The sequence below is a fragment of the Calidris pugnax genome, unplaced genomic scaffold, assembly GCF_001431845.1.
Source record: "Calidris pugnax isolate Ruff unplaced genomic scaffold, ASM143184v1 scaffold28, whole genome shotgun sequence".
Taxonomy (NCBI): domain Eukaryota; kingdom Metazoa; phylum Chordata; class Aves; order Charadriiformes; family Scolopacidae; genus Calidris; species Calidris pugnax.
This window is the reverse complement of record NW_015090842.1, coordinates 15,947,645-16,002,029: the sequence shown is the minus strand read 5'-3', so window position 1 is coordinate 16,002,029 and position 54,385 is coordinate 15,947,645. Positions and strand designations below refer to the sequence as shown.

General features: G+C 40.4%; 1 protein-coding gene across 1 annotated transcript; it reads left to right on the top strand.

The window, feature by feature from the left end:
• Positions 1-4,103: 4,103 nt before the first annotated feature.
• SNX20 (sorting nexin 20) lies at positions 4,104-15,944 on the top strand. The gene is made up of 4 exons (XM_014942191.1): positions 4,104-4,270; positions 6,113-6,287; positions 7,960-8,111; positions 11,013-15,944. The coding sequence occupies exons 2-4, from the start codon at positions 6,125-6,127 to the stop codon at positions 11,679-11,681; spliced, it is 984 nt and encodes a 327-aa protein (XP_014797677.1). The 5' UTR covers positions 4,104-4,270; positions 6,113-6,124; the 3' UTR covers positions 11,682-15,944.
• The last annotated feature ends 38,441 nt before the right edge of the window (positions 15,945-54,385 follow it).

The window sequence follows — 54,385 nt, the reverse complement described above, 5'->3', positions numbered from 1 at the left end:
GGTGCAGTTCACCATTAGCTAAAGCAGAGGCTGCTCCTTGTAGGTCCACAGAACCTGGAGAGTCAGTGGGCAGCAAAATTGCATTTTAAAGTCATGTTTAATTTTTAAAGAATAAATATTAGGGAAAAGGTACTAAGATTTCTGCATGACATCCTCCGTTTTGCAGAGGGGTGGCAGCAAGGCCAGGCTATGCCCTGCCGATCCTCAAGGTGGCTATCTCTGCACAGCTGTACCGCCGCCTTGATGCTACCACACAATGCATTGGCCTGCCTGCTGTAAATCCCGTTCTCCCCAGTTTCATTATGTTTACGTTTTGGGTATAAATAAAATACAGGTGGAACGTGACTGTAAGCACTAGCCTAAGTACACCATAACTACATTTGAGAGGAAAAGGGGACGGACGCGTTATAAGAATGGAATATCGAAATACTTGATAGGAATGACTGCATGGGGTATAGACCTAATAACTCAAACCCAAATATTTTAAAACATTTTTGTATCCTGTGTAGTTATGTGCTTAACCCTCTGTGATTTCAGCAGGAAAACCGACCGACGTGGACCATTTAAAAGCCTGTCACTCTACAGACAGAACAGTGCTTGTGAAACGCAGCCCCAGCTAACACCCCCCTGACCCCCGGGCTGGCAGCGGGGCTCTGTGTCACTGCCAGCCCCCAGATGAAAGGCAGCCCAAGGCTCTTGTTTACTCTAGAGCTCCTTCGTACTCCCTCAGAAGTAGAAAGGAGTTGCGGGGTGATAACAGGGCTTTGGCAGTGCAAAAGGGGCCTGTTACGTTTCTTTCATGTTGAAAACCCTGTCAGTAACACCTGCACGAGGTCTTTGCCATTAAACGGCGAATTATTTCTTTTAAACTACACTCCTCCTAAAAGAGACATGTTTTGTAATAACAAAGTAGGATAAACAAATTCCACTTTCAAATGACACAACACTATGCCATTAAACGTTGTATAAATAGCATAGAAGAGAATTTAGTGCTGTGCCAGGATGGGGGTATGGTATTCATTTATCACAGCAGCACCCCAAAAGTGCAGAATATTCACGCAGAACAGCTGGATTTTTCTGCTACTTCAAACATGGAAATGGTAGGTATTTATCCAGCTGCATTACAAAAAGAGAGCAAAGGTTCTTGTAGAAGCATCAAAGACAACATTACAGCACTTTCTAAATATTAGTTATGTGATAAAAGGGGACTTGGATAAATACATTAGGTATTTCTGCCTCCTCTTGTTTTTTCTCATTATCTACAGTTCTAATGAATGATTTGGTAAAATAAATAAGGTTTAGTTACATAGTTTGGGGCCTGAGAGGGAAAAGCTGCACAGACTCTATGAGGTTGCCTAAAACTGTATTTCTTAGGGCAGAAGCTGAGGAGTATTTTGTAATAGGGATATTACAGCCCACATTCTTGAACAAGAATAAGACCTTGCTGTGCCTATAATAAAATGCCAATAAAATCTGGCAGCAAACTGCAGTTTCTATATAACATCGGTTTATCTCGCAATTTTTCAAGCTGATACCAGCTTTGTATTCCATGGTTAAACACTGTGTCTGTCTGGGTTTATGTAATCTGTCTGATTGGGAGAATGTGAACTGCCCAAATCAGGGGATAAAGCAAGGTTTTGCACTATTGCAGCAGTCCCTTCTGGTCCTTTAACTATTAAAAGCCCAAACAGAGTCTTTCCAGACAGGCATCCTTAACGCGGCATTGCAAGGCTGGCGCATCTTGGTTACCAAGTTTTAGACAAACTTCCAGGTTAGTCTTCCTAAAATGAGTCCTTTCATCTTAAGTTGGTACAGGGGACTTAACTGCTATGACAACCACTTCTATGCACTGCGGTGTTCTGATTTTAACCTTGCCTTGCTCCTCAGTTGTTGCAGAGCACTCTTTTCTCCATGTCCCTGGGTAGATGCATTTTAACAGTGTGCTCTTTATGTGTGCCAGACAAAGTCAGCGCTTTCACAGAATGCAAACTCGGGGGAAGCCAGTGCACGAGGATCCCTTTTTCCACCACTGTGACAAAATATGCTTTTCCACTAAAATCTGCCAGTTTTACAAATAGTCAGATCAATCAATGGTGTAAGTGCACTTGCCGATCTCTCAGAAAAGTATGCTGCCATTGGGAAAATTCCCTTTTTCCACTGTGTAACCCTTTACACAGTATTTGACTGTTGGAAGCGGAGCAGAGAATGTAAAAAGAAAAATACTAGTTATGCATTCTGCTAGCAAACACCACCGTATACTCCAGACTTTTTTGGAGTGTGCTCATCAAGTAGACATTTAGGAAAGTGAAATGCTGCCAGACTAACAACGCTGGGTCCCAGGGAAGGGCCAGGGGCTGTCTGGACCAAACCCGAGCTCGTGGGAGGAGGATGAGGAACAGCCTGCTAAACCTGCTGGGGGTGTCACAGCTCCTGAGCATGGGGAACCCCTTCAGGAACCAGCTGTGACCGTCATCGCTGGCTCTACTGAGGCAGGCAGAGTTCTTGCAGAACACCCCTGATTTATAAATTATTTCATATCAGTCAGCCATGCACATAACAACAGATTTCAATTTTTTTTTTATCATCCAGGTTAATTTGATTAGGACCTACTTATTCTGAAATAATTGAAAATAGAGGTCATACTTAATATACTGAAAAATGTACTCTCCTCTTTTCTTTTAGCTTTATCAAGAGCAGGACAATAGCACTAAGCATCACAAACTTTTGGCAACACATAAATTAACAGATTCAGAATTCAAAGCTTAGATACATCTGTGAGTTGTCAGCGTGAGTGAAAAGCACTGAAATCCCCCTTGGTTTTTGCTCACAATTGTAACCAAACCCATAAATCTAACTTTAAAGGAACGAGACTTGAGCCAGAAACCCATGCCTTGTCTACACTTAAAAGGGTTGGCTGGTATAGCTACACCTTAGAGCTGTATTGGCAAGCACAGATTTCTTTTCTGGTGTAACTTAAATCGCTTTCCGCATGGAACATGCTAAACTGGCTAAAGGACTCTGCCAATATAATGGCATTTACACTAGGGCTTTTGCCAGGATGGCTGTAGCTGCATGGGAGTGATTTTTCATCATTCTGACAGCTATTTTGGCAAAACTTCCACATTTAGACTGAGTCCAAGTTAAAGTTGGCATTGTTTTATGTTGCAAAGAAAGCAGCAGAGAAGCGTTGCCAGTTTATGGCCCTGGTTTTACATTATTCTAAATTGTTTGTTCTGAAGGAATGTGTGGGGCAGGATCCATGTGGTCCTTTGGATGTTTGCCTCCCACATTTGTGCTGCATTAAAATCGCTTGGTTTTTCAGTGAGTGAGCTTTGGCAATGGGGAAACTCACATTACTAAAAAAAGATAGCATCCATATTATTCACCCCAGAAACAGCTATCCCGATGCTTTAAAGCAAATTTCCAAAGTGAAGTGAACTGAAAAGGGAAGCATCAGGGCCAAAGGACATGTGGATTAATGCATCGTTCTTCTTTTCTTTGTTGAACTGAGGACAAAGTGTTTAAGCACGGGATTAATTTTAGGCACACACACAAGCCCATTTCAACTCTAGTAGTCACGTCAGATATGATAATGCTCCTTTTCGAACTTTAATTAAGCAGATATTTGAAATTAATCATATGTTTAAGCACTGTGCAGAATTGGGATTTCTGTCAGAAGTGCAAGTTTACATAGAGTGAGGCTATTTATTGGGGTACCATCTGCATTTTCTTTTCTGAACTGGATGGTAAGTCTGTATTTTAAAGCTGTCCCAAAGGGTGTATTTTTCCATGTAAGTACATTTACATATTTGGCTCTTTTTTTTCCTAATCTCTCTTTGGCTAAGTGTGGGGCTTTTATTTCGGTTTCAGAAATCCACGCAGGGAAGTTTACATTGATTTTGTAATTGTATTTACTGTCAGACCCTCTCCTCTGCCAGACTTTGTGTTTGCAGGTGCAGTGCTGAGGCTGGGGTTTGCGGAGCCGCTCGGCGGACGCCGGCCGTGCCTGGCCCGCAGCGAGCGCGAGGGCTGGGGCAGGCAGATAGGAAACTTCATGCGTAATCAGTCAGCACCGCACCAGTGAGCCAATTGGACGAGGAAGTCTGATTTAATCAAGGCTTCTTCCTTCCTTTTTGTAAAACACAGAATGTGCCTGTCGGGAGAGAACACAGACATCTTTCTCTGCGTTTTGAAAATGCGAAGCAGGCTTTTCGTGACTTCGGCCAGGCTACACGTGCACCACAACTGAAAGCCCTTCAGGAGCCTGCAGGTGAGTGTTCTGGGCACTTCGGTTTCTAGTGGCACTTGTAGCTCAGGGAAGCAGTTGGAGTGGCATTTACCCTGAAACGGAACAGGATGGGTGTCTGTTCGAAGTAAAGTTGTGTAATTTGTTGCAGCGGTTTTGTATTGTTTTGGATTTTTTTTAATATGTAAAAAAAAAATAAATCGTAGCTTAATTAAAAGAGCTTACAATGATTTTCAAGCTGGGAAAATGAGATTTTAGATGAAGCTTTCAAGGCAGAAGACTTGCGTATCATAATGTTCACTTCTGCATTCTTCTGTTTACAAGTGTGTTGTGGTTCTCTGGTAAGTCATGTTTTAAAGTAGTATTTTTATATATATACACACACATATATGCATATTTTACGTATATAAAGTTATATATAAAAAGATATATGTCTGGAATATAAATACATGGTTGTTTATAAGGTTATACCAACTCACAACTTAAGGAGGACTAGAACAGTGAGAACGTTCACCTCCTAGTCCGACGTCCAAAAATAAGGGCTTCCCTGATGCTCTTACAAAGGGGGATGACAACATGTGTGTACTTGCTCAACCAAGCCAGGCAAAGGAGGGGTTTCTGTTAGAGAAAACTAGTTTGCACTTCCATTATTTCCAGTGGGGAAAGTAATTGCTTTTCTTTTTATAGCCTTGCAGTTTGCCAGAAATCACCAGGTCTGCTGAAGAAGTTTCCTCACCTCTGCATTGCGTAACTGCCTGGTAGAGGAGGGGAGGCGAAAGGATATGTAGTAACATCCCTGTTCCTAAACCCTCTCATTACTTAAGAACCACTGCTTGGGCCTTGTTTTTACATTTGTAGCAGGGAGACTTAGTTTTTTTAAAAGTAGCTCGTTCCATTTTGTGATTTTCATCTGTTGGCTGGATTGTAAGCAACACCTCTCATGATAACTGACAGAACACAGCGCCCTGGCAAAGTTGTTAGGAAGCTCTTAGAACTTTTTCAACTGCTACTATAACACAATGGTTTAATGGGTAGGGTGTTTTTTTTTAAAAAAAACAAACATCCTGGGGAGACATTTGTGCAGCAGAATGGCCTTTTTGGTCTATGGAGCAGGAGTATATTGTGTTGGGCATTTTATCAGTATGTGGTAAAATAATAGTCCTGGCAGAACAGATCTACTACAAGCATAACATATAGGTTAAAAAGACAAGTAAAAGGAGAATTCTTCTCTATAATAATTAGAAATCTCGGTTTTCCTCCCACCTAGCCATTGTCAGATTCAGTTGTTTTGTTCTCACAGTACAGAAACAAGTCTCTGGGGAGAATTTCAAACTGTGAAATATGCCAAAAGTATTGTACTATTCTAGATATCAGCCCTATTTTGCCCTACAGGTTGCGATTAAAAACAGATGGCAAGTTTTGGAGTCTTAAGAACAGTAAATTCTAGCAGTATAAGAGAGCCAAGCTGCTAGTTATAGTAATTATCTCCAAGATTCTAGTTTATTGGAACTCTTACTTGCAAGCTTGAGGGCAAAATACAAGGAGAAAAAAATCTGCCCCCACTGAAGTTTATGACAGAATTCTCATAATGGAGTTCCCCACCTAATCTTATGCAGCATAACTTATTACAGTTTTCATCTTTGATTTTAATCTGCCAAAAAGATCTCCAAACACTTTCAGTGGCAATGGTAATAGGACTGATAGCTATGTAGATAGTTCTGTTTATTACTTTATTTTTTTATAAAACTGCAGTTGCCCTCGTACAAGTTCACAGAGAACAATGAATAAGTCAATAAAAAAGATTACCAGACTGGATGCTTTAGAGGCACACTACTAAGAAATGTCCTATTTTTTGTAATCTTTCAGTGATAGCTTGCAATGGACCAAGACGCGCACCGCACAGCAGAAAGGGAACTGTTGGAAGCTGTAAGCAGGATTACTACATTTTCTACAAGCCCTTCTGATGAAGAACAAAATCAACCCAAAGCTGAAATTTCACATCAAGAGAGAAAGGAAAACCCAGAAAAAGATGACCTGCAAGGTAGATGCTATCCTTTAAATTTATTTTTCATGTAGCTATTTATGCCGTTTATCTTTTATATAGCAAACTTTGCTTTATTTATTGCAGCAGCGGTCCAGATTTACACTGCTATACTCCACTGGAAATAAGCCTTGATTAAACTCGTAATAATAACGTAGCAATAGTGAAACAGATACACATCCTTGTATGTATTTGCACACACAGACTTCTCCTTTTAAATCCCTTGTGTAAATTAAATCTGGAATACATTTTAGGCACACCAGGGACCAAAACAGTGATCATCAGATGGCCTGTCTCGGGAGTGCTTTTTCTGTACATCACAAAATCTGAACTTCTTGGCAGTATCCGCAAGGACACCAAGACTGAAGCTGATCTCCAGCAGTAGTCTCTCACATGCCTTATGAAGAGGCAACACTGAACTTTTACTACGCCTAAGATTGCTGTCATCTGTTATTAAATAAAATGTTATATATAATCCAAAATATATATAATCTCATCAAGATTTTCAGCCTGCAAAGATGTCATAAACACCACCCCTCTTAGGAAATATATGCTTTGTGGAGATTGAGCCAAACCCCAAAAGCCTTGATAATTGAAACTGTATGGCCAAATGATTAAGAACATGTAAAAGTGGGGCCACTGAAGGAGTACTTTTACAATTCTATTTCTGCATCAAGCTGTTATCTTCCCATTCATTTGGGGTCATTCACCTCCACTGTCTGAATGTTAGATACATTACAGACTGACTTCAGCTGACTGCATTGACAGAGACATTATTGATTGGAAACTGGGACTGGTGTGCCCACTGAAATACAAATACTCCATTTCTTTTATCCACTTTTCTAGCCTATATGCCACCTGATGAAAACTGTTGTCAGTAGATTTCAAAGACAGAAATCCCGCTTTTGAAAAGCTGCATCAAATTCCCCTGTAAGCAAACTCTTCAAGCAGCTGTCCTACATTTTTATATATGCATATGTATATATGTTGGTGTGGGTGTAGGGGAAGAGAGAGAGGAAGGGAGGCAGGTATATAAAATATTTGTAGCTGAACTGTGGCTTAAGTTCAGCTACAAAAGAAAAAGAGGATGTGAGAATTCCTCCTTCAGCTGAGCTGGTTATCTGAGTTTCTCCTTTAAGGTTAGTATATTCATGTTTTCTCAGCTTTCACCTGTTACTGCACAAACCCAATATTTGAATAAGGTCAATATTTGAATATATGCCTGAATTTGGAGCTGCATTGTACTATCTCCTCGTTTTAGCAACAAAGCAGCTTCTGCTTCAGAAGACTGAGTCCACATTTCTCAGAGCTACTTTTGGGTTGGTGAAGCATACCTCCTGTCAAACTGTGCCTGAAGTTACAGCCTAGACATACAATACTTCTTGTCAGTATTTATTTCTATAACTTTGTATTCTGTGGCCGATTTGGCCACAGTCTATAACTTTGTATTCTGTGGCCGATTTGGTGTCTTTCAAAATTTCAGACCACAATAGCTTTTCTCAAAGAATCTGCACCTCCCTTTATTAGCATTGCTATTCCTTATTTTATTAGTCTTTAGGTCTTCCTGTTACAGCAACAGAAATTCTTGGGTGTCCTTTCACAATAAATGCGTAAGAGTTACCTTTCCAAATGTAAAGATTACAATCTGAAATACTAAATATTTTTTTCTCAGATTCCAGTGCATCCCTAAGTCCCAACTCTTCAATGACCACTAAGGAGCTTCAGGAATATTGGAGGAGTGAAAAACGCCAGTGCAGACAAGTCAAACTCCTTTTTGAAATCCCATCAACCAGAATTGTAGAGCACCACTTATCTAAATACGTGGTAAGCTAAGAAATGAATATGTAAGATGATCATTAATTTTTATTCACTCTACAGGGGTCTGCACAGCACACAGCATGCCTCTCTACATGAAAGCCTGACCAAGGGCCAAGTTTTTCAACCCATGATCACACCAAGCAGAACCTGTTCTCACTGATTGTATGGGCATAGCTGGTGGAATCTGCCCCTACAAAAATCCCTCTGACAATCAATTCACAAAATCTGCAGCAGTGGAAAAGTGATATGAAGTAAATTATATCCTTGAGTATCCTTAATACCCAGAGGCTTGTCGAAATTAAGGAAATTCACACAAGTATAAAGATATAGTTACACTTCCACTGAGCTAGCCTGCTGTAGCAGCCGCATTGCATTTGTATAACTTCCCCATCAGAGATTTATGTTAGCAGAAGTGCAAAATTCTTTGATGTTGACAATGTCTAAGACATCCTCCAGCTAGATTGCTTGGGACTGTTCCCCTTCCCTACCTAGGGCTCCATTAGATGGCATATTTCTGTCATATTTTGAAGGTGAAATGTAAGTAGAGGGAGAGGAACAACAGAATGGGTTGGATTTTTGTATCTTTACTCACTGACATTTGGGTTTTATTTGTGATTCTGCTCTTCCCTACCTAGGGCTCCATTAGATGGCATATTTCTGTCATATTTTGAAGGTGAAACGTAAGTATGAGGGAGGGGAACAACAGAATGAGTTGGATTTTTGTATCTTTACTCACTGACATTTGGGTTTTATTTGTGATTCTGCTCCTGGCCTTCAGGAGGACTGATCTAGAGCATGTGTCTTTCAGTACTCTTGTGAAATTCAGATTTCTTAGTAGAGGGAGAGGAACAACAGAATGGGTTGGATTTTTGTATCTTTACTCACTGACATTTGGTTTTTATTTGTGATTCTGCTCCTGGCCTTCAGGAGGACTGATCTAGAGCAAGTGTCTTTCAGTACCCCTGTGAAATTCAGATTCCTTGTTTTGCCACCTCTGAGATCTGTAGGTGAAAAACGCTAAGAAATCACACTTGTATTGCTGATAGTGGGTGATGCAGCAGAATTTGAAGCAGATAAGTATTCTGGAGACTGTCCTAAGATCTTGGTGCATGCTATACACACCTACTTAGATGCTGCCATTCTTGCATACACTCAATAGTATCCAGCTTGTTGAGTGGCTAAAAATTATTTTAGTATAACTGTATGAGAACACGAGTATCATTCAATGTACGTGCAGGTAGTTAAACTTAGTCATAAGTTACACACCTAGGCAAAAAGATTGACATTACAAGAAAATCGAGCCAATTTGAATGATAGTATAATTAAATGGTGTTCCTTGCCATTTTCATGCACACTCCACAAATAAAAAACCAAGTACTTGTAAATTATTCACTTAGCTACCCTTGATAAAATGATAGCTTAAAAAATTGCTCTTATGATTGTTTTGGATATGCATCAGGCATATATACACTTTTCAGCAGGGAGCAGGACAAAGTATGGGAAAATGTCACCATGCTTACAAATGATAAGAGATCAGAGAAGTCAGCTCAAATTTAGAAACCTTTCAAGGAGCGCCTGTAAAGATCATTTATGAAGATTAAAAGAGAGGAGTTCTTTTTAAGGAAAAGCAGAGAATATAATCAGACAGACACTAGTGCTGGTACAGGTTTGCACCCTTCAACAGCAGCAAAGAAAACAACTGGCATTAGTCAAATTGCTCCGTTTCCTGTATGATTCCATGAGAAGAGGGTGAAGTTGAATGTGAACACAGTCATCATCCAAAAGGCAGCGAGGTCACCAGTCCTGTCCTTAGCTGGTGTACGGTGACACAGTTAAGCTGGCCTCAGTGGAGCTCCACTGGTTTACGCACATTAGGGATTTGGCCCTTCCTCAACATCATTATGCTTGGATCAGGACCAGAAGAGAATCTATTTGTACAACACATAATACACAATTTTATTTTGCAGCTATTTTTTTAATATCGCATTTATTATAGTCATTTTGAGGCTAGTGAAGAGCTGAGGAAGACATACTCTTGAGTACTGTTAATGTGGAACAGCATTGCTGCTAGCTGTTAGTGAGGGATTTTTGGATAGCAAACAGATTTTTGTAGAAATGTCACATTTTTTGCATTATTTATATGCCAAGTAAGTTTGAATAACAGGACAATGATTTAGAGGGGAAAGAAGGGTTTGGAGTTCCTCCATCTTATTTTTGCACACACCGAGTATTACTGCCAAATACTCCCTCTTCTTTCACAGCATTAATAGCACCCCCAAATCCCTAGAAATGTCTGATACAAACAACATTTTTGAGCATTACGACCAATGTAAAATAGATTACATTCAATATTAAGTCTGGGAAATCCATTCAGTTCACTGAAGATGATTGATTGCAGCAGCCATGGCTGTTATAAACAAAGTACAGCTACAGAAATGCTTTCTAAGTGATTTTACGTGCTTCAGTCTGCTGGTAGTTGACCATTCCCAGCACCTCGCAGGATGGGATCTGTTAGTGTATCTGGTCTGCTGGTAGTTGACCATTCCCAGCACCTGGCAGGATGGGATCTGTTAGTGTATTGTTTATCTACAACTTATTTACGTGTTAAGGCTAAGTCTGGTGACAAAAGTCCCAAGACAGTGGGAATTATTAATTTGATGGCTGCAGATTTCAAAGATCAGGCCTCCTCTGACCATGCACCATAATCTCAGGCAGCAACTGATTTAGCAGCACAGCTATAAACCCCAGGAGTATACGAGATTACACACATAAACTTGGTGCAGGAAGGTTTCAGATGGTGGAATATACAAGGACGAAGTATTTTCAAAGAAATAACAGACAAAATCTGACTGCACTGGGGATATTATGGTCCTTTTCACGGTTATTTTTCTCTTTTATTGTGTTTAGATGTATAAAATCATCATTTTGCAAACAGGGAGTTTTGACAGCAACAAGTCTGTGATTGAACGGCGTTACTCGGATTTCGAGAAACTGCACAGAAATTTGCTGGAGGAGTTTAGTGAAGAAATGGAAGATGTGACCTTTCCCAAAAAAACTCTAACAGGGAACTTCACAGAAGAAATAATCAATGAGAGAAAATTAGCCTTCAAGGACTACCTGAGACTTCTATACTCTATGAAATATATCCGAAGATCAAAAAAATTTATCGACTTTTTAACAAGACGGGAGCTTCAGGAAGCATATGGTTGCCTGCGGGGCGGCCACTACACCAAAGCTTTGGAAATCCTTTTGGAAGTCATTGGTCTGCAGGAAAGGCTGACGAGAGGCAACCCTGTCGCCATCGTCCCTACTCTCTGCGCCATCGTGGTGTGCCACAAGGATCTGGAGAACCCAGCAAGTGCCTTTGAATGTGGAGAAAAAGCTCTGTCACGCCTTCATGTGCATACCAGCCACAGGTATTATATCCCACTGTTAGAAACAATGATCACTTTGGCGTATGAACTTGGCAAGGACTTTCTGTCTTTGCAAGAAAAACTGGAAGAATGGAAGGCAAAAAAAGATCCCATACGGGTTTTCACCCTGAAAGAACTTGCAGTTCGGGAGTATGTCCAATGAACACAAGAAACAGCTTCATTAAAGAGCAAAGCTGTCAGCTCCTTTTCCTGAACACAAACTCTTGAAAAAGTAAGAACTGGAAATTACCTGTTTGGCTAACATAACTTTATATTAATAGAAAAAAGGTAAATCAAGTATTTTTCATGTTCGAAAGGGACATTACCACTTATGTTGGAAAATACTATATTTACTCTACAGATATAAGGAGCACCTAAGCTTATTAAGGCTTTTGGAAAGAAGTTTGCAACAAAAAATGATTTATGATTTGCTTACTTTGAAAAGAGCCTATTTTGTGTGAGAAGTCAGAATAGGAAAATACAATTGATAAAGCAGTTATGAACCTGCAGAAACAGAGCTGTTACTTGCTCATATGGAAACGACTTCCTTTCAAGAAGAGAGATATCTTCTGTTGATGCAATCGAAGGGATGCACCTTCAGACACTGAATGTAGTTTTTCATTCCTCCAGCTGAAACCTGGTCAAACAACACTTGCCATTTCTGAGAACAATGGGATTGGTCCTGTTCCCACTGAAGTCAATTGCCGTGGGTGGGAGGACCTGGGGGGGGAGGTTTACAATCAACTTTGTTAAGAGCAAAAAATACAAGCGATGATCATTCCATCAGAGATGAGGGAATATGCTTCATTTCCCTTTTGTAGCTGATACAGTTTTATCGCTTGCATTAAAGGCACATTCTTGTTTGGGGTGATCTTTAAGTACAGCTCTGACTGGGCTAGAAAATTCATACCACGTGCTCTATATACATAATGGAAAGGAACCGCAGAGGAGTGCTGCTGAAGAGAACATCTGGCTAATATAATGCTAGCATTTAATTCTGATTGTCAAGCTGTGAGACACATGGTTAACAGACAGTGTGTGTTAGGGATGTGCTTCCCTGTTGCCTTTCAGAAGTTTATGACAATTGGGCATTGCCTTAGTTTTACAGCCTGGTACACCATACAGATATTATCTTGGTGGCACTGAGATATTATAGCTAATTTTTTCAGGGATCCAACCCACATATACCAATACTAAGCTTGTCTTGGCCCTAACACTCCTATGAAAACTTCCCAAGAGCTGAAGAAGTCTCTATTTACCTGCTTCTGTAATTTCCCTCAACTCTATTACCTCTCCCATACAGTTATTTTAATCATCTGGTAAATTAATTCTCATAAATTTTGTAATTAACATGTCATGCTAGCATGGGTCATTATTCTCTGCTGCGCATAGTCCACTGAATACTTTCAGGCCTGTACTACAGGCATGGATACTAGATACATCACAATGACACTGTCTATAAATTAGGAATAACTATATTACCTTACCTCCCAGACACATAAAAGAATTGCATAATTGAAAGTGCACTGAACCTGAAAAACATTGCTGTGCATTGTTACCAGGATGGCTTAGAAAAAATACAGAATAATGGGAGTGTCTAGGGTGGAAAGTTAATATTGTAAGTAGCTGTTAACAGCTAGGAATTAAACTCAAAATATGTGGACTATCTGTTACTTGACATTTACTATTTTTTCAAGTTATACCAGACGTAAGAGAATTAAGAGTAATTAATTAAGAGACTTAAGGACTAATCTTACCACAACATACCATACTGAAGGACAGCTAAAATGGATCAAAAGGAACACCTACTTAGAGGATCATGTCTGAATCGGTAACAAAGGGGTGAAGGAAAAAGCTTGTCTGAGGTCTGCACCGCAGTCGGGCAACTTGGAGTTAAGGCAGAAAGAAAGCATGGCCATCGTGCTGCTCTATCTCCTCAGCACTTTTTGGTGAAAGACCAACAGAATAAGGAAAAATAATTTTTTCCCTTTTGCTCCCTCCCCTCATTGTGTGCAGCATCTGAGGCTCAGCTGCCTTGGATTCTCCTCAGGTTCCTATGGGACTGTAAGCGAGTAGCTAATCATGTCCACAGACCCACACCTACAGCTGACTACAAGATTAGATAAGTACATGCTGTCTAGCAATTATAAGTACTAGGAAAGCAGCACACCAGAGACATCTTACTTAACCTTTACTCATGGTACTACTGTAACTTTCCATCTCTGAAGGATTAGCTGATCCAAAGCTTTGTTGGCATGGCAGTGCACATTAGGAATATGAGGAGGTGCTATTTGGCTAAGAGAAAAATCTACAGAATTCAAAAGGCACTAAAATAAACAGTGCCAAAACCCCTCACTGTTTTGTTGGTATAAGCCAAACTTCTTCTGAGAATGCTTTTCCATATAACGTAGTGGCAGAGTTTTGTCAGCAAAACAGTCCTAGAATAGGTCACTTTGTCCCTATGCACCAGAAGGCAGAGGTCAGTCTCCTTGTATTGTGGGGGGAAATTAACTAAATAAGTACAGGAATGGTGTGAAGAAAGAACAATGTGTCGGATAATTCCCCCTACACTGAACTACTTTACTGGAGAGCCCTTTCAGCAGGGCAGCTCTGGCACCCAGTCATCCATGATGTCTTCAGAGCTACCTGGGGAGAACGTATCATCTCCCTCACTCAGAGGGCAGATTTCAGTTCTGCTGCATTGAGACTTCCAGTCAAGGCACTTCATGCATGAATCCACAGAGCCTACAGCATGTGTCATCAAAGGGTCCCCTCCCAGACCAGCAATCCGACCAGGACCTAACAAAGGGTCAAGTGCAGCAATCATAAAATCAGTTTGGGATTTCATTACTGTTACAGTAGGACAAAATTACAACCTCCCCCAACAATTCAACCCCCCCCAAGCAAATCACGTACATGTTGCCTTCCTACAAATGCAAAGCCTCTGACCTTCAGATTTATTAATCTCTTCAGAGATGACATGGAAAATCCCTTGAAAGAGAAAGCTAGTATGGTGCTGGCAATAAATGGGGACCCACAGGGCCGGGATTTCACCTGGAGCTCTGCCAGAGATGTGGTCTGAACTTTGCACAAGTAACAACCTCTGTGCCCCTATTTCATCACCCAGTACTTCCCCAGTAAAGTTTCCTTGTTCAGGTTTTCAGTTCTTACTGAACAGAAAAGCTGTGAAACTTGACCAAATATGTTAACTCCCAACATTTAGCTTAGAAATGTGCACTGGGATGGAGGCAATTTTGATTTGTACAAGCCTATTTCATTTCTTGAAATGGAAGAGAACTTGTAAGTTGACAGTAAGTTGCCAAATCTGTGTGCTTATTGTTGATTGCATAGTTTCTTACTAATGCAGTCTTATTTTAGAATCAGGTGTTACTTTCCTTAAACACTAGAGAAATGACAATATTATCTATTTATTGTGCTGGACTGTAGTGAGACTGTGCTGGCCCATCAGCTCCATAGGCAATCGGCCAGTTCTAATTTCTTAACTGTGTACTCTCAGAGACTGGTTGGACTTGCCAAAAGAATTCTGCTTTCATTTACTCACATTTCAAAAGTCAACTTCTGTATATTCTTTTTCACTTGATTTTTACAGCAAAGTGAGTGTCCAGCAGTTACATGCTATTAAACCAGAAGGTGATGGCATTTCTGCTCCCATGCTGGCCTTGCTGTGTTCCACATGGAAGGACAGCCTGCAAGGACCGGTTTCCCTCTGCTTGTACATGCAACTTTATCTTTCACAGTCAAAATGTGTAGCCAGGTAGGGCTGATCTCCTGCAGGGAGTCAGAGAAGATCAGTCTCTTTGCCCACTAACATTGCCCAGTGCAGGAATACAGTAGGGGCTGCAGAACCCTCATTCATGAATTGAATAGGTCCTGATTTTTAAATTACAAGTATAAAAATTAAATGGGTGCTCTCCACCTGCCACCACATCTTGGTTTTTCTCTGAACAATGTTTTAAGAATGGCTCAAAAAGGAAATAGTGAACATTTTCATCCACACCTACTTGTCTTGCTTATCTGTTGCCCTTCCCTAACTCCTGTCAAGAAGCCACTAGAGAAACGATGACTAAAATCCTTGCGCACTCTCCCTGGGGTTGTCTCCCTGCAGGCTGTCCCACATCCCACCTTTCCAGGGCCAGCACAAGGGAACAGCACTGCATCAGCAAAGCTATTTTGGAAGAAGAAAACTCTGGCACTACCACACATGCAAGAACGGAACATAAATTAAGCAAGCAGGTGGCTCCCACTTCCAGACAGCCATTTTCCTTTCACTCTTCATTGCTGTACAATATTTGAGTGATAAAAGCCTGTTTTATAAATAAATCCATTTCATCCATTTCCTGTCTCCCAAAACAACGTGTGCTTTCTACAAAAAATGTCTTTGGTTTAATAAAATAAATGGAAATGAGCAGTTGCTGGCATTTGTCCTGTTTGCATTATTAACATTCATCAGCCACTCTCTGTACCTGGAAGGCAGCTGGAGTCAACAGACAGAATGTCTGGAGACCCAAGCTCTGTGCTTGGCAGTGTCACAAGCCCACTGAGTGACCTTCATCAAGTCTAATCAAATCTCAGATTTCTTTGGAATACCAATATTGCTTTGCTCTCTTCTACAGAGCTATGTTTTACTTATATTTTTATCAGAACATTCCAATGTATCATTTTCCCCATTTTACAGCTGGGGGAATTGTGGTACAAATAAGAGAAGTGATTTTTCCCAAAGTCTACTGCAGTGTTCTGGAGCCCACACTAATTGTCTGGAGAAATAGCTGAGCACCACTGGCATCACAGCTTTGCAAAACACATATCACAGTTGCATTTTCTTAAGTTCCTCTTGCACAGACAACCACAACACAGCTCAATTTTTGCCTGATACCGTACACCTGAGACAAACAGGTCTTTCTCTGGAAGAGAAAACAGTTGAGTAAGTCTGACTAATTAATATATTTTAAGAACTAATAAGTGGTTGAATAGGGAAAATATTTTAACCACTACTTTATAAAAATAACAAAGCAGCAAGTCTTGCCTAAGAGATTTTTAGAAGATATAAAAAAACCCTCAAGGCTTCAATATCATTTTCCACAAGAAAGAACAGAAAAATATTTTCAAATACATTTTTCCAGTTTTAAGCATTTCTTAGAATTCCGGTATTTCTTTCCCCTGCTCTTGTAGTCTAAACAAGAAGAATCACGCAACCACCGGAGAGTAGGAGAGTCCCATATATGCGAGCAATCTGTTATTACCCACTTTTCTCAACAACAGCACACAATGCATCAGAGCTTTTCAGTATGATCTTACTCTTCACATGGTCATCGACACATCTGAAGTATACTTGTAATGGATAACAATCCAAGTATAAATTCACATTTAAAGTTTTTCCAGAAAAAAATGTCAAAAAAAGAAAATACTGTCCAACCAACATCTGCCTAGTATGTCTAACAAACCACAGGCTGCATACATACAAGCTAGAAGAAAATTTAAATAAAATCTGGGCAGATCATCACCAAGAGTCCATGGAGAGTTGTATTACGATCTATTGAGCTTTGTCCCATTTCCATATCAATTATTATATCATTTGGGGCATTAAGTAGATAATACTGTTTACACAACTTTCTAAAATAACTAAAGAAGCCCATGAGGATGCCTAGTTACTTATGAAACATATGCAGACAAGATACTCTCTGTGCAATGCAGCATCTTGTTTACAGGGAATCCTGTGATCTTTATCACATACTTGTTATTAACTCCTGTTATCTGCTGCATCACTGGAGGATAATATTTGCTTTCCTGAATCTTAATAAGGCTAAATACATTTATTGAATTCAACAGATTTGTACAAGCAGCATGGGAGCCGAGTTCAGGACACAAGATGAAATCTAGGTTTTGTGGCTCAGACAGCAGCTGAGCAAATCAAATCAAGAATGTTTATTTTCTGATTAGATCAAAGGCAGGAGCAAGATATGTTGAAAAACTAAACACAGTTGTAATGGTGTAAAATACTGAATGTCAATTCCCATCTGGATGAGGTGAGAACCCCAAAGAACCAACCTATTTACATTAAGATCACATTACAACATATATTCATCACACTTTGTGAGTATATATTTGCTCTATATACATATACACAAGACACTAATTTTCATGTCAGACCAGTGAGAGTTGAGAGCAACTACAGCAAAATAAATTAAGTTATAATGTAATTGAGAGCAGAATAAGGTCTATTGTCTATATAAATATGTGCACGATCTCTATTCACAATGGATGGGTGGACGGAGAGATGGATTGATGAGTGGATAGAGCAAATAAATTTGAACGTTTTGATGCTTAATAAATGTTTGCCAAGTGTTTTAAGAAATTCAGATCAAAGCTACTTTTACAAGTACAACATGGTTATATATACATGCATAGTTTTAAATATACTACCTTCTTTTATTAGAAATAGGAATTGATCTGTAGGGATGTGATTTTTCAGGCAAGAATCATACTGAAGAGAAATAGACTGGCTGGACTTTCGTATACTAATCTCTCTAAATTAGTGTAATTTAAATATTGCTTCATTTCAGACAGCGCTAGAGTAGACTCTAACTGTGATAACCGAAAGGAAATCTTGAAGAATTGTACTGAAAATACAGAATTAAAATCCTCATATTTTCTTCTTTAGCATTTATAAAAAATTTTCCTCTGCCCTGAGAGCTGTGGCGGTGCCACTAGATGGCGCTGCAGCATTGGCAGGAGCGCAGGACCCCTGCAACCTGAAGGGAATGGCAAATAAACTTTTTTAACAAAAAGGATTTAATGACCTGACTTTTTTTTTTTTTAAATTCTACTCTAAAGTCTAACATTTAAATTTTAATACGATTAAACTAAATATATATCTATCAGTTCCATTGTGACTTCAGACTGTAGCGCCGAGCTTTCTAGCTGTCCTTCAGGACAATTTAACATAGCCCTTTATCAGCCAGCTCTACAAGCAGGCTGGAAAGCTGAAAGAGAAAATGTTCTTGCAGGCTTTTAGACCTGGTGAGTTCAAAGCCAGAGCCACTGCAGCGTCTCAGTTCCTACAGTACCTTTTCCTTCTGATCAAAAGGAACCAAGTAAAACTCACAACTCTTAAAAGAACTATCAAATAATGGGGGGAGGGAAGTAAAAATAAATGGACCCATAATGCCTTCTGAACGGTGCCAGGGAAAGTTATTGACTCCATTTTAGATAGTCGCACTCCCAAGTGTGAAAATGAGAGCTGATCCTGTTTTGAGTCCAACTGCTATAAAATATTTTAAAGCTCCATTCATTTAAGTACATAAAGGCATAAATATACTCCAAACGCTATACGTACACACATTGGATTTTGAGCATTGCCCCCTTGGTGATAACGCTGAAGAGGAAGACATGATGTCTAAACCTGGGCTGTATTTGACAGTCATCTCCTTCATCTCTGCTTTCAGTAACAAAAAATAGCAGTGTTTTTGGAAGCAGCCCCTGGAAAACAGGGCAGATCTGGCCTTACAGTTCCCTGAGTTGTGCTAATGATTTCTATCAAGTTGCTGGGATGGCCTGGATTCGGAGACTGGCTTCTCCCCCCACTGAGTGCCAGCTGCAGACCAGAGCTTGCAAGCGGATTTTGAGCATTGCCCCCTTGGTGATAACACCAAAGAGGAAGACATGATGACTAAACCTGGGCTGTATTTGACAGTCATCTCCTTCATCTCTGCTTTCAGTAACAAAAAATAGCAGTGTTTTTGGAAGCAGCCCCTGGAAAACAGGGCAGATCTGGCCTTACAGTTCCCTGAGTTGTGCTAATGATTTCTATCAAGTTGCTGGGATGGCCTGGATTCGGAGACTGGCTTCTCCCCCCACTGAGTGCCAGCTGCAGACCAGAGCTTGCAAGCAGCCTCCCCCTGCATCAAGATTTTTTTTTCCCCCCCAAAGGTTTCTGCAGAGGCTGCCAGCTTTTAAATGTGCTTGGGAAACAGCATGAGGGAACTGGGCAGTCCAGCAGCAGCAAAAAGCAGGAAGATTATGCCAAAGTCTTTGAAAGAATACCCTCAGGAGGTGAAATCTTTGAAGGGGGTCTCCCCTCCTTCCTATTCAGTTTCTTCCAAAAATACTGGAAGGAAAGAAAAAGGGAGAAGAAAAAAAAAAAAAAGAGAAAGAACAAAAAGAGAGAGAGATGCAATCTCAGAAGACGAGACATGGATTTGATTGTTTCTGTCACTGCACCTCACCTCCAGGAACAGCAGCTTAAATGTGTGCTGGGTTAGGAGGGGGGACTTCCATGGGCTCAGTAATAATATACAGTACTTTTATAGTGCTTCACATGTTGAGAACATTTTATAAATACCGGGCCTGATTAATCCAGCCTTTAAATCTGCATAAACCTTGGCAGAGGGCTCTGGTGCCCGTGAGATTATGAAGTCTGCCATGAAACTCAATTGTGACGATCAAAAAAAAAAGGAGACTCAAAAAAGGCACAGCCAGGAAGGAAAGTTTGTTATTTGGGAATCATGAAGAGAAAAAAAGAAATGTGAGAAGACGCAAACAAATGGCTGGTCAGTTGCATAACAGATGGCTGCATTTTTAGGGCTGATGTTGGGAAACTTTGGGAAAGGAAGGGCCTAAGTTTCCGTTTGTTTCATCTCTGGAGAACAAAGAGTCATGCAGATTTTTAAGGTAAAAACAGTAACTTAGAGAGACTGACAGGAAGAACTGTTTTTTTTGTTTATGCACTTACATATTTCTTATCCCGAGGAGATAGCAACTTACTTGGTTGTAAGTAAACATAAACAACGGTATACATTCTATAGGCTTCACGAGCAGCAGTAAACGCAGCTAACTTGTTCCTTGATTATTATGCTCCATGTTCCTCTGACGGGTCTGCATAGCAACTGTAAGAGGCTTGATTTGTACTGCATCAGAATGTATTTTAACCATACTTACATTTTAAATGTATTTAAAATTATGATTTGTCCTGCTGTGCAGTAGCTTAATGATAACTGACCTAATTCGCCATGTAAGTCTCTTGTATAGGAAAGGAATTCATTTCCCTTTGGGAAGGCAGAACACTTTGAAACAGCCTTTGTCTGCTACTGCCACCCCAAAACCCCTTCAATACCTAAGTTCAGAGGCAGAGCATGAAGGCAGCGTGAAGGAGACACTTTATCTGATCTCGGTATGTTTTCCCTATTTCTGCAACCCTGTAGCACGCCACTGATGCTCCCAATGGAGAGGATGAGGGAGCAGTAAACACAATAAACAAACAACAAGTGGAGTGCCCAGACAAAGAACGATCCCGCAGGTGATCACAGTCAGAGGAAGCACACGGTACAGCTGGGCAGATTGTTTGTGTGCCAGTCCAGAGGTTCAGTCTTTCCACTGGATGTATTTATAGCCACTATTTTACATCTGTTTCACAATGTCACCGTGCGGCTCCACAGACATTCTGTCTGCCTCAGACACTGCAATTATATTTGGAGAATAAAAGATCGATTTACTAGCTATGGAAAGGTCTCTAAATCAGAAACAATGTACTTGAGAGACCATCTCTCACCTCAACGTTGCCACATTTGACAATTGATTCCCCACAGGCTAAAGGACTGCCCTTAACTTCCTAATTGACCAATACAGTTGGTCTTTCCTCAGGCCCAGATGGGATTTATTCACTGAACAATGTACACCTTCCTCACATTTTGGCTTCCTATTTTGGTAAAGATCTTAATTTCACAAAAGCATATATAGCCTTAGAGATCTAAAGAGCTCAGCCCAAGATAAAGTTTTCAGACCTGTATGCTTCCTGTCTCCTGCCGTACTGCAGCACAGCTCAGCTGCATCCCGCAGGAAGTTTTCTGCTACGGTCTGGGGGCATCAAGTGTTACAAGGCACATCTCCACAGAAAACGCAACTCACATGCTTAATCTATTAGCTATGGTTACAAGAGCTTATGCCTCCTTGTACAGTTGTATTTTAAAATCTGACTTTTCTCTAAAGATTTTTTTTTCACTGTTCTTTGTAACAAATGCCAGACTTCAGATACCGTCTTTCCTAACAATGTGGCTATAAAAAAATTCTCTTCCTTTTGTTCCCTGCTATTTAAGCCTTTCCTGCCTGTTGCAGATGACTTTCAAGCATCTGCAGTGGTCACACAGTTGCCACGATTTGAGGTTGCCACATCATAACATACTGATGCCCTTTGTCTCACTACTTTGGGAAGAGCAGGGACAAGCCCTGGAGGTGGACTTCCACCAACCTGCCTCCCAGCTTCGGTACAGGCAGAGCTGTTAACAAACACACATGACTGAACTACATTCAGTTCTCTTCTGGCCAGTTCAGACCACCACCACCTGTCTCATACAGCAATCTCTCTTCTCATTTTCTCAGCAGGTTTGGTGCATCTTCAGGCCCTACAATTCTCTTCCATGAAGGAGCAATGGTGGTGATGAAACTAATGCCTTAAAGAAACATTTTATTTATTTAAAAATAAAGTATCAAAAGAAAGTCTTACAACAATGAAACAGATCATATGCTAGTCTGATTTTCATTAAGATTACTAGGTCTAGGAAAAGATCTCCCTCTTAGCCTCCTTCCTCAGCATGTCACCCTCTGTCAACCTGTCCTTCCTGACAACTTTTGGCAACAATCTCCTTTTTTTTAATCCTGAGAAGCCAACCGGAGTTTGCTTTATCTCCACACCCCTTGCTCTGCCAAAAAGATTTGTATCATTCTGGATCCATGATTCACATCCCTCAAAGCTATTTTTATTCCTCCAAGTTATTCCTTGGGGATGACTGAGGCCATGTTTCACAAAGAATTGTGTGGCTTTCCCATTTCTTATCAGAAGCAGCAAATGTTAGAACAATGTGTACATAAAGGGTGATCTGATAACCCACCTCTGTATTGCTTCACCTGCCACCTTCAGGTGACTTCCAGCATTCATGCAATTCATTCTGGTCAGTATTGCTAGAGCCTTGCACTGCTTGGAGAATCCCACTCCCAGCCTATTATAAAGCAATATACTGAATTAGTTCCTCCTCTGTTACTCTGGTGTAACAGTGAGCTTGCCCCTCTGCCCGTTTTAACTTTGAACTGAGTGCTTACATTTCTTCCTTCTCTTTACCAGTTGTGGGGTTTGGTTTGTTTTCTTTTAAATGAATCTTTTAGGAATTAGTATGTAGTTCAGAGCTAATTTTAGCTCGATCAGAAAGTGCTCTGGGGATGCTTGTATAAAAGGTGCTATAGAAATGTACTACATTGCATCATATCCAGACCAAATTCAACATGGTTAAAAATTAGCTATGGTAGTAAAAAGCGCTGCAGGGACAAGGCTGGCACAGAGTCTATGCTGGAGGAAAATGCCTAAGTAGTTGTGGTCTTCGTATTTTCACAGGTTAAGATAAAGGCCTTCAAGGGCAATTTGAATCTTACGCTTTTAGATATGAACTGATCACATGCAGAAATCAAGAAGGGATTTATAAGCAGAGGATAATCGAGCTGCAGATGTACAGAAAAGCACTAGTGGATCTAGACTACACAATGCTCAATAGCTGTGGGTAGGAGTCTGTATTCACTTCTCTTTTCTCCCTGCCCTGCTGGTAACAATGCAAGGCACATGACAAGGGCACCGTGCTAGGTGAATCCTTACTCAGAGCCACTGAGAAAAATCTTATTTTTCCATAGAATGGAGAAGGACTCTGACCTCGGAGTTAGGCAGTCAGGTATATGTGGGTAATTGCAAGCATTGCGGTTTCTATATGCAGCCTTCACAAACATACATTGATTTGCCACAGAATGCCTCCAAAAGAAAAGGAATTCTTAAGATTTCTGAACATTCTCCCATGAGAGTAAGTTTTTTCAATTCGTTGTGCCATCGTTACAACCTTATTTTTATTTTCAAGAATTTTTATTGAATCACAGAATTCCTCTCTGACACAGCTCACCTTCTATAGATATTTTCCAATTGATCAAATACATCCATTCTACCTAAGAACTCCTTTGCCTGTTTCTTTTTAAAAAACAAAAACCTAAGGATGCATGTAAAATGTAGCATCATTAACAATTCTTTAATATATACAAGCAAATCTGGCAACTTTAAATCATGTTACTTCTTTGAAACATGCCACAGACTGTCTTTTCCACTTTCTACTTAGTGAATCTTCATAGGGTTTTTAATACTCTTTCTACTTTTGCCATGATCAAAGGAATTGCTCTCCGTTTGCTTGTTCCTCTGATAAGTGATAAAAGATGTCAGTGAGACTAATGAGAACTGCCTCCAGCTTCCCTCATAAAGCCCTGTAGAAAAGAAATCACAATGCATCGTCAAACCTGCTAGTCTTTTAGGAAATAAAGTGTGGAAAAATACAAGGCACAAAGACAACAGGGGGATGGGAGCCAGGGAGGAGGGGGGAAAAAAGGCTTCTGTACAAGAAACAAGACAGGATATTGATGAGTAAGTAGCAATATTACTCCCATCAATAACCCCTTGTATTGGGGTAAATCCTGAAATCACTGTGTATGCAAATGTGGAGCTTCATTTCTTTGTGCAATAGTATTTGCTTCCCTCCCCAGCCTTGCACATGCTGAAAAGGTAACACACAGCTTCCTCCCACCCCACGGTACAGCAGTGCTAGAAATCAGAATCCATATCCACATTAGGCCTTTACCCCTCAGTGCTGAGTGACAGTTTACATTACTTTTTCCAGGATCCGCCAGAACAAAACCCTTTCCAGCTTCAAAGTGAATTTTGCCTGGGAGTGCAAAGGCCCTCATTCCAATGAGGACTGAAGGCAGTTAGCACATCCTCAGGCCCTAAAATCATGGGTATGTTTCCATTTACTCCAACTGAAAAATGACTGGAATAAACCCCATGGATCAAATGAAGTGTGTGTGCATTGAGACCAGTCCCAAACAAGTGGCAAGATTTTAATTTGTGCTGTGAAAAGCTGCTCAGCCTTCTGAGCAAATTCCTCTTCCAATTCCTGTTTCTAATTTGCTTGTGCAGATTTGCTGACCAATCTCTCATCCGCAGGGGCTGCTTGTGTACTTTTTCTCTAACCCAGATAATGGTCAAATGCAAATGGGTATCTTTCTAAGGTAGGGCAGGAAGTCTCAGTTCTTTGAATTAAATGGCAAAACCAAAGATGCAGGCAAATCAAGCAGCGGGCTCATTTCCTGCACTGCCCCCTCCTCACAGCAGCACAACCCCCCCCCTTCAACACCTCCTTCATGGCAGATGTCCAGAGAATGTGCTCTTGCTTTGCAAGACTGGCAGGGACATGCCAAAAGGTGGTAGTGCTGATTTTTCCTGAGAATAACCTACACCATCACACACGCTTGGCCAATTGAACATTAAACCCTGATGAGCTAGACCTGTGGGCTCTTTAGCAAATTATTTGAAGGCTTAGAACAGAACACCCTGATAGGGAATCATGACCTTTAAGTTAGCAAGCAGAAAACTTGGATTTATTTTTGTCCTATATCAATACTTCCAAGGTATTGTGATTATTTTTTTTTTCCTAAAGGGAGACCGATTATCTCAGGCTCATAACTTTTGAAACATGTTGATTTATGACAAAATACAGCCATTTTATTATGTCCGCATACCTAGTTTTCTACCTATACATGTTTATTAAAGCAAATATAAAAGGTAATAATCTCCAAAAATGTAGACTAAAATTCTAAATTTATAATATAAATACAAATTAATGCAAGGGTTCTCAAGGGGAAAACAAAGTTTTCAAAATATGTTTTGCTTTTCAAGCTCATTATTTTAATCAACAAAGGAAGGCTTATTAAAGTGGCTTGCAATGGTTGTTTTGTTTCTCACTATTATGTCATTCAAGATTTTGAAACTAGTAGGTCTCATCTTCGCCTTCATTTTTAACCATAGGTGGTAGAGGAAAAAAGGCACAGTGCTTTTTCAGAGAGTTAGTGCTAAATACCAGATATGGAAAAAAAATTAATTCCAAGAAAATAATGTCATATTGCTATCTTTTTAGGAAAATAGCTGACGAGTACACAGTGAAAACAAATATCTCTATTTTCATTCTCTTGACTCTAGTCACTGAATGAAATTGAGTAAATGGAACCTAGAGAACTATTTTCTCTTCGTTATTAATGAGTAGTGACTCACCAGTGCAATATGAAAACCTTGCCAGCGATACACGGTTTGGGATTTTTTTCTTTAAACTTTGAATGATTTAATACATCAGAATAAATTGGACTTAATAAAGGTTTAAAACTTAATTTTAAATAGTTTTACTCAAGAAAAAATTTTTTAAAACTTAAATTAAAAATCCAATTTATTTTTTAAGTCATTGATTTTTATCCATCCTGCTGTTCCCCTTCATTAAGGGAAGAATGACTCCGATGCCTCAACAGAACAGAAACTCTGATCTTTCTCCTGGGGCTCCATTTCCCCTTTATACTAATATTAAATATGAAGGGTCTATGGAATCTTAAATAAGAAAAAAAAAAAAAAAAGGCGTTTCTAGGCTGGATAGGGGAGGGATTAAGCCAGGGAACTAGCCTAGGGGACAGTGAAGCTACATAAACAGGCAGGCACCCTGAGGCAGCTTCTATCGTCATTAGCTTCGCCGGGCTGAACCACCAATTAAAACCAGCCCTGAACTGGTCCATACCTCAAAAAAATCGCAATCACACATATTCTTATGGCTGTGTTGTTCTTCTGGAATAGCACTATTTGTAATAAGCTAAGTACAATTAGAAGGTTAACCACCAAAACCCAACAGAAGTGGCTCTTGATTTTGATTCTGTCTGGATTACTGTTATCTTGTGAGAGAGTCAGAGAGCGCAGTAATTAGCATGGGAATAAGCTGATGTTTTCATTCTATTTCCTTCATGAACATATTCACTGGAAGAATCATCGGTTGGGGAGGATACCCACTTGCACACTCATTACTTAGAGCTCACAAATGCTATCCTTGCAGCTTCCCCTGCTGCAAAACACAGAGAAACAGTGCCTCTGGAATTCAAAACAATAGATCTTTTATGGTTTTTTTTCCATATGAACTGTCCATTTCATTCATTTTACTAAAGAAACAGTATGGTCTCCAGAATAATAAGACACATTTTTAGCCTATACTTAGAAATCTCAAAGTTAAGTATTGGAAAGGGCATTTAGCAGCAACTTGCCTATTGAGTTTGAAACTTAGAGAACTTCAGCAACGCAAGCTGGTTGTAACATCCAGTCCTGCTCCAAAACAGAGCCATTTCTCAGAGATTCCACAGGTGACAGGTGACTGCCTGTACAGGAGTCATGGAATCAGGGAATTGTCAGTGTTGGAAGGGACCTCTAGAGATCATCTTGTCCAACTCCCCTGCCAAAGCAGGAACGCCTGGAGCACATCACTCAGGACTGCATCAAGGTGGGTCTTGAAAATCTCCAGAGAAGGGGACTCCACGACTTCCGTGGGCAGCCTGTTCCAGGGCTCTGTCACCCTCACTGTAAAGAAGTTTTTTCTCAAATTTGAGAACTTTCTATGTTCCAGCTTGAGCCTGTTGCCCCTTGTCCTATTGCTGGAAACCAGTGAAAAGAGTCCAGCTCCAACATCCTTCAACTCACCCTTTAGATACTTATAAACATAAATAAAGTCTCCCCTCAGTCTTCACTTGTCCAGGCTAAAGAGTCCCAGCTCCTTGAGCCTTTCCTCATAAGGGAGATGCTCCAATCCCTTAATCATCTTTGTTGCCCTATGCTGGACTCTCTCCAGTAGTTCCCTGTCCCTCTTGAACTGGGGGGCCCAGCACTGGAGGCCGTATTCCAGTTGTGGCCTCACCAGTGCAGACTAGAGAGTCAGTGATGACTTTAAGGTTTGTAGCCTCAACCAGTTGTGGCCTCCCCAGTGCAGACTAGAGAGTCAATGATTACTTTAAGGTTTGTAGCCTCAGAAGATTGAAACTGGAAGCTCTAAACTCTCGGAAAAAAGGGCTGCTCTTCAATGTTTATAACTGTGGAAGAAATACTGATTCTGTTTTAGGGCCCCTTCAGGAAGACCCAAGTTTTCACTTGGTATTTAGGTCTACTTCATTTGCCAAAACTTTCCAGGGCATATCAAGAGAGCCCTGACACTGTTTGATGGAAACAATTTCCATACCTACACAGCAAAACTGACTGTCAGACATACATCAGGGAGGAAAGAGAATCTGCAAATTAAGAAAGGAAATGGCGATAAGAGTAGTGTTCTTCAGAGAACGAAGAGAGGCGGCTACTGAAATGTCTTGCCATACCTGTTAGCCCTGTCCAGCTCAGACAGCCAAGTGCTTTTTGATGTCCAGAGGTTGGCTTGTCCCCTGACTTCGAGCCCTTCCACATTTTCCACTTCTACTAGTTACAGGCCATAGTACCCAGATATAGAGAATTTAAATAAAAAAAATAATCATTTCTGCAAAAAGAAAGAACCAAAGCTTCAGTATCTGTCAGCCAAGCAGCCACTTTGCTCTGCGCAGGCTCAATGCAGCCAGCAGTTTGATACTCCAGTTCCCACCCATCAGCATTCTCTGTCCCAAGGGAGCAGTTTCCCTGTGTGAGTACCAGGAGAGCAGCAGTCTCCTGCCTGCCTTCACTGTCAGCCTTCTACCAGGAAATAAAAGCATACGAGAAACCGCAGAATTTTTAGAAAGGGAGCTTATGCAAAAAATAGATGAAAGAAGAAACGAAAGAAAAGAAAAAAAAAAAAAGAGGATAAAGACAAGAAAAAAAGTAGTCAAATCTAGAGAGGTTTAAAATTACGAGGGAGGAAGAGAGGGATTTAAAAGAATAATGAAATGCTGACATAGAATTAAAATTTAACAAATAAAGTGCACAGAGGAAAAAGAAAAATAAGAGGGCAGTTATAGAAATAACAAAAAAAGAAAATAAAGGAGACGACGACTAACATAAGATGCACGTCTCAGTTATTGTAGTATGCTAGCTATTCTGGATTTCCGTCTTTCTCAAAGCTGCACCATGAATCAAATATTTAATGTCAATCTTTACTCATTTTCAGCAAGAAAATAATTACTCTTTTCATGTTATTTTTCATCCAAAAAAATAAAGAAAAAATCTGACTGGAAACTTCTCAATCCCATACAAACTGCAAGGATTTTCTACTTGAAAAATGAGATTTTTCAAGTGAAAATCATACTGCAGCTCCACATCAAAATATTTTAGACAACTCTAAGAACACCACCAACTTTCTTTTGTCAAAAGAAAACAAAAAAAATCTCAGAGGTTTGCTTCGAAATTGCTTAAAGCACATAGGGAGAGCTGGGAGTTCTCCAAAGCTGGTTTTGTTATTGCCACGGAAAACGCAAAGGCAGCTGAACGGCCACTTTTGAAGTCTGGCAGAAATGAGCTCCTAGATCTCTGTACCATCTGCCTAGTGCATTCCTGTTATTATTCATTCAGGTAACATCTCCTTCCCTAAGTAATTTCTGTGAAAACCATTCTAAAAAGCTATTCCAGAAACCGTATTAAACTGAAGAGAAACACGTTGAGGAATTGCTGCAGTGACATGTATTAGTGTTTTTCCAGGGGAAACCATTGATTTTAATTTTGTCATATCACTTCTGGGAAACATCTAAGCCCAAGCGCCTTTTTATACTTGATCATTTATTGTGATATTTTTTTCACTTAGTAGGCTTTTCAGTATGTGTGTAAGACTAGGGATTTACCTGTGTTATTTTCAGGATATAGAGGCAGGGAGTTCAAGGAAAAAATATTAGTGGCGAGGGCCTGTAACAGCAATGTCATGGAAATGCTTATTCTTGTGATAAGTTCCATTTTGGGGCTGTTAACCAGACCTCTTGTAATAAATGTAGGCTTTCCTAAACAGGAAACCTCAGGAAAATTCATTAGAATGAACTGTAGAGCTGTGAATTAACATTCCCAAGTGCTTTCACACAGACAAGTACTTAGATGCTTAACAGGCTGCCGTGCAGTACAGTTTAGGGATGTTCAGGATGTAGCTGGGAGATACCACAACCTCTGCAGTAATTATTTATATGTTGTTAACATAGTTCAAATTGGAAGACTCACACTGCTTTTAGCATCTTCGACGCTTGAGTTTCACTTAAGTTTTGCTTAGATTTTATCTTGAGAGACCCAAGGCAATGAGGTATAGCAATAGTTTTGCTTAGTGCTGCACGGAAACGAGGAGTAAGACACAGTTATGATAAAAATCAACAATGCAAAACTCAGAAGATGGAGTCCTTGTCCCTTAAGGCTCTCACCAAAACAAAGACCAGAGAAAATTGGTTTACAGCTGCGTGGACAGACGCACGGACACATATACCACCACAGACAAAGGATCCCTTGCTGTTCAGTCCCTGCATCTTGCCAATTTTTAGTATAATTTTGGAAATCTAACGCTAGAGCTGCATGCTAAAGCCCCGTGCTACCTGAGAAGCGCTGTGCACAGAGATGAACGGCCTCTAACACCACTTCCCACTGCACTACTTACCTCACACAGTTGCTTCCCCACTACGACACCCAAACACGTTTCACAATGCCCCTCTTAATCACCAGGCAGAGTTCATAGTCCCTGGATGGGGACTATGCTACAGTGTCAATTTTAGCAGCTTACCCCAATCACCGAGAACAATAGAATTACTCAAATTACTAATTTTCAGTTCAGATGGGAACCTGGTCACTTTTAAGAAAAGTTGAGAACATCAGTAAAAGTGAGGTTAATCTATAACCACCAGAAATTCTCACCGATTTATAAACAAAATTGTCTTGACAGAAGGCAACTGAATCTGAAACAAAATCCAGAAGGGATACTTTTCCTTACACAGTCTATTCCTACACATCTAACCACCTCCCATTTCTGTCTTCAGTTTGCTGGGAGACAAAAGTATAGTGAATCAATCCATGCATTACAATGAAGTAACTACACAAAGTATTATTAAATTAAAACCCCACTTGCCTTTACTGAATTGTATCTTTAAGTGAAAAAGAACCCACTTTGGACCAGATTCAATCTTAATGTAAATAGGCATATTTTCATTCACTCCACATAAATACAAGCAGGTGCAGGAGGCAGCCTGTGGTATATTTTTACTTCAGATATTTAAATTTCGATTGGAAACATCCTCAAAATGTGCAGTCTGAAGCTACAACCACCTCCCATCACAGAATGAGCACGGACACAGCATTAGCCACAATGGGGTACCATCAGCACAAATCTGGGAGATTGTACTCTGCCACTATTTAGGTATATATGTAGATCCAGTATGTTTTTCCTATCCACAACATTTGTTATTTCATATACGAAGACAAACCTTCCCTAAAACCTTTTAAAAGCTGTACTTAACTGAATTGCCATTTAGTAGTGTTTAGTGCTGTTCAGTTCAACAGCAAAATTCTTACCGAGTCCAACATGATTCTTAGCAAGCTTTTCAAAGGAAGGGTTTTTTCCAGTTAGTAAAACCCTAGTCAGCTGTGAGAACCAGAGTTTACTTCTCATTCTCCATCATCCTTAGAGCAAGGCAAAAAAGAATTTAGGCCTTTCAAAACAGTCACTTACTGTACAGAAGCCCTAGAGAATAGACATATGCACAGAACAGCAAGGCAAAACCCTGGTGTGCTAAAAAGTGCATCTTCTCCATCTGTACCTTACACACAAATTCCTCCAGAAAAATTAATACCCTGCATCTGGCAGAGGAGGGTGCTTTGAGCAATTTGGAGCAAAAAGGCCATTATAGCTTTAAGCTCATTATATAAAATAAAGCATATTTTTTAAATTTATAAATAAACTTAATATGCTCAGAGAAGAGAGCAAATTATTAAATATTGGGAACAGATGGAGAAATGTCAGACCATGGCTACTTGTATTTCCTGCATTTTACAGCTGGTTTGCAAGTATGAAGCATGCAAAGCCTTAAGCCACTCAGATCAAATGATCACAGTGGACCAAATTCTGTGCCCTTTATTCAGGCTATTTATTCTGCATTTGATTCAAGTGGTGTTTTGCCTGAAAGCTACACTTTCTTGTGCAAAGTGCTTTCACTTAGGACTGATTTTAAAGCCTCTTTAATATGGTTCAGGAGGTAAACCAAGTTTCCAAACTCCTCCAGACCTTTTGCCTTCTCCTGTTCATCAAGGACTGTCCAGGGCATTCCTACTCTCACCTAAAATCCCACACCTTTCCCTAAAGAAAGTAGTTACAGCAGGCCCCTTCCTCTTTCCCTTCAGTCTTTGATGTATCTTAGCCTCTTCAACATTGTCAGCCTATGAAAATATGAAAGGCATCTTTATTTCTTCGGAGAAGAAAAACAGGAGCTGTTTAGCACTAAGAACATTTTCTCCTTGTTTAAGCTGTTGTAAACACAGTCCTTGTAAAAAAAACAACAAAAGAACCCAAACAAAAAACAACAAAATACAAAAAAAACTTCCCCAAGAACAAACCACCGGTGTCATTATATTTAAAACAAAAAAAATCAAGATGATAGATGCAGCCAAACACTATGAGTGTGTTCCTTTTAACCTGAAACTCTGCCTGTGGGCCATATCATCCCAAAAAGCCTTTGATACAAGATAGGAACTAATGCTAGGGGCGTATACAGAACTGCACACAGGTACCTGCTGATTTGCCAACTCACGGGTTTTAAAAGTCTCCTTGCCTGCTCCTGGCACCTCTTGTCAGTCACTGACAGGAAGATCTTCCTCTGTGAAGGGCGATTTGCACAGCAGGGGACCTGCAAAGCAGCTGCCGCAGGTACTGCAAAGAAAATACAAGAAGCAAATGATATAAAAATGAAATGGGGGAAAAAAAAAGAAGAAAAGGATCTGGAGAGGGAGGGGAGGAATTTGCTCTCATGAAAAATGGGGCACAGAGCAAAGAGGGCAGAAGAGAAGAAAAGGCAGACATGAAAACTTGATAAAAATCTCAAGAGTGCAATGGATGTAACTGATGAAAGGCAGTAAATGCTGCACAGTGAAGACAGACACAATTGCACGCCCAGAGGCCCTGATGTGCCTATATGCATCCCAGCTGCACGTGAACAAGCTGCCTTGGGTGTCCTCATTTGTGGCCAGTTCAGGGAGGGCAGGGCTCTCCCGTGCTCTGGGTATGGATGCAGAGCTTGAGCCACAGCAGACCCTCCATGAGGGTCTCATGGGCTATGGATAAACAGCTGGTGCTCTTGGCAGGATGGCAGTGTCCTACACACTGCAGTCACAGCATCTCACAATGCTCTGGAGGACATTTCTATGGCAAGCAGAGGGACCATTTGCACATCTACCAGATTCCCCTCAGAGGGAAGCCTGCATTATTTAAAGGCAGAAGAGGGAACGCCTTAGCTTCAGTTTGTCATATATGGAAAGGAGGAAACGTAAAATAGTGCATTTAGCCTTTCTAAGCCACAAATCTAAAACCAAACACAGGATTAATTCAGGTTTTCTGCTTTACAGAGCAGTATTAGAGCTTTGCCCAGAACATGGCTTCTCTCTCCCATTCCCAAGACCAGTTTTTTCTTTTTCAATAACTACATGTCAAACTCTTCATTATTTACCCCTTTTCCTGCCTTTTTCCACTTCCCTAGATCTGCCATCACAAAGAATTTTCCTCACACACATTAGAAAGAAACCCAAAACATCTACTGTAACAGTCATATCTTCATACTTTCTTCCTAAAGGGTTTAAAGATAGAAAAAGCTGGCTTTGTTATACCACTATACAATATAAACGGAAGATGAACAGAGTAAATCAAATAATAAAAAATACACACAGCGATAAAAAGCTGAGTAACCAACTTTTTTTTTTTTTTTACTTTTAAATAAAAAAAGTTAACCTAGTCTGCAGGATTGTAAAATGTTTGCCTGCTCCTGCTAGCTGGGATGCTCGTAGCTATGACTTATAAGGTGCCTGGAAATTCAGTCAAAGCATATTTTTAGGATATGAAGCAATCTCTCCCCAGCTCTTGGGAAAGCAAGGGCTGGTGTGGGATCTGAGGCTGCAGTACCCTTAGGGAGAGTGTCAGACAACCCAGGCTCACCAGATGGTTGAGACAATTATGTTTTACAGTGATGGAAAAGATGAGTGAGATAACACCCCCTGACTTATGCCTATGGAGGGAAAGAGGTCCTCAGAAAAGGCAACCAAAAGGCAGGACACTATTGCAAGGAAGAACTCATCCAGACGGGCAGTGAAATACCAGTTTTGTGTCTCAGTCACCTCTTCCTCAGCTACCTCTTCCTAACTGAAAAGCACTAAGGATTGTTTTTACTTCAACCTGCTGAGTAGAAAAAGGTACTGATTGCTTACCTCCTGAAAATCACCAGAAATACAAGTATATACAGGACTCCAAGGCTTTCAAATCTAACAATACATAGATTTTGATATATTTAAGATCTAGATACAGGCTCAACAATTAGAGCTTTAAAATCCAAATTTCTGGCCCAGTCCAGAACTCCAGCTTCAAATCTGCCAAACAGCAGGCAGATTCAAAAGATAATTTTTCAACTTTTGCTAGAAATTTAAGTAAAGAACAATAGAGGAGGAATCAGTTAATACAAACTTGATATTTTAAAGATAAATTGGAGAGCCTGCAGTTTTTTCATATGGCTATTCCAAGCTGTCTCCAGAAACATGTACTAGCAGTTTAAACTTGAGACTGTGCAATTTCATACAACTAGGGCTGCGTGCCAGCTCTTTAAACAATTCACCTAAACAGCTACAGTTAAAATGCCCCAATTTTCTAAATCACCTAGGAAAGATTTTTCATAGCAATCCGGATTTAATATTGTCCAACTTGTTAAAATTAGTCATGACTATAATTAAGAGCATACACAGGAGTAGCCATGGGAAAAACAGACCTTTGAAAAGTATTTCTGGAGGTAAAATTACATATTGATCCCTAGTGATAATGGGATAATGCTTCAAGTTTGCAGGCAGAGCTACAGGTCTTTTGAACCATGAAAAACGAACACACCAGAAGCTAAGTGAGAAAGTTAATAAGTTACAGGTGAGGCTGATTATTTTTCTAGGTGGTAGAAGGACATCTTTACAGATACAAAATTTTGTAAAAATAATAGGCATTTAATTTGCACTAAATAAGTGCCTGTAGAAGACAGAAAAATTATGATATAGGCCATGCTGAGTGATCGGACTGTCTGTTAGTGAGCAGGAGGGTGCTAGAACTAGAACGATTCATTAAAACTGGGTTGATTATGAAGCTCTATGAAATGCCTTAAACTTAACCATTCAAAATGGTCTAAAAAGGAAACAAGAAATAAAGCAGTGGGAGAATACAGTATCTGTCACTGGTTGTTGTGGTGACAAAAAGAAAAAAACCCCAGGCATTCTAGGAGACAGAAAAAGGGTCTACAATGTTATTAAGTCAACAAGCCCCAAAGAGTGGGATTATTTTAAAGCAGGAATTTCAGTGCTGCCAGATGCATATTTTCATTAGAACCAAGAGAGCTCGGCTGCACACGTTTCAAACCCACTCAGACTTGTGGGCTTTAAAATGTGCTCTTGTAAGTGAACCTCCTGCATTCCACAGAGAAGCAGGACTCTCACATTTCCAGCAGCATTAGAGGTTGTAGCTGACCTGGTAAACCTATTTATTGTCGTAGCTGTGTACCAGAAGGTATGCATGGCAATTCCCAAAGCCAGTACCTTATGGCAGTATGGAAAGCAATTCAGGAACAAAATATGTTAGTAAGGCATCAAAAAAAGAGAAGGAAGACGAGCAAGGCTGATACTGAAAACTCATACAAGAACCTTGTCTTTGGAAAGCAAAGAAAGAAGATCTGAAATGCATTTGCATTTCTACAATGAACTGTTCTTTACCCAGGTCCCAAATGAATACATACATAGGTGGTACAACAAAGTAAGATGCTTTGTGGCACAAAACCAAAATAATCTTTACATTAGAAAGAGCAAAGAGCACTCACCAACTTTCCTTGCTGCCAAAGTCTCTTTAGAGGAGAAACCTTCCAAAGAGGAAATCTTCCCAAGGTTAAATGCAGCAAATGAGAAAAGAAGGATGTTCACCTGTTCTCGGGCCAGTTCCCCAGCTGCTGCACATTGACAGAGCCACTGATTAAATTGTTTGCAGCTCTTCTCTGATTGTATAAAAGAAACTTTTGATGAGATTCAGGTGAACCAGTAGAAAAACAGTCACTAGCCCAAAGCCATCAATTAATAGTTTAATTAAAAAGTGGTTTTGGTTTTTTTTTAACTGAGAGGAGGAAAGATCAGTACAAGCCTATAAAATCTGAAACCTGCAAGAACAGATTTTTTTTTTGTTAAACCTTTAGAATCAGCTGTCTTCTTTCATCAATATTATTATTCCTCCCCTTCCAAACTCTTGAGAACAATTATGAGATATTAGAAGATATTTGTGTGTAACAAAATCATGGAAAATATATTTCTGATCTTCACATTTCACACAGTTCATCTATGAACAGAAATGTGATGTCGGCTTTTGAGCTCTGAAAAATCTGCCTTCAGAGATAGCAATTTGCACCCAAATGTCTATGTGACTTGGAAAAGATTTCCAAGATAATATGAAGCCATTTTTCCCTCCCCTTTGCTAATTACATTAGTCCCCCTGTCCTTACTTCATCTAATTTAGAAAGGCAGAAGTAACTAATCACAGTGTATGGTTTTAGCTTGAATGATGATTTAGCCAAAACGTCTTTTTCTATAGTTTGTCAGCACCGATTATGAAATGCACAAGAGCCTCTGCAGAGCCCATTATTCTCCAGCTAAGCTCAAGTATTTCAGTTTAAACTCTGCTACGTTGTCATGAATCACTATTACTGCAACAGCAAGACCAAGGCAAATTTCTATAACCTTCCTTTCCTACCAGCATATTGACTTATGCACTAGTGGAGAAAAAATGTTGCAGAAAGCACTTTTGAAAGATGTTTTTCATTAGGATTTCTCTACTGGTAGGCATCTTGCTGGAAGGCGACATTATGGAGATCATTGTGTCTGGCCCCAGTGTCACTGCTGAATTTATGGCTGCTTCCCATCTTCTTCCAGACATCTGTATTCAGATTATGTGTGAAATCCTGGCCCTCTTAATCAATGGCAAAATTCCCATTGACTTCAACGGGGCCTGGATTTCTCCCTATGAATGTTTGAATTTAGTCCCTTCATTTCCTTCCAGGCTAAAAAAATGCTTGGAAAACAATAGTTCTCTGCTAATTAACAAATGTATGACAATTGTGAATGTCTCTGGAACAAGGCTCCTGTAGCCTTTTGTCCTTAATTCTGTCTTTAATATATTGTTTAAATTGTATAGTATTTTAACCTCCAGTACTTGCAGCTCAGGTAACACAGGCACTTCCAACAGGAAGCCTATGGGACTACTCATGCTTAAAAGTTTAAGTAAGTTTAAGTGATGAAATGTCAAGTTCATGCTTTCTATATAGCTTTTTCATTAGAGTGTATTTGATAGCTTTCTGCTGAATCAATCTAGAATACAGTTGCCATGAATAACTTCTACTATAAATTAATAGAAATAGAAATCAATAGACATAATGACAGAAGCAACCTTTGTATGATAATTTATCATTCAATGGCTACAAGAAGTCAAAAAAAGCCAAACAAAACCAAACTTGAATAGGCCTGAACAGGCATCTGAAAAATAAACCCGAATGAAGGCAGACACAAGGGAGAGGGAGGCAGAATAAACACAGGAAACCACTCGGAGAGGGACCGTATCGGAAGACCCCCTACCAAGTTGCAATAATCGCAGACATGTCCAACTCAAGATTACAAATGGTGTCACGTACTGCAAAGGGCCCAGTTCCTTTGTATACAAAAATCCATGGCCATGGAGACCACGTTTCTTTCAGAAGCCTTTTGAGAAACCTGTCTCTGAGGCATCTCATTTGAACCACCCAGCCAGGAAGCATTCGTTCTCTCCACTGCCACACTACGTGCAAGAGTGAGATATCACCATTCATGACTTCTGCTCTCCCCTCTCTGTAGTTACCATTAAAGCTCATGTTTAAAATCACAAATGTTAAAACAGTTATTTGTAAGACATTTTTCTTCTGCTCCATGTTAATCTATACAGATTAAAAGTTCTTTCAAGGAGGCACTGTTTATTTTTAACAGTCTGTCCAGAGCCCATAATACCACAGCTCTAAGAACTCTGAGGCTTCTGCTCTTACTAACAAAATAGACGTACTGCAGCTGAAGGTTGCAAGTACAATTTAAGGCAAAAATCTGAGAGTACCTGCTTAAAAAAGTAGAAACATGTAGAAACATTTTGCCTTCCCTTTTTGTCAGGTCAAAATATGAGGACATAGTAAAAAGAGGACATTTTTTGAAGAATGTTCCTGTGTAAAGCTGAATCGTCCAAACCATCACTAAAGCAGTGACTTCCTTCAAAACTCAGTACTGTAGAAAAACAATAATGGGAAATCACTACCCCCAGACTTTGTCAAAGGAGTGCTTTCCCAAGTGCTTCCATGATTCCTTCTTCCTCCCAAAGCACACGTTCACCAGGGCACAGCCTGCACTGAACACACTACTGTCCAAGCTGGAAATTAGACACTTAGGACAGCTCTCAAAAAAACCTCTCATTTGTTTTGAGGCTTTCAAATTCTTCTCATTTTGAAGTAAAAATGCACTCTGAAAGCAGGGAAAGAGACTGAAACACAACAGGTACCCTAAGGGCTACACAGTGCCACTCAGTGGACTGTCAATCACCACGATGCAGCAGAACAAGCAAAAACTTGACTCATATAATATCACTTGGTCTCCCTTTGTACCACTTACCACAGAAAAGAATGGAAAGGATTTGATGGATCCTTCCCCACTATTCAATACTGTTTGGATGTGCAAAACACAATCTGGCCCTGATTTTTAAAGGCATTCCAAAAAATAGAGAGTTGTCTGTACAGAACAATAGCAAGTTTCTTTGACTTAGTGTTGCCATATCCAGAAAGTTCATTACTTGTCCTGTAATATTTTAGTTATTTAAAGCTTCGGTCTACTGCTTATCTGTCTCAGCTTTCCATGAGAAAAAAAGAAGAAAAGGAAAAGGGTTCATTTATATCTCTCCTGCTTGCAAGGCAGAACATAAACTCCAGAAGAAAGTAATGGGGAGCCCAATGTGACTCTTCTAGATCTCCTGCTTCAAAACCTTATGATTTTTGTGGCCTACTCATTTTTGATTGCTCAGGCTTACTGAAGCTTTAAATTCCCTTCGCAACTTTTAGTAATACATACAAGATGTAATTAGGGGTTCTGACTGACGGATGACTATATGACAGCTGTTCAAGCATCATGTGCAGTACACTAATAGTGATGCAAAATAAAAATTATGTTCATTTACTTATTTCATACAGTAGGCGAGGCAGACATTCAAACAAGGTTATAACCCAGTTTTCAGGCTGCTTGTGAGTTTGCATCTGAGCAGAGAACACTCATGCTGTAATTTTATTTTTGTTTGGCAGGCTGCCAGGAAATACCTTGCAGATATTATGATTAGCTCTACATATGTACACAGATTTATATATTTTTTTTAAGTTTAGTAACACCTGTAGCTGAAATATTTTAAACTATCCATACAGATTTGCAGACATTCATCCAAAAATCTCAGAGGCATTCTCTTTTCAAGTCTAATATGGTGCTGGGTGTATCCATACATCAGGAAAATCTGAAGGACCAATATTGTAATTACATTATTTATAATGTACTTCACAGAAAACACGGAGATCGTTTGTTAAACCTCCTGTTTCTGTATGTGACTTAGATACGTCAAGATAAAAACAGTAGGGGGTTAAAACTTTTGTGGATGTTTTGCATAGCAGAGTAAGGAGATATTTGTTCAGTAAGTTCTGAAATGTTTCAAGACTCTCTTAAACTCATCCTCAGGATGAAAAAAAAAAAACTGAGAGTTGTTTTTAGTTAAGACAGAATAGATACATCTTCACTGCTCTTTCTTTACTGGTAGGCATAGAAAGATGATGAGGCAATAAATTCAGCATTAACCTCTGCTGCACCTGTCTCTTCCAACTGCAAAAGCTTTGCCTGCATTAGTCTGCATAAGACTAATACATAAGGTCAGGTTATGACATTCTTGTGACCACCAAAATAACAGGACATTTTGTGCAGCACAGACTAAGATGCTGTGTAAGAGAAAATGTATGGCACTTTTTCAAAGCACTGGGAATTACGGGTTTGTGGAAAATAGTCCTATAAGCTCTCAGTGCTAATGTGCCAATCCAGCAGAGACTGAGCACGCACTAAACTTCAGAGAATATTCATGTGCTGAAAATTGAGCAGCTGCTTAGCATTTTCCTGCATCAGGAGTTCTGCCCATTTTTATGCCCTTTGCAGTTCGTAGACTGTTCTCAGGTTGCAGTTCTAAACTTGCCCAGATCTGCTGCTGATCGCTAAGATGTGCAAGAAGATGATCATCAAACATTCCTTTGCAACTTCAGTTCCTTTAGCTTTTCATAAATGAAGAGGTCATAAGCTGCTCTAGAATGTGTCTGTGTCATGTTGGCTGTAACTTCCCAAGACCTATGAGGAGCATTCATTCAAGGTTCTTGACAATTCCTACTCTTTTCCCGGTCCTGACTATTAGTGCCCCATTTACTTTCATCCTCTAAACCCTGCTGCAGTAATTTGAGAAGTGTGCTGATCCAAGAACAGGAAACAGATGAAAGTTTTGGACTCTGGGCCTAGCTCTACAGCTAATACTGAAACACAGTACGTACTTCAAAGTGCTGTTCCCATGTACATACATATAACTGCTCTCAGTGTCAGATTTTCCACCTTGCTTTAACAGTCTACAAAATGTATTCAATAATATACACCAATTTAATGCAGAAATATTTGGAGGTTTACTTAATTTCTAAGACCACTGAACACCTCAGAGAACTAGTTGAGCCTAAAGTATTTGCAGGAATCTCCGTGGATTCTATTGCTGGTAAAACCTCAGACCAGACAGAGATAATCTTACTTGGCTTTCAGCATAGAGCCATTAGAGGAGAGTGGTGATAACACTGTTCTGACTGAGCATTCATCTTGTAGAAGGGATATTTAACAGCACACAGTGCATCAAGCCTCACATTAATAAATGATGCAATTCATTTCAATCAGAATTATTGCCACAAGCTCCAAGAAGTGTAATTAATATCTTCTAGTGCGCCTTGTCTCGTAGAAATTTTTATTCAACACAAAAGATCATTAGGAGTTGTATCATTCTGAAGAGAACGCTGCATCACAAATTCCTTGTGCTAACCTCTAGATTAAGGTTTTTCCACCACAAGAAAATCAGGTACAAAATACTCATTACAGTGCAGTAAAATACACTAAAATAAGTAGTGTTATTTATCTCAGTATGACTTTTTTTAAAGTTTTTATGTTGCTGAGAGCTGGCTTTCTGAAGCTAGTAAATGAGCAGGTAGACACATTTCTTCACCTGAAAGACCACTGTCACAGATTGCCACCCTGCCACAGTCTGCCAAGTAACAGCCCCCTCAGCATCAGTGTAAAGCTACAAAAGGGATTTAAATTTTGTCATCATGTCAATGCACAGACATGGGTTCTCTGGTGTCCTATGTAAAACTCTTTCCCTGGATATAGTGATGGAAAATATATAGGTTTTGCTCTACAATCTGCAATGTTAATGCCTGAGGAAGTCAATGCCAATCAAAATCAACGGAAATCGGATTTACTGCCGAGGATTTTTCCAGTGGGAAGAGGCTAAACTGCCTGTGTGGGATTTTCTGAGTTGGGTATGACACTAGGTGGCACTAGTTGTTTTACAAGCTTTTTTTTCTTTCTTTCTTTTTTAATTTTGATCCATAAATAGAAGTGAGAAAGCACATATAATAAAGTCAGGGGTGATTCCACTGCCAGTTGATGAGGTGGGGAAATTTCCAGCGACTCAATACCAGACAGCAAGATATTGCTTGAGAACCGAGACAAAGATGCAGCCAAAAATAGTAATGGCCCAAAATCTTGTTAAGAAACCTCTGGGAAGGACAACAGAAACCTGCTAAGGAGTCATACAGCCCATCATGGGAAGGTTTCTTCTAAGGCATTCCCAGAACTAGACATGTCATTTCTTTCCCTTCTCGGGCTAGTTCCTACATTATCAACAGATTATGGGCTCTTTTCTCACATGTGGGAAAAATACTGAAATTTCACCTTGTTTTTCTCTCTTCTCCTTTGGAGATAAGTTATCTTAGGACAAGAAGAAATACGTGCATTAATAGTGAATTGAAAGGTCTGCTTTCTACATTGCAGGCAATCAGATATTTCTTAATTAACTATCAAAAAAAGAATATGATGTATTCCCATCACATCTTTTATCTAACAAGTAATAAACCAAAAATTTATCTTTGTGGAATTTCAGCCCACCAAATTTTTTAAATATGAAATAAAGTGGATTCAAACAGCTCTATCTCATGAAATAGTGTACAAAGAAATAATTTTAAATTTCTACACTTTCAGTATGTAAAAGAATTAAAAACATGCAGGTCAGGTCTAAAAACTCAGGAGTGTTCCAATATATATAAGACATCTCAGTTGCTTCTGTGCCTGATATTTCCTAATCCTATAAAATTATATGTAATCAAGTGTTTCTGTATGTACATCTTTATAAAATGAGGTGCTTACTTTTTTATGAAAAAGATTTTCACCTAATGATTGAGTCAAAGAACCGAAGCTGTAAAGAAATGTTGTGAAGTTTGCATTTAACCTGTGAGAGTTGGCAATGTTGCATTCCAGGAACTGCTGGAATGGTGCTGTCTGAGACCATGTACATCAGCTGTTCAGTGGGACACAGCAATCTTCTATAACCCTTTTGGGCTGCAAGACAAGCAAGTAATGGCTACGTCAGCAAAGGGGATTTAACAATGTACATTATCCATGTTGAAATCTGGTCAAGAATTCCCTACTTTTAGAAAAATACTAAGAGATTTTGAAAAAGAAATCACAGAGAATTTGTTTTTCTTTCATTCAAAAGCGCCATCATCAGTTGAGTTCCTTTGAGTTCCTCCTCAGTTCCTATATGGATGTTAGCCATTACCAAGCACTAGCTCAGAACTAGGTTCTTTCCTAAAGACTCTTTCAGAACTAGCTCTAAATAATGAAAGCAGTTGCTGTCATGGTACAAAATATTCTGGCTAAAATGGGGGCCATCTCTCTGGGAGAGTTCACCTTTGAAACCTCTTCCATGTCGTAAGAGAATGAGGAGTCAGAACAGCACCGATGATCACAGAATCCCAGCAGAACAGCAGCACTACTGGATTTCTAGTAAATGTGGAATTTCTGGCCAGAGTTCATACAGCATTTTCATTTCTCTGATCCCAGTGTTATTTGCCATCAGACCAGATATTTGAACTAATCTATCCTAATCTAGTTCTTGCATTCTTCTGTTCTCAAAGAAAAAAGAAAACAGCACATTGATTTTTTTTTTTCTTTGGACTGACAGTGATACTGTGCAGACTAATAGTGATACAGTTATGAACTCCAGCTGTCTTTGGTAAGGAAAAGCCATTAACATTGGCTTTCCATTTATCCTTTTCTTTTATATCTATTTGCTTGTTAGCTGAACTTTCTTTGTACCTCTCGAAACCCACTGCAATAATTCATACTGATTGCAAAAGACATGTTAGAAGAAAAGGCTGCAAAGCCACTTATTTGTAGTTATCTCAGTTGTTGATCTTAGCCAATAAACTGCTGACTGATCACTGCAAATGTTTCTGCTTATAGCAGATATGCAACGGGCTGATACTTAATTCATTTTAGCTTCTGTTGCTGCCAGTCTTTTAGCATGACAGCTAAAATGGTGTACAACGCCCCAGCTCAGGCCACAGCACGAGTGATGCACCATGAGGAAACGGCCTCAAGTTGCACCAGGGGAGATTCAGATTGGATATTAGGAAAAATTTTTACACAGAAAAGGTTATTAAGCCTTGGACTGGGCTGCCCAGGGAAGGGGTTGAGGCGCCATCCCTGGAGGTATTTAAAAGATGTGCTGACATAGTGCTCAGAGACATGGTTTAGTGATGGTTTTTATCAGAGTTCGGTTGATGGTTGGACTAGATGATCTGAAAGATCCCTTCCAACCCAGACAATTCTATGATTCTGTGTCTCAGCAGGGAGTGGTGTCTGTGCTGTTCTGAAACACGCCCTGCTGGACTGTCTAACACATGCCATCAGCATCACCTCCAAAGTGCACGGTGATCTACTCATCCCACTGTTTCAGCTCCCGATGGTAAGAGGAAATACACAGCCACACTTCTAGGCTTGTCCATCACAGCTAGCATATTTTAAAGGAGATGTGAAAAGGGACGGAAAGTCACAAGTGTACTGTACACACACAGTGTGGGAAGGAAATTAGTATCTTGGGACTACTCAGATTTCTATTGACAGCTCTGTTCTGTCTATGGTAGTACCCAGTGCCTCCCCCTGTTTCGGTTTTACCTTTCTAGTGCTCGCTGCAAAGTTCCTTCTCTATCAGGATGACAAGGTGCACCATGTCTTGTGCTCCAGGGGTTCAGCTGTCAGCCACAGAAGGGATCTCTTCCTGCCATTTCACAAGCAACCTGTGGTGCATCGCTCTGCTTCAGGATGGGCTCTCTATTTATCTGTAGGATTCCAACACACAACAATTAAGAAAGCTGAGTAGGTAGAATGTGGATGTTAAGAACACTTCATCTGTGCTTCTCCATCAACTCTAGACAGGCTCTGCTGGCTACCCACAGGCACTTTTATATCTTAAACCCAAGTGGGAAATTATCCTTCCTATGCCCTCAGCTTTGAGCTGGCTATCCCAGTGCAAAACTAAGCCAGTCTGCATAAAGATACCCTCCCCACAGCCCTCCCTCACTGTGCAGGAGACAGCTAACCACAACATGCAGCGGAGTGCGCAGTCGTACAGATCAATACCGTCATTGCATCTCTTTATCCCCTGCCTGTCCACATCCATCTGCTTTTTCTTGTCTTAAAAAATGGCAGCTTTTGGCAAATGGGCTGACTTTTTGTTCTTTCTTTGAACTAGACCTGGGGTTACCAGCTCACAATTAGAGCTCCTACACGCTACAGGACTCCAGGTGACAAGCAGCAACCCAGAGCAGCACAGACAGGTACACACACTGAACGCCTGCCTGTCACTAGTGTGTGGCATGTGCTGTTACACAGAGGGCCCATGCAAGGCCTGTGTAGCCCTGCAGCTTCATTTTACAAGAAAAGGGTGCAAGCAACGCCGGTCCAGAGCAAAGGGATAACTTTCAGACACGTGGAGAATGTCTAATATAAATAAAATAAACTGTATGAATCAAATATTTAGCTTTTGAAATGCTAGCTGTTCCAGACATAAAAATCTAAACAATTATCCCTGAGATAAGCATCACAAAGTATATTTATATTTCCCCCTAGGTTTTATTTTGTGTTCATTAATATATACAACATTTTCCTTTTAAAAAATACTTTATGAGCCACATGCTCTCTCTGTGTACTTTTATGGAATTGCTATTGGAGTTGGATGAGACTGCATTTACATTCAAGGCAGAACTCAACTCACTATAATCATGCCTAATTTGTTGGAACACAGAGTATTTAAATCAGATTATTATAATGTTTACAACTCCCACAACCCCCAAATTGCATGATAATTGTCATGTCATACAATTTATAGCTATGCAGACTCTGCATCGAGACTGACGGGACCATTGTGTATATTATTAGTGAAACATTTGTGGATCTGAAGAAATCAGGAGGAATCCAAAAGGAATCTGAGGAACGGATTCTTACTACTATGTGCACAATGAAGTTTAAAGTAAAATCACTCCATCTCACTACTGAAAACGTGCAGTCTTTCTGCTATTGGGGCTCTGAGCAGGCAGCTTCAGCTGAGTAAATAAAGACCAGCAAAAGCTGAAACACTCTACAAGCACATATTCTTCTACCATTAGGCATATTTACTTCCTCAAATTTATTCCTGATATCAGACAAAAATATAAGGACTGGGTTGTGAAGCATTCGGAAAGAAAGGAGCTAATTCCTACCTAAGGAACAACTTGCATGCTGCCAGAATTTCAGCTCTGCTTCCTCTGTAGAAGCAGCTCTATGTGAAATTCAGCAGCTGAACAGCAGACTTGCAAGCAAATCTGTGACACTGAAAGAAACACACCTTGCTCATTTTCAGCATTTAGCAGAGTGTGGTAATGCTCCATGAGCAAGTTTGTAGATGTCACTATGAAATCATTAAAAATAGTACTTTCTGATTTAAGAGCGGGGAGGGAAAAGAAATTACAAGACAATTCTGTTTTCTGTGCCCAAACTGTAATTCTCACCATTAGAAAATGCATGCAGCTGCTAGAAACCCAATGGTGATACCACTGCTAAAATTCTCTTCTAGAAATCTGGGAGAAACGTGGCCCCCATTTGCCATTTCTCAAAGGCAGATCCCACTCCACAGCGCAATAGCTGCCGCTCGCTTCCCGACACGCATGGCCAGTGGTAACTCCCTGTTCTCCTCTTTTAACTGAGTAATGGCAAATTAGTGGGGAAGAAAAATGAAGGCACTGCAATGATCAAAGAGGAATTTTTGCAAAAAGGCATGTGTGGTTGGTTGCTAACTGAAACACAATGTCAGTGGTTCTTTTTAAACAGGAAGCAGATTCTCCTGTTACTTATGGAAAGGCTGATGGAAATTTGCACGGCCTTTGAGGACAGTTGTTTTGGAACATCCTCTTTGAGGGATCTCAGGCACACTGCTGGCAGGGAGACGGAGCAGTGGCAGAAGGGACTTCCTTGTGGCTTGTAAGGAACTCTAGTATGAGTAAACCCCTGGACAGAGGCAGGTTCTGTACTATCTATGTGACGTTGTGGCAACCATGTGGGCCAATGAGCTGAAAAACAGGTGGTCGGCAGCAACTGCCAAATCACCATCTTGACCTCATCAATACCCAATAAAGAAATAGAACAGAAACAAGTTACAGATGGCAAATAACTAAATAAAAAGACTTTAAGCTGCCAAGAGGAGCTCTTCTGGGGAGTAAACTGGCCCGAATACCACCAATTCTGGCTAACAAAAAGAAATCAAATTGTTTGCATAATTTACTCTATGTATTCAGTGCATGAGTATGATTCATATGCTTTAGCGTTCAAAAGAGAAATAGTTTAAAGTATTTATATGGTCAATGGTTATCAATAAGGCAAATATTATTTATAAAGATGTAAAGATGTTTTCATTCAAGAAAATATAGTCAGGAAGACCGAAAAAGAAACAGATCCTAGAGATCAGCTTCTACTAGAAGCTGATTCTAAAACAAAATGGAGAGTGGGAAAATGGTAGATTAAAAACCATAGTCCTTGATTACTTTTAAAATCAAGAACGCAGGTAAGTAAAAGAACTGCAGATATTTTTTGAATTGAAAAACATTCAGGTTCCAACGCACCTGCCAAAGAGTCAAAATTTAAGTTAACCTGTGAGACAGAAGCAGCAGACAACCATGGTTATTGGGATATGTTACAGGAAAAACGTGCAAGATAAATGAAACAAAACAGCTTAAGTATCCAAGTCTCTTGTGAGCCATGGTAGATAATTAGCACGAGTGTGGCAGACGGTGACATCCAGTGAGCCCAGAAACTCCAAAAGACAAGGGCATAACATCATGTTAATAACAGGCATTTACAAAAGGGCAGAGACTATTTGTCCAGTTGGCATATAGGAATTTGTTAGATGAACACATTACTTTAACAAGGGAGGAAAGAAAGCTGGGAGCTAATGAAGGAGAAGGTGGCAATGGAGTTATGATAGCATTGCTTTGTTAAAGTTCATTTGTAAGATGGAATCGAGCATGGCATTCTACAGTTCTTCAATACAACAATGCTGACAGAAAGGGAGTGGAGGGTTGTGGGATTTTGTGGATCCACAATGCCTTATGGTAGCTCCATCAAACAGCCAATGGAGGCAGCGTCCAACAGGATTCCCAGGTGCTAAGGCAGAAATAATGATCTGGGAAAGTATCCATATATGTGAATTCTATTACCACAAAATAACAAGTCTTCAGAACTGTTTCTTCCACAGAAAAGGAGGTGCTGAAGATCTGCCTGGCCTGTCGGCCTTAACGGGATATTCCTCCCTTCAAAAATCAGAAAATATAAGATTTATTAAACTTTTCCTGCTGCTTTATGCTTGCTTATTTGTTTTACTATTCAGCACAAACAAGTTTGGTAACTGAGTTGGGGGCCATTGTTAAATCTCAACAGTAAGCAAGCACAAGTCTCAAGAGACAGCAAAAAACCCCAAACCAGCCAGATGCAGGAAGGGTGGTGGAGCATCCTGCACTGGGTGGTTTGCCCCAGGGCTCCCCTTCTGCCCTACAGCCAAGCTGGGATGGGCAGAGTCCCTGGGGGAAATGCCAAATTCGAGCAGCCGGCCCCCATCTCTATACATTTCTGTGATGGAGAGCAGTACAATTTCCACTAAATCACAGTCGAGCCTCCCTGTCTAGTTCAGCCTGGTGGTGTAGGAGCAGGGGGCTTCCAACAACCAGCAACCACAGCCCAGGTGGTTCTGTGAGCAGCTACGCTGTCACCCCAGCACTGCCTGCAGCTCTCCCTGTGCACTTTAGTGATGATGTGACAGACCTACAACATTCTTAAACTGACCTTAGTCACCATCAGAGGCTATTTCTGCCTGAAACCCTGCCACAGCTGTCAGGGGAGCTTGTGAGCATCGCTGCCAGCCTGGGCTCGGGCTACAATGGTGGCCATGAGGACGGACAATCAAAAGCAAACCACTTCCCTGCAGCATGTAATCTCTGGTCACATGATGCCCGTAGTATTAAATGTTACCATACTCAAAAGTTCTCTGATTTTCTTTTAAAAACAGGTAACTACTTTATTAAAGGTTATTATCAAACTTTAAGTTTCAGCGTTTAAAATACAGTATGTTGCAGAAGCTCATATAAACTGCACCTGTAAGTGACATCTTTGCAATACTCTTGTACATAGGAGGCTCAAAGCTATTTCTTGCCAGCAGCAGTGATCCACAGACTTAGATGTTGTTAAAAAGCTTACAATATCAGCAGGGCAACTGCTGCCTCCATTAGAAACATGATACTAAGATGCTGATTAATACCAGGAGGGGGCTTTAATCAGCCAAAGCCATATGCTATTTAACTTAAGATGAAAGTGCAAATGATAATCATTATTTCAGAAAGGATGTATTTAAAAGAAGAGCAGAACAGCAAGTGGCATCTTTTTATCATTAGAGCTTCTTCATGCAGCCTCTTTTTTTCTAAAGCTTTATAAGCTTTTATGAACATCTGGATCATTTCTTCATTATATAGGCTTCCAATATCATTATGTTTGATGTTGTGTTTTTAGTGGAGCTATGCTAAACTTCTAAATATACAATTAATTCCTATTAATTATAGTTTTCAAACTGGTGAAATTATCCATCATTAACTTAATCACTTGTATTTTATCTTAAAATTGTATTCACTCTTTTATAATCCCTACATCTAAAGCCATTTCTTCCCTAGGCTTTGTGTGATGTTTTGCATGCTGTTTGTATAAAGGTTTGCCAGCCATTTTCAACTGCTTGTAGAACTGAAGCTGTCAGCGGCAGACCATTTTAAAATAGAAACTAATTCAGCTTAGTTGTTTTACCAAGAAGTGCTTCAGAGAGAAGGGGAAAAAAAAAAAAGAGGTGAATTTGGATCTGTAAAGGGCAAGACTTCATTAGACCTGATGCAACTTTAGTGCTGTATTCCTTACACCAAGGTGGGGGGGAAGGGGGGGCTTAACAAGAGGAGAGTGAGGGAAGAGAGTTATTCACTGGCTTCCACTCCATGTGGCAGTAATTCAGCATGAATAGAGCCAAATGATTTGGCAGTCTGTATCCACTGTATTTGAAGAATTAGGAGCATCTTTAATATTAAGTTACAACACATCTAAAGAAAGAAAACATCTCCAAAGCTTTTTCTGAATGCTCTGGCCTCATTTTAGCCTTATTCTGTGACTTAAACTGGAACTTAAATTATGACACCTTCATTGAATGCCTCCCCCAGTAACCAAGCCTAAAGTTGGATGGATCTTTCCTTTTCTTTGACACGAAATCTGCAGAATAAAAAGAGAAAGAATCAGAGTGTTTAAAGCGCCAGTTCTCGTCAGCCTGCTTTCAGTCACTGGAAGTCAGGGAGAGTGCAGGGAGCCAGAACTGCTGTTAGCACTGATGAGACACAAGCATCAGCTTTGGGGGGTGTGGTATGCCCAGTATTCAATAACCCTGTTATTATCATTGTCAGATATTTAGTTCTCAACACCCCTCTGTCTTGCAGAAATACCTGGGGTGGGTCCTCAGGCTGAAAACAGGCCACTGTTTTCACTCAAGTCAAGATGCACTTAAGCCCTTAAACCCAGATTGCTCTAGGGCTCTCTCCATCCCGAGCCTCCACAGCACAACAAGAGCATGGTAAACTGGAGTCACGCAGACTCCAATACATCACAGAGTCTATGCAGCGTCGCAGCCCATCCTGCTAACCCAAACTTCCTTGACAGCACTTTTGATTAGAGCTGAGGCCCGTAGAAAGCTCTCCACTTTCTGGACTCTTATCCCATCACAGCCCAGAAGATACCTCAGGTGCCTGGTTTGTATATGCCTTAAGGAATGAAACCATTGGAAAAGACAATTCTCTTAAAGGTTTATCATCCTGAGCAGGTATTTTCTAATTCCATCACACTCCTCCCCTAATGCAGATTTTCCTCTGCTGGACCTGAAGGAGCTTAAATGACATTCACACGCATCTTTTACAAGGAATGTAGTAGCATTCTGGTTTTGTACTATGGGCTCACAGAATGCTGCCTCTGCTTGAATTTACCTACAAACTGTTAAATACATCAAGAGCACAAAGACCTCTAATTCTCACAAATAAAGCTGTCTTCTCCTTGTCTTTGTTTTCACTGGCATTCTGTGATAGCAAATACTTTCTGTAACTTCAATTCTTTAATTCAATTGTCTCCTATAATGTCAGAGATCTGTGGTCACAGCTCTGGATGCCCCATTTTTCTGTTCAGGTTATTTAGGCTATTCTCTTTATTCATGATACGGTGTGATATTGAATTATCATTTTGGGCTTAAGGTTCCTTAAAGTACCACTTTTTCTTTACAGTTCCAGCTTCCTCAGCGTCACAGAACCATGTGCTCCTGCTCTGCTTGTCTCCCAGGCTCCCATTTTGGGAGGCTAACATACTTTAAAAATACAGTTCCCAGTGCCTCAGATTACAAGGCAGCTGATTCTGCATCACTCTCCCTCTCTTCCATCATGTTGGAAAAGTCTTCCTTCTGTCAAAAAAAACCCAGCTTGACTGGTACTGAAAATTCTTGTTCCAAGAGAGACTGAGCAGGAGCTAAAGTTTGTTTTATTCCTTCTGTAGTGAGACAAGGTGGTTGTTGGTTTTGAAAACTCCTGGCAGCATGTGAGACCCAGCAGCAAAGCTGCGCCGACTGGGGATGGAATCCTTCGGTCTGTTTTAATCACTACTCTGTTTCCTTTCAGCTCCTGCCCCTTCTTTGGTTCCGCTCTCATTTTTACTCCCTTCCTCTAAATGGAAATTTTAAAAAATAAGACTCAGGCATCCGACCCATGGCTCACCTCCAGGTGTGCCACAATATGCCTGCTCATCATAGGCACTGCTTTTGCTCCGGAGGGCAAAGCTTTTACCTTTGATCACTCCAGATGTATTTTCTCTTCATAATAAACTTAAAATTACAATCATCCCTTTTGGGTCTCCAACAGCTCATTTCCCCATTATTTCTTCAGTAAGGCATACAATGAATGCAGTGGTAAAAAGCTACACAGTCTAATGCAGTTTTAAACCAAAATTCAGAAACAGCAAAAATGAACTGTCTCTCCACAAGTAAATTAGGTGCCAGGTGCTCCAAGATCAAGACAGCAACATCCAGATCCAACAGGGCTGGAACTTAAAATTTACTTCAGAAGTTTCAGAAGTTAGACTCTCCATTCACAAGCTCAATATGAGTGAACAGGGTGCTGGTACAGCAAAGGCAGCAGGACTCTGGGTTGCATCAACAAGGGCATCACCAGCAGAGATAAAGAAGTCATTATCCCACTCCATGCAGCACTTGTCAGGCCCCACCTGGAACACTATGCTCAGTTTTGGTCCCTGCTACGCAAAAAAGATGTGGACAGTCTGTAAAGGGTCCAGAGGAAGGCCACAAAGATGATCAAAGGCCATATGAGGACAGGCTGAGAGAACTGGGTTTGCTCAGCCTTGAGAAAAGGAGGTGTTCCAGTATTTAAAGGGTGGCTCCCTTTTTACAAGGAGTCATATGGAAAAGATGAGGAGTAATGGGTACAAGTTGCTCCTGGGGAGAGTCAGACTGGACAGAAAAGGAAAATATTTCACAATGAGAACAGTCAGCCATTGGAATAATCTCCTCAGGGAAGTGGTGGATTCCCCAACATTGGATATTTTTAAGATTTGGCGGCACAGGGTGCTGGGCCACCTTATCTAAACTGTTTTTGCCAAGAAAGGTTGGACCAGATGGTCCCAGAGGTTCCTTCCAACCTGGCATTCTATGATTCTAATCTAATATAGATGGCCCAAAGCTGACTCTTTCTAGTTCTGCATAATGTACGTGCCTCTGCTTTGCAAATCACTCCTGACTAAATACAGTGAGCAGAATGTTCCCATAGAATCATATGGGGTTGGAAGGGACCTCTGGAGATCATCTAGTCCTACCCCCTGCCAAAACAGGTCCACCCAGAGCAGGTTCCCCAGTAACTTGTCCAGGCAGGTTTTGAATGTCTCCAGAGAAGGAGACTCCACCACCTCTCTGGCCTCTTCCAGGACTCTGCCACGCTCACAGTAAAGAAGTTCCTCCTCACATTTAGGTGGAACTTCTTATACTCAAGTTTGTGCCCATTTCCTCTTGTCCTGTCACTGGGCACCATTGAGAAAAGACTTGCCCCGTCCTCTTGACACCCTCCCTTTAAGTATTTGTAAGCATTGATTACATCCCCCCTAAGTCTTCTCTTCTCCAGACTGAAAAGACCCAAGTCCCTCAGCCTCTCCTCATAAGAGAGATGCTCCAGGCCCTTAATCATCTTTGTGGCCCTCTGCTCTCCCCTCTCCAGCAGTTCCCTGTCCTTCTTGAACTGGGGAGCCCAGAACGGGACACAGTACTCCCAGTTGCTTCTAGGCAATGCAGAAGACATTCATATGGCCACTTTAAAAACTTCCCCTGAAAAAGAGACTATGGCTGATAAGAAATACTGGATTAGGCCAGGAGTGCATCTATTCTGTCTCCAGCAATGGAGAAGTAACCTTAAGCCCAACCCTTTATTTCCTGTCTGTTAACCAGTTTTTAACAAAATAACATTGCCACCAACCTCTTGGCAAGGTAGTTTCTTCAATAACCTTTTGTGTGGAACCTTGAAAAAAGTTTTTTTGAAATTCAAACTACTGATGTGCACACGCTTACTGGAACCTCACAGAACTGCAGCAGGTTAGGGGCAGGATTTCCCTTTCCAGAAGCTCTTGCCCAATGCACCACATTCCTCTATGGACTCACTGAACTTTTTCATATGACAGACTCTGCTCTCACTGTCTTGTTCTTCTCAGTGTCCCCTCTAGAGCTCATTTTGTATTTCACTTACACACCAATTGAGTAAGCTCAGGCAGAAGCACTCAGATGAAGTTTCTTAAATGTCTCTTGTGCTTCAGGCTTAGTATACTCATTGAATGCCACAGCAAAGGTTTGAATGGTCTCCGAGTACAATCTGCAGCATCCAGTGGGCTCAGTTAGTGGTGCAAAGGGTGTGAGAAAGCTTCCATCCCCACCTGCTGTATGACATAAACCCAAAGCCTTGTACCTTCACTGCTGCCCAAAATCAGTCTCTTTTGAAGACTGTGACAAGGATCTTCAGAAATAACATACAGAGGCTTTAAAAGATTAAGGTGCTTGGCTCCTAATGGTCCCTTTGCTTACAGAAGGGCCTGGGGCTTGCAGGCTAGGGGATCCAGGGCAAATAAACAAAACAGCCAGTTTAGTCACCAGCACCAAGGACTAATGACTAAGAGGCTCAGTTTGTACTAAGACGCCTTTGAGCTGGAGTCCCAGCTCTGCCTCTGACAGGCTTCGGGGCCCTTGAAAGTCTTTCTGTATCCACTGCATTTTGTAATTATCTTGTCTGTTTAGATTGTGATCTCTTCATGTCAGTGATTGACACGATACATTTGTACAGTGCCAGTAAAACAGGAGTCATAGCACAGCCCAGGTTAGGACCCTGAGGTGCTGCTTTAGTAACAACATGCACTCTCCTCTTCTGGCATTGCAGCAAGCTATATCTACATTATATTACCCACCTGCTTTGGGCCATCTGGTATACATAAATGTCCCTGTGTCTTTTTACATGTAAATATAACTCTTTGAAGACTCATCTTATTGTTACCAGTCATTGCTTGTTAAGTGCTGTCAGAGTTTTCTGCACCACATGAGAGGGAGGTGGATCCAAGGAGCCTTACAGTCCGAGCAGAACAACACACCATTTGGAGGCAACATGCAGCGGATGAGCCAGGAGCTGGTTCCTATTCAAAGGGTTCCCCAGGAGCTGACTGCATTGCAGTTGCAGCAGGTTTTCAGGGAACTGGCAAAGGGGAGAGTGTACACTGAGTTAACAAGAATGCTTTTGAGCGTGGAGGGAAGGTGCAGGTTCAGGAACCACAACACATGACACTGTGCTGAACAAGGAAGGAGATATAAAGACAGAAGGAGGGACAGAACCCTCTAGGGAGGGTCAAAACAGGTCAAAGCCCTTAAGGCTAAAAAATTAAAATTTATATAAAAGGGATTAAATGCATGGAAAGTTTCAAAAGGGGAGGTGGGAGGG

Coding starts and splice junctions, on each gene's coding strand:
- SNX20 (XM_014942191.1), top strand. CDS start 6,125: ATGGACCAAGACGCGCACCGCACAGCAGAAAGGGAACTGTTGGAAGCT. Junction 6,288..7,959: donor AGAAAAAGATGACCTGCAAG/GTAGATGCTATC, acceptor TTTTTTTCTCAG/ATTCCAGTGCATCCCTAAGT. Junction 8,112..11,012: donor ACCACTTATCTAAATACGTG/GTAAGCTAAGAA, acceptor TATTGTGTTTAG/ATGTATAAAATCATCATTTT.